General features: G+C 39.4%; 2 protein-coding genes across 2 annotated transcripts in view; both read left to right on the top strand.

Annotated features, from left to right (window-relative positions):
- The first annotated feature begins 2,926 nt into the window (after window positions 1-2,926).
- Window positions 2,927-34,876, top strand: sema7a (semaphorin 7A (John Milton Hagen blood group)). Its single transcript, XM_018092396.2, has 13 exons — window positions 2,927-3,200; window positions 17,606-17,727; window positions 19,828-19,947; window positions 21,073-21,157; window positions 21,584-21,688; window positions 21,842-21,978; window positions 22,772-22,944; window positions 25,209-25,317; window positions 25,512-25,701; window positions 26,444-26,559; window positions 29,268-29,422; window positions 31,856-31,905; window positions 32,029-34,876. Exons 1-13 carry the CDS (start codon window positions 2,945-2,947, stop codon window positions 32,355-32,357), a joined length of 1,947 nt encoding a protein of 648 aa, XP_017947885.2. The 5' UTR covers window positions 2,927-2,944; the 3' UTR covers window positions 32,358-34,876.
- A 16,032-nt stretch (window positions 34,877-50,908) lies between these two features.
- Window positions 50,909-60,948, top strand: part of stoml1 (stomatin like 1) — a 13,654-nt gene continuing 3,614 nt past the window's right edge. The window contains 5 exon segments of the mRNA NM_001045728.1: window positions 50,909-51,205; window positions 51,323-51,429; window positions 55,156-55,305; window positions 55,636-55,839; window positions 56,295-56,502. Of these exon segments, the coding sequence (NP_001039193.1) occupies window positions 51,130-51,205; window positions 51,323-51,429; window positions 55,156-55,305; window positions 55,636-55,839; window positions 56,295-56,502 (745 nt within the window). The 5' untranslated portion in view covers window positions 50,909-51,129.

Below are 60,948 nucleotides of genomic sequence, written 5' to 3'. Positions count from 1 at the left end.
GGCACCCATACTGGCCCTGTTTTGGCAAGGACATATGACAGATTTCAATGTCAATTATACTGCGTTACCATCTGAGTATGTATGGCAGCAAAGCAGTCATTTTGGATTGCCAAGTCTACTATCCCATCAAATGACAGATAATCGGCCAAGTTTGAAAATATCATCTGTCCATGTACAATATTAATGAGTGCATGGTGCATCCTACTGCTCCCCTTTACTTCCTGCAGCTCTATTCTTAAGTTTGGGCTGTGCACCATAGAGAATGTAACAATGTGATATGGCCCATTTATATGTATGCCCAGTGATACCCTATCCATCCTTTCAACCCACAGGCTGAGCAATCTGGTACCATGCAGCAATAGCCTTTAGACTTTTGGTAGTCAGGCCCCTATAGTTACCAAGTAGTGATCTACAGGGCAGGAAGAACTCAACTCTCACCAACCCTAACCTGCAAAATGTTGCCATTGTAGAACCTGCACCCAACCCATACCAGCATCTTTCCACTCTGTATGCTACTTCTGTGCTTGCCTTAAGGTGGCCATACACGTAAAGATCCGCTCGCCAAGCAAGCGGATCTTCTTCCGATATCCCCACCTATGGGTTGGTGATATCAGGGGAATTTAGGCTAATTTGGTCGTTTGGCCCTGGGGCCAAACAATCAAATTATAATGACTGTTAAGGGCGCAGTCGGTTCGGGGACCACATCAACGAGCCGATGTGGTCCCCGATCCGACTGAATTTTTTAACCTGGCTGATCGATATCTGCCTGATTTCATGCCAGATATCGGTCAGGCAGGCCAGTTGTTGCTGCCCCTACATGGGCCAATAAGCTGCCAAATCAGTCCAAAGGACCGATATTGGCAGCTACAAACGGCCCGTATATGGCCACCTTTAGGCTCTAAGACATGGAAACTTCGGAAGCAGAGGAAGAGTACCCAACTCACCCAACTCAATCAAGCAATAGATGCCTACATTTTAACCCTAACCCGCCTGACCTAAGGGCAAACTTGTGGGCCCTGTGGGTTGTAGGTCAAGCTGCACATCTCTATTACCAAGGTTACACATATAGTACATGAAAATATAGTCCTACCTGTCACTTTCTTATATTGCCAGGCATTCACCCTCAAACTTTACCCTAACAAGGCTTAAGGTCGGGTATTTGAAACCAGTGCTATAGTGGGCTTATCATAGGAAAATTGTTTCCCCTACCAGTGGGGTGGGCTAATAGACCCTGCACTCTGGTTGGGCAAACAGTATTATTTACTCAAAAAATGCTTATAGTGAACACTATGCTGCAGGGCCATTTTTATAGATGGACAAAATGGCCAATTGCCCAGGGCCCACAATCAGATTTTTATCTACTATAACTTTTGGCTAAAGCATACCCCACAATGGCAGCTTTTTCTTTCTATTAGAACAAATGTTTATAAAGGATATATTTTTAATAAAAAGCTGGCATTTGTGATTATAGTTTAACTTTTCTCCTACGGTTTGTACAGGCCAGCACACCCGGACCTTATGTCTATTTCAGTTAGCACAAACTTTTTTTCGGTATTTCCTGTCTTACTGTACTTAGTTCCCCTGCTTGAGGGTAGTCCTATAAGAAATTTATTGGAGCAGTTGTGGGGGTCAGCCAATGAGATCTTTGCATGGGCTCTGGCATGCTGCCCACACTGGGACAATTTTACATTACACACGTGCATAATAAGTAAGCAGAGGGACTCCCTTTATGAGAATTTATGTACCCCAACATAGCCTGGGGGGGGGGCATTCTCAAATGTCATTGAAATAAACATACATGCAATAAGTACATAATAATATGCACAACTGAAAAAGTGTTTTTACTGAAATATATAGAGCTTTTTTATCCACTCATGCTCAAGAGAGCATGGTACGAAGACTGTTCATTTTTGGCACTTATCAAATGTGCAGCTAAAGGCATTTGTGGGAGAGGCAGGTGCAGAGTCGTAAAAATGTTTTAAAGTAATACTGCCACTTTAAAAAACTACTCTTTAAAATGTTCATATACATTAAAAGTTGCACTGGTCATGTTGACATTTTTTTACTGATAGGGCTGCTTTTGTAAGTAATTGTTACTTGAAGTTCCTAAACCTGACTGTTTTGCCGCCTGACTGTCACTTCTCAGCCTGTCAGTTACAGCTTCTAATGCTAATGAACTACTGTGGCACAAATATGGCAGCCCCCTCATAGAGGAATATAGGGGATCAGGTAGGATGTAAAGGCATTATAAATATAATAGCATGCAAAACAATGTTTTGATAGATGTCAAAAAGATTTGGTTTCTGGGGCCAGTATCTCTTTAACTCCTCTTTCTCAAACCTGCATTTATGTTCCCAGTTTTGTAGCATTAAAGATAATTTAAAGGAAATATAAACCCAAATACAAAATGAGTGCAGTGTTACTCTGACTTTGGCTTTTCTGAGAACTTTTGTAACTAATTGACCTAAAGGTGATGGAACCCGGGATGTTTTGTCGCTTTTGCTCAATCTGCTCTGTTACAAGTAGCAAAACATCCAAATATACCTTTTCATTGGTGTAAGCATTGATGACTGGAAATCAGTAGAAAAAGCAGGATAAGGCAACTTCCAAAACTTACATGATACAAAATGTTTTTCTTTATGCTAGAGAAGATTTAGCATGAACAGCAAAACTTCCCTTATGCCATTGCCCTGTGGCGCAATGGCCTTTGTTAAATCTGGGCTATCATAGGAAACAAATCTTCCCTAAATTCCTCTCAAGGAAACTTTGGGCAGCTTTGGGCAACTTTAGAAAACGAAGTGCCATGTATGGTTTACCACTGATGATTCACTTTATTGCCAATGGGAAAGCATTCAGGGTAGATTAGTCGTCTGCTGTAGGTGAGAGCACCTGAGGAAAGGGGAGCATCCCCTTTCATTTGCTTTATTGGAGTGCCATCTTTTTTATGTTCTACATAGTCATCTGCTGTAGCCCAGATTTAACAAAGGGCATCAAATCTCCCCTTTGCCCCATTTTTTGTTTTCTGTTCCTATACGCAGGGGCTGCATACGTAAGCAAAGACCAGAAGAAGGAGCTGTTGCTATTCATTTTCAGTTCATTCATCAGTATGTCGCTGCTACGATGTCTGGTCTTTCAGCTCAGCATGTACTTTATTTTATGCCTTGCTGGAATGATTTCACGGACAGAACAAAGTCAGGATGGTAAGTGAGACCCACCACTTCTGTTGATACTGGGATAATATTTGGATTATGGAAAGGGTGGAAAGCTACAGAGTATATTTAAAAGAATGGGATACTTTGACAGCACCGTTATAACAGCTTTGTGCTTTTCACAGGTTTGAACCATATACTGGATACTCAAATGTTTAAATTCTCTGCTGCAAATAATTATAAATTGTAACTGATACAGCCTTGTTAGATAACACAAGAGAGTTAGGTTGGGAGGGCTGGTGCTATTAGTATACCCGTAGGCTGTTAGAATGCTGCTTTGTTCAGGGTAAGGACCTAGAAGAAGGCATATAAGTGTAGAAAAACTTTAATAAGTGACATTTTGGCCACAATTTATTTATGTCATAAAATAAAAGCTAAAACTGTAGATCTTTAGTGCACTGTTATTCATATTGAGGGAATAGATAAGGGAGTGCACAACTGTCCTGTATTTAAAAAAAAAAACCTGTTCATATACAACCCCAATTAAACACTCATCTTGTTTTCAGAAGGGTGTAATATAAGTCAGTTTGATCCAGCCATATAAGTATTTTTGTTGCTACACTGTGAGAATGCAGTGGCTTTTTGCTAATTGGCTTTTTACTAACTGCCGTTAGTGCTGCACTGTTAAACACTTTGTTGCCTATTTCCCTATTACTTTTGTACACGGAAAGTGACCTTTTGCAAAAACATTGCAGCAACCCCCTATGTGTGATTTGCTATTTCCCACCTTGCAGTGTCTGGTGTTACCGTTTGACTTATACTGAACCTAATTACAAACATAGAGAGCATCCAGAGGAGAGTTAATATGCTGATAAAAAGAATGGCTGATCTTAGTATGAATGTATGTTTGCAATGGTGAGATTGGTTCAAGAGGAGAATTTGATCACTATGTATATCTATGTAGGGGCAATATCATACTTCTATGACCCAGGGTCCCCCAGCCCCATATCACCCCTGAGAGCTAAGTGTTCCTGCACCAACATGTTGTACTTAGTCTACAGTGACCAACACACACTGCCACAATTATAAATATGTATATATATTTTTTTCTTTTTTATTTTCTAACATTGTTTTAACCAACTTCTTCACAGTATGTAAACTAATGACCATGTAGCAGTTGATTTCTTTATGGGGATCCTAAAGCTAAATTGGCATTAGTCTCCACCTATAGAACCATACTTTATGGCTGTTTAATGCTCTTTATACTTATAAGTTCTTCCATCCATGTCTTCTGTCTATCTGTGGAAACATATCTTGTCACATGTCCCCCAGTACTCCAAGTTATATACCCCATCTTTTCTTTGTCTACAGAAATATCTTGTCATATATATATATAACCCAATCTCACATCCTGTTTCCTGCCACATTCACATGGCCTTCTGTGCTTCCTCCTTTCAGTGTGACACAGCTGAAGGACTGTATGATACAAATAATTTTTAATTAAAATAATTTGCTTTGGAAATGTAAGCTGTAAACAATAACTGGTATGACTAGTAAAAAGAGTGTGTGCCTTTATATATATGCAAAGTGATATAGGGTAGAGTCCAGAAGCAGGCAGAAAGATAGAGCAAAAGATGCTTCCTGCGAGTGCTCTCCACTCCTGTGACACAAAACAGGTATGGGACCTGTTATCCAGAATGCTTGGGTCCTCGGGTTTTCCTGATAAGGATCTTTTGGATCTCCATAACTTGTCTGCTAAAAATCATTGCAACATTAAAGAAAGGATTGCAACTAGCTTTGCCCCCTTTGTCCATGCTTTTCTTTGTAGTTCTGTAAATGTTATGCTGGGGCTTATTTCCAAAGTACTACTGATAATACCTTGCGGCTATCAGGGTATTTACATTAATGAATTACACAAATACCTTTATAGGAGAAGGAAAGGCTATTAAAGAGTTAATCTCAAGCTGCAGGCATACCTTCAGTTCTCTCAATAGTGCCCTTAAGTCTCCCCATATTTCGCCTGTTCAGAAGATTAGAAGCCAAACAGGAAAAAAAAAACGCTGAGCTGTGTAAAGAAGATTCCCAGAATGCATCGCTCCTGCACCGACACAAGACCAGCTACTCAGGAAGCGCATGCGCATTTACCTTGTGCTGTGAGCACGCTTTTCCATCTCACAAGCAGAAGCGGTAGAGTAGGTCGCGCTCGTGTCTAGGGGAGGGAGAAGGTTCGCGCATCCGCATTAACTTACGCGGCGCCATGTTTAAGTTAAATATCCAACATGGGGGCCGCAATAGAGGCAAACGAGCGCTCAGAACCAACAGCGAGTGCTCGAAAAGTACCAGCAAACAAGGTGAAAAAATGTAGCGATCAGCTACAGGTACATGTGGCCTATTTATGTATGGGGTCGACATTTAAAGGAGAAGGAAAGTCACAAATGTTAGGTCCCCCCAAGTGACTTCAATAGCCTACCTTTTACCTTGGGCTGGTGCCCCTGTTCAGAGAGAACAGCACCAGCCTGGGGTAACTGCAGCGCTTCCTCCTTCCTGTATTGCTGCGCGCGCATGCGCGGTAGAATGAAAAGCCGAACTTTAACAGAGAAGTGGGCTATTCACTCTACTGCGCATGCGCCTGTCCCGGACAATAAGCAGCAGTGCGAGTAGGAAGGAGAAAGCGATGCGCTACAGGTACCCCGGGCTGGTGCTGTTTTCTCCTAACAGGGGCACCAGCCCGGGGTATGAGGTAAGTGATTAAAGTCACTTGGGGGGTGCCTAACATTTTGGCAACCCAAGTGACTTTGCCTTTCCTTCTCGTTTAAACCCTTTCCTTCTCCTTTAACACATTTTGCTACAAAATTCTATATACAGTTTTATGAAACGTCTGACCAAGCTAGTTTATGGCCAGATTTAGAGCACAGATATGGGATCCATTATACAGAAAGCTACAGGAAGGCTATCTCCCATACATTTTAAGCAATCAATTCTAATTTCATAAAAAATCTTAAAAAACAGTAGCTTGTACTGAATGGTAACTAAGCTGCATGAATACATATTGGTGGCAAAACAATTCCACTGAGTTTTTTATGTAATTTTTAGTAGACTTAAGGAATGGTGATACAAATTACAGAAAGACCCGATATCCATAAACTTCCCAAGCACTCTCAGGCATACTTTCTGAGTTATATAAGGAGATCATGCTTTCACTCTGATGGGTGTGAGCCTTCACTTCCCACCCAAGCTAACAAATATGATGACAAATTTCCATCTAAAAAACCTCATCCTTCCTGTATAGAATACTCCTCAAATTGCAGTCCAGATGTCCAGTCATATCTGGCCGGGCTGGCAGCCTGCATTTGTATGTACTTAAAAGGTATAGAAGGACAGGAAGCCTTCCATACCTGTAATTGCTGTAATTACTTTATTATTCTGTGGATGGTGGGTTAGATTTAATATATATATATATATAGGGCAGGGCAGTGCTTCTTAATTTAATTGAACTTGCCGTCAGATTGACTTTGCTGATGATATGTTTAACAGCATGAGAATATTTTGTCTAATGTCATTTGCAAAAGCAATACCTAGAGTGCTGCCCCACTTCCTAAGATCTGAACCCCCTGTGTAATGCCTGGGTGGCTATGTAGCTGCCTGACTGGCTGAAATGTTCTAGCTCGGTGCTTCCAGTAGAGAGGATTCATTTTTTTTCCTAATTCCCTTCTATTTTTTTCAACTGAAGCCATACAAACTATTCAGCTATAAAAGTTTCATCTATAGCGACAAATCATTTTCTATAAAAATATCTATATTGTATTTACTTGGCCTAAAAGGGGATTTAACCACTTCCCTAAATCTGCTGTGTTGCTTCCCTCCCCACAATCACTGTTCTAAAGAAAACAGTTTTAACAATAGAGTTGAAAACAGACATAATAATGAAAAGGAACTGTGTTTCTAAACTGATACTGGTTCTGTGTTATGTAGGGAAATACGCAGCAGCAAAAAACACTTATGCTGAAATCAGTGAAGCACTAAGCTGGACCTCTAAAATCTCTAAAATAGCCTGTATTATTAAGCACAGTCAATTTTAAATCCATGTAGTGTTGGGCGGAGTCCCCTATGAGGCACCAGCAATATTGAAATCCTACTTTAACATTCGGTCCTTCCTTAATTGCTATTAAGAAACATTTATAAAAAGCCAAGACAGTGCAGTTCCCTTCTTTATATACAGTAGATGTTCCCGTCTTTCTATAGATGCAGTCTTTGGGCATAATGCTGCTTATAAAAATGTGCCCTGGTGTTTGTGGATTGCCCACAGAAATGCTAGATTGGCTTGTGCAAAATATGCTTGGATGAGGCTGTTATTAAAAAGTGTTTTATGTTTGTAGGTCATCTGCAATCCCTAAGCAGCAGCCTAATCAGATTTTGTCCATAAATAGGATAAGTGCCTAAGCCCATAACAGACCCAGATAACCTGTCTGTCTGATGTTACCAGTCTACAGATCAGAAGCCCAAGTGAATATGTAGGTTAAAGAAACTAATTCCACTTCCTGTATGAACCCCTTGCCAACAGTGTCAGACTGGGGTACCTGGGGCCCACCAGAAAATCTCACCCCAGGGGCCAACCAAACACACAAGTGCAGCTGCTGCAATTGCTGCTGTTGCCACCCAACCCACACTATTTACATGCACAACAGGGCTCACCATAATATGGGGGCTAAAGTGAAACTAAAGCTTGGGACCTCAAAAAATGCACTTTGCTTAACATCTTGCCAACATTTTTAGGCTCTTTGCCACACCCTGAAGGCATAATGACCCACCCATGCAAATAAAATCACTGCAGAAATGCATAATAAGCATTAGGCTAATGCCAGAGGTGGCGTTTTTACACTGCGTATTTTCTCTGCCTAAAAACGCCGCACAACCCACACAGCCCCTGACTATGGCGTTTTTCAGCCAGGCCTTTTGCCTAGTACTGGTGACGTAGCAAATCCCGTTTCCCATGGTGCTAATAGTGTGAAATAGTAAAAAACGCAGTGTATTTCCGTAAGGTCTGGCAGATGCCTTTGTGTATACATAGGAATAGGTTGCTGTGCAAATAACGGCGTATTTTGGCAGACGCATGAAAAGTCTGTGGTAACGCGTTTTCTACCGTATTTATGCATAGTGTGTTTTCCATTGAGACTGTTTAAGTTATTTCTATGGATGATGATATCGTGCGTTTTTCAGCCGCTGAGAGAATTAGAAAATATGTAAAAACGCCACGTGTAGCATCAGCCTTACATAGTTACATAGGGTTGAAAAAAGACCTGTGTCCATCAAGTTCAACCCATCCAAGTAAACCCAGCACACCTAACCCACACCTACCAATCTATACTCACATACATAAACTATAAATACAACCACTAGTACTAACTGTAGATATTAGTATCACAATAGCCTTGGATATTCTGATTGATCAAGAACTCATCCAGGCCCCTCTTAAAGGCATTAACAGAATCTGCCATTACCACATCACTAGGAAGGGCATTCCATAACCTCACTGCCCTCACCGTGAAAAACCACCTACGCTGCTTCAAATGGAAGCTCCGTTCCTCTAATCTAAAGGGGTGACCTCTGGTGCGTTGATTGTTTTTATGGGAAAAAAGAACATCCCCCAACTGCCTATAATCCCCTCTAATGTACTTGTACAGAGTAATCATGTCCCCTCGCAAGCGCCTCTTTTCCAGAGAAAACAACCCCAACCTCGACAGTCTAACCTCATAGTTTAAATCTTCCATCCCCTTAACCAGTTTAGTTGCAGTCTCTGCACTCTCTCCAGCTCATTAATATCCTTCTTAAGGACTGGAGCCCAAAACTGCACTGCATACTCAAGGTGAGGCCTTACCAGGGACCTATAAAGGGGCAAAATTATGTTCTCATCCCTTGAGTCAATGCCCTTTTTTATACAAGACAGCACTTTATTTGCTTTAGTAGCCACAGAATGACACTGCCTGGAATTAGACAACTTGTTATCAACAAAAACCCCTAGATCCTTCTCCATTAAGGAAACCCCCAACACACTACCATTCAGTAGATAGTTTGCGTTTATATTATTTCTACCAAAGTGCATAACTTTGCACTTATCAACATTGAACCTCATTTTCCAGTTTGCTGCCCAGTTATCTAATTTTGTCAAATCGCTCTGCAAAGCGGCAGCATCCTGCATGGAACTTATAGTTTTGCACAATTTAGTGTCATCAGCAAAAATAGAAACAATACTGTCTATGCCCACCTCCAGGTCATTAATAAACAAGTTAAACAGCAAAGGCCCAAGGACTGACCCCTGCGGTACTCCACTAACCACACTGGTCCAATTAGAAAATGTTCCATTTACAACCACTCTTTGTACTCTATCCTTCAGCCAGTTCTCTATCCAATTACAAATATTATGTTCTAGGCCAATATTCCTTAATTTGATCATTAACCTTCTGTGAGGTACTGTATCAAACGCTTTAGCAAAGTCCAAGTAGATGACATCAACTGCCATTCCAGCATCAAGGTTCCTACTCACCTCCTCATAAAAGGCAACTAAATTAGTCTGGCAAGATCTGTTACGCATAAAACCATGCTGGCACAAACTAATAGTATTGTGAACTGCAATGTATTCAAGTACCCTATCCCTTATTACCCCTTCCAAAAGTTTTCCTACTACTGATGTCAGACTAACAGGCCTATAGTTTTCAGGCTGAGAACGGGATCCCTTTTTAAATAACGGCACCACATTAGCAATCCGCCAGTCTCTTGGCACCATGCCAGACCTCAATGAATCCTGAAAAATTAAGTGAAGAGGTTTGGCAATCACAGCGCTCAGCTCATTTAATACCCTGGGATGAATCCCATCCGGCCCTGGACCTTTGTTTACCTTTACATGTTCAAGTCTCTTTTGAATTTCCTCCCGAGTGACCCATGCGTCAGTAGCTAAATTACTAGAACTGGGCATATTACAAGGGAAGCCTTCATTATCTGTGGAAATGTCAGTAAGAAATGGACAATGAGCAATTTAACCCCAGACATACCAGTAAGAAATGGCTATTAAACATATTAACCCCTGACAAGCCAATAAGAAATGGACAATGATCATATTAACCCCAAATATGCCAGAAATGAACAATGAGAAACTTAATCTTAGCCATGTTAGTAATGACCATATCAACCCCACACAAGCCAGATCACTTCAGAAAATGAAAATAAACAAATTAACTTCACTTCACTTCAAAGTAATATATTAAAAACATTACCTGACCCACTGCACTGGGGGGGCCCAGCAGGGTGATAAGAGGGGGGTGGCAAAATAAAATCAGTGTCAGCAGGGGCCAAGTAGAATGGTTGTGCAGGCAAGGGGGGGGGGGGTAGAAGAAAGGAAGGAAAATTACATAGTCGCCTTGCTGGGCCCCCTACCACCCTTGACGCTGCCACTTTGGTGGGCCCCATACCGACTTAGGAGCCGTCGCTCTGCTGGGCCATCCACCGCTTGCCTTGTATGGGAAAGATGGCCGTGCGTTCTTCTTTTTGAGTGCAGATCTGTCTTTCACTGCATGACCTTTAGCCCCCTACAATAAGCATCAGCTTATTGTATTGATTTACATCTTCAAATTAATTATTTTTATTTGTGATTAGTGATGAGCGAATTTTTTCGCCAGGCATGGGTTTGCTGCGAATTTCGGCATTTCGCTATTGGCGAATTGTTTCGCAAAACTTCTGTGAAAATTCAATGCAGAAAAATTTGTTGCACGCAAAAAATTTAGTTGTGTGTCAAAATTGGCCGCTGCTTTGTGAAATTTAATGGCAAAGTGAAAAGGGACAGATTTGCCCATCACTATTTGTGATGTATTGAATGATATATTATGATATATTATGTCAATACTTCTTTAGCAGCTTCTTTACTGGAACAATGCACAATGTAACAAACTTGCCAGCCTTACTATAAACCTGAGCAGACTCTTTGCTCAATATATATATGTCATTACTTATTTTAATCTAGAGTGTAAATAATGTGGCTTTTTATTGCATACCTCATAACATTTGAAAATGAAAAATCAGGATGTGTGCGTGTATCTGTATATATTTAATAAATAATGTACCCCCCATTGTAAATTATAAGGATATTATAAGTAACCAACGAGTTCCATGACCGTATAAATACCAAAAAAAAAAAAAAAAAGGAAAGGTGAAGTCAAAGGTGCAGCAAAAGCAAGCTTTTTAACCCCTCATCCAGATGGGAGAAGGAATAGGTCAGGTACTGAACTCTGATTCATGGAGATCAGGGGTTAATTCATGTAAAGGCTCCCTGTGGCCTTGGACAAGAAGTACAGTTGTTTTCATACTACCAAGGCCTTACATGCTTACTATAGCCAACTCACAATCCAAATTTATATACAGGTGTTAAATCCATTATCTGGCAACCTGTCATTCAGAAAGCTCTGAATTATGGAAAGCCCTTGTCAGTTTTAATCAAATAACTAAAATTTTTAAAAATGATTTCCTTTTTTTCTCTATAATAAAAAAACAGTACCTTGTACTTGATCCAAGCCGGACATATAAATCACCGTTATTGGCAAAATAATCCTATTGTTTTTATTTAATGTTTAAAGGATTTGTTAGCAGGCTAAAGGTATGGAGATCCAAATTAGGAAAAGATACCTTATCCAGAAAACCCCTGGTCCCGAGCGTTCTGGATAGTAGCGCTATTATAGAAGACGCAGACCCAGGGCCTGGGGACAGGGGGGCCGCAGGGTCAGCTTCCTCTATAGCCACTTTTCTTCTGAAAGTATGTGTGCACCTGCTTGGGAAGGCAGCGAGCGCGCACATGCGAGTGGGACCGGAGGGGGGAGTACAGAGTTTTCAGTGTGTGCCGGGCCCTTCCCAAGATTCTTTGTGTGGGGGCCAAGCAGCACTTCGGTACGCCCCTGGTTCTGGATAACAGGTCCCATACTATATATATATATATATATATATATATGTATGTATGTGTATATATATATATATATATAACAGTCCACACGACAGCACCACACTCCAAAATCTGCTGCTCTGCAGTTGCCCCTGTGCACGGGATATCATATAAATATCAAAATAAAACAGCCAGCACCAAGGGTCTTTGTGTTTCAAAAAATCTCTCGTGTATTAAAATTGCATGTACAACCGACGTTTCGGTCCCTTTTGGGACCTTTTTCAAGGTGCAAATACATACAGCAACTCAGTTTAAATAGCCTCCTCCCATGAATCCAGGGAGGGCCAGTGACATCATATGCATATTAACCCCATAGTGACCATTAATACCATATACTAATTATATATTTTATAAAAGTGCATTCATACTTCATAATAAATCTGTTGCACATATTCAATACCCCAATCTAGTTAAAACTGCAACGATATTAAACAGCATACATGTGTATAAAATTGCCCCCACATCTATAAATACTCGTGCAACATTGTATATTATGTGAACATTATGTAAACCATATAAAGTGCAATTTTGCTAAATTAATAAAATTTAAAAACAATACATGACTATGCACAGTTTCCTATGTCCATGGTCCCAAAGTTTCCCATATTATTAACCCATTGACTCCTATTCGTACAGTTTTCAATCGACTGTTATTGCAAAAGGAGGCCTTCTGGATTCACAAGCTGGGATGTGTTGCACCGAGGGGACTGAACACCACGTTGCAATTGAACTGTTTTTTGACAGAAAAATAATACCTATTAAGATGTATTACTGTATTATATTGACCCGGGTATAGGTACTATAAATGTCATATAATCTATATGAATGTATTATATTTAAGCAAGGTAAAACTGGACGAATAGGAGTCAATGGGTTAATAATATGGGAAACTTTGGGACCATGGACATAGGAAACTGTGCATAGTCATGTATTGTTTTTAAATTTTATTAATTTAGCAAAATTGCACTTTATATGGTTTACATAATGTTCACATAATATACAATGTTGCACGAGTATTTATAGATGTGGGGGCAATTTTATACACATGTATGCTGTTTAATATCGTTGCAGTTTTAACTAGATTGGGGTATTGAATATGTGCAACAGATTTATTATGAAGTATGAATGCACTTTTATAAAATATATAATTAGTATATGGTATTAATGGTCACTATGGGGTTAATATGCATATGATGTCACTGGCCCTCCCTGGATTCATGGGAGGAGGCTATTTAAACTGAGTTGCTGTATGTATTTGCACCTTGAAAAAGGTCCCAAAAGGGACCGAAACGTCGGTTGTACATGCAATTTTAATACACGAGAGATTTTTTGAAACACAAAGACCCTTGGTGCTGGCTGTTTTATTTTGATATATATATATATATATATATAATATGACAAGTTGGCCATCTACCATAAACTCCATTATTAGCAAATAATTTTAATTTTTAAAAATGATTTCCTTTTTATCTGTAATAATAAAACAGTACCTTGTACTTGATCCCAACTAGGATATCATTAATCTTTATCGAAGGCAAAATAAGCCTATTGGGTTTATTCAACATTTGAATTATTTTTACCAGAAGTTATGGAGATCTAAATTACGGAAAGAACCCTTATCCAGAAAACCCCAGGTCCCGAGCATTCTGGATAACAGGTCCTATACCTGTATATATAGATATAGATAGATATAAAATATTTTCAGGCACATAATGCAAACTTCTTTTGGGACCATTTTTTTTGTTTGTTTGTAACAATATGTAGTTTAAACATTGGAGCATATAATATAAAAAACCATATTATTCTAATTAATTTTTTCAGCTGGTCTTCATTATTTATTTTTTATAATTTTTGAATAATTTGCCTTGTTCTTGTGACTCTTTACAGCTTTCAAAAGGGGTCACTGACCCCAGCAGCCAAAAGAAACATTGCTCTGTGACTACTTTTTATCATTTATCCTTCTTTCCATGCCCTTCTTTGAACCCTAGCAACCAGGCAGCTGCTGAAATTCCTGAAGAGTTGCTAAACAAAAAGTAAAATAATAAAAAAAAAAATAATAATAATAAACAAATACCAACTGCAAAATGTCTCAGAATATCACTCTCTACATCATACTAAAGGTTGACTAAAGGGTGAACAACCCCTTTAATGAGTGATGGGAAAATCCAGGGCATTGACTTTAATAGTGTTTTGAAAACAATTGTACTTCTTGCCCAAGGGCACATGGATCTTTTGCATGAATTAACCCTTCTGATCTCCATGCATCAGGGTCCAGTGCCTGATCCAGCGCCATCTGAGGGGAGAGAGGGTAGGCCCAGTGAAATCTTCTTCTCTAAGTCATACCTCCCAACATTTTTGACCACGCCCACTTTTGTGGCCACGCCCCAATTACCACACCCCATTAAAAAAAATACTCCTTTTATATAGATGAAATGGCGGGATCAGATGCAAATGTGCTATACCCTCATACTGAACGACCTAAGGAAAACAATATAGCAACTCCTACATTAAAATACAAATATAGAGAGAAGGCAGTCAGTTATAAGTGAGTTATAACTATGTACCAGTTTTGCCCCCCCATACACAGTACCCCTATACACAGTAGCCCCCCATACACAGTAGCCCCCCCATACACAGTAGCCCCCATACACAGTAGCCCCCCCACACACAGTACCCCCCATACACAGTAGCCCCTCATACCCAGTAGCCCCCCCATACACAGTAGCCCCCCCATACACAGTACCCCCCATACACAGTAGCCCCCCACACACAGTAGCCCCCCACACACAGTAGCCCCCATACACAGTAGCCCCCATACACAGTAGCCCCCCCACACACAGTAGCCCCCCCATACATAGTGCCCCCTACACACAGTAGCCCCCATACACAGTAGCCCCCTATACACAGTACCCCCCATAGGGCTCCGCCTTCGTCTGCAGCTTCTCTCCTTATGCGGCTCCTTGTGTGGCGGCGACAGGCCCCTTTATAAGGTTGCGCCCGTGCGTAATGACGTCACACGTACCCAGGGGCGCAACCTTATAAAAGGGCCTGTCGCGCTGTATATGGAGCCGCATAAGGAGAGAAGCCGCAGGAGAAGTCGGAATGTCCGGCTCCAGCCAGCCCATCCCGCTGTGCGGGATAGTTTAATGAATGTCCCGGGACATTCATGGAACTATCCGGGACAGCGGGATGTGCCATAAAAATCGGGACTGTCCCGCGAAAAGCGGGACAGTTGGGGGGTATGCTCTAAGGCGGCCCAGCCACGTCGCAAAAATTACACAACTTGCATAAGTTATGTACAAATTATGTAAAAATTTATGTAACTTCTGCAAAAACTAACTAGAAACTTATGTAACTTGTGTATCAAGCTAACGCTGAGCGCTGTGACAGGCAGGAAGGGGCAAACCCCACTGACCACCAATGAATTAAAGAACTGATACTGATAGCATAAATGAAACCCTTTGTTATAACTCTCATACCATTGTCTTTGTGTGCATTTATAATTGTGCCATAGTGTTTGACCAATGCCTTTACATTACACATCCAATCCTCATGATCCTCTATGAGGGGGCTGCCATATTTGTGCAGCAGTAGGCCGTTAGCATTAGAACCTATAACTGACAGGCTGAGAAGGGACAGTCAGGCTTGGAAAACAGTCAGGTTTAGGAACTTCAAGTAACAATTACTTACAAAAGCAGCCCTATCAGTGAAAAACGATCAACATGACCTATAGGTAACTTTTTATGCACATAAATATGTTGAAGAGTAGTTTTTTAGTGTCAGTGCCCCAAATGAAATTATTGACTGAGCACATTATTAATTCATTTTAACTATTTAGGGCTCTGGCACACAGGGAGATTAGTCGCCCGCGACAAAGCTTCCTGTTCGCGGGCGACTAATCTCCCCGCGTGCCAGAGCCCTTAAATGAATAGAGATGTAGCGAACATCGCCGAAAATGTTCGCGAACCCGTTCGCGGACTTCCGCCAAAACTCGCGAATATTCGCGAACTTTGCGAACCCCATAGACTTCAATGGGAAGGCGAACTTTAAAACCTAGAAAAGCCATTTCTGGCCAGAAAACTGATTTTAAAGTTGTTTAAAGGGTGCCACGACCTGGGCAGTGGCATGCAGGAGGGGGATCAAGCAAAAATTTCTCTGAAAAATACTTTGTAAAAAAAACGCCAAAAAAAAACCGCCAAAAAATAACGCCAAAAAAAAAAATGCAAGCTATTCCTATGTATATGCATAGGCGATAAAACGCGGCGGAAAAACCAAGGCGGAAAAACCAAGGCGAAAAAACGCGGCGCCAAAAAAAAACGCGGCGAACCCAAAGTGGCGAACATCGGCAAAAGTCCGCAAATTTTTGCGAACGCGAACACCCGATGTTCGCGCGAATTAGTTCGCCGGCGAACAGTTCGCTACATCTCTATAAATGAACTGTTTATTATAGCACAATGTCAGCTGTTTATATTGGGATCTATTTACTGAATTGTATGAGCTATCTCCTAAAAGAGCTGTCTGGCAGGGGAATGACTGGTCCCACAGCAACATCATTGGGCCCCCTATGCTTACGCAATCTGTTTAACTTATGCAAACACTTATGTTACTTTTAAACAAACCTACGTAATTTACAAATAAACTCCACTGACCCCCAATTAAAATACTGACTTATTAGCACATAAATTATTTTTTAACCCCGTTTGGGTAAGGGGGTTAGACAGTTTGTGATTAACTTTTGCTGCATCTATGACTACAGCTGTTCTTCCATGAAAAATATATATATGGCTGATATCCTTTTATTTTTATTCATTTTTCTCATGGCAGTTACTGGGAGATGTAAAGAAGGGTTTTGTTTCCATTGCATTTATAATTTATAACAGCAAGTAACAGGCAGCATTTAGTTTTAAATAATAATCAGGTGTTTAAATAGTAATGCAGGTAGCCTGTGCCCATGGGTGTTTTTTGCAACTACTGGGTGTTTGTTTTTTTTTTAAATGCGCAATTTTTATTTTTATATGGCAGTTTATGGGTGGTTTTCAATCACACTTTGAAAGCTACAGTTTTTCATGAAAGTCTTGTGTGCAGGAAAATACTAACATTATGATATATATTTTGATAAAGTTGTCCTTTGTCAGTAAACAATACCCAAGAGCCAAAGGTTCTCTGTTTATACCAATTAATAGCTTCTCTACCAAATAAAGAGGAACAGAAGTGACACATATGTGCCATTTAATTTAATTTCTTATTGCTCTTTCTCTGTGCACTGACTGTTACAAACACCACTCCCTCCTCCATTCTGTACTCTACACCGCTTTCTCTGACTGCCACCTCCCCACACTGCTCCTCTTTCATCAGATCTCATTGCTTTATTCCTATAACCTTTGTGGCTTCACAGAATGCCCTCTTTGTCTGTGGAACTTATCAATAATTCATGAAAGTGTCTTTTTTTAAATTGTCTTACTCTTTCCTCCCACAGTTCTAGAATTTCCCATGAAGCAACGCTATCCTGTATTTTACCTTTACAGCCCAGATAAGTTGTATGTTGGAGGCACGAACATCCTCTACTTATTAGATTTTACAACAAAGGAAATAAATAAGGTACAAGGCCCTGTTTATTTGTGTTTTTACCTATGTATGCATACAGGAGCCTGTCTTGTATGTATTTTTATAGTTTAAGATCCGTCTTTGCTGTTAAGATTTAAAGAAGGATATTACATTTTAGGCACTGCTATTAAATATATCCATGCATTTTACCCTGGAGTTTACTTTTAAAGGAGTTGTTCACCTTAATTAATTTCACCAAATTAATTTATTAGTATGATGAAGACAGTACTATTCTGGGACAATCAGCACCTGGTCTTCATTTTTTTTATTGGTGTTTTTTTTAATTATTTAGCATTTTGGTTAGCAGCTCTCCAGTTTGGAATTTCAGAAGATATCTGTTGCTAGGGCACAAATTACCTTAGCAGCCAGGTGATGGTTTGATTTAAGAGACTGTAATATGAATAGTAGATGCCTGCAGAGAAAGATAAGTAATGAGTCAGAAGAGGACAGCAAATAATTCAAAAACTATAAAAATATAAAAAAACGAAAAAAAATTAAGACCAATTGAAAAGCTGACATCCTATAACATTCTTAAATGTTAACTGAAATGTGAACTACCCCTTTAATAGTAATGGTAAATGGGATGCATTCGGGCTCTTTGAGCCTAAATCAGGCACTGATTTGCCCAAAACAAAATGCTTTGACTTAAAGTGAAGTCACAACAATGTCAGGAGACAGTTGCCGTAAAACACCCAGTTCACATTTCCAGGCAACTTCCATCTGACAAGCATTTGCACAAGTACATGCAAGCACTGCCCATGGTTTCAGACTAGAATATATATATATATATATATATATATATATATATATATACAAAGCAATAAATATTGCCCTTTTACATCTTTTCCCTTGAGCCACCATTTTGTGATGGGGCTGTGTGCTCAGTCAGAGATCACATGACCAGAAATAATGCAGCTGTAACTGTAATGGGAAGTAGTGTGGGAGCAAAAGAAAGAGCTCTGTCCATGAATTGGCTGATGTGACCTGACATCACATGTATGTGTGCCCTTGGTTTGTTTGTGTGTACCATGAATCGTATGATCCCAGGAGGTGGCTCTTAATTCTTAAAATGTCAAAAAATTCCTTCTATAGAGAAATACCCAATGGTACATTCTATTAAAAAAGTATATTTTTATGAAAATGGTTTATTTAGATGAAGCAGGATTTTACATAAGAGTTCTTTTATGCAATATATTTTTTTAGAGACCTACATTGTTTGGGGGTATAGTTTTATTTTAACAGAAATATCATTAGATTAGAAATATCAGTCATAAAGCATGAAAGCACTACCGAGTGACAGAACTGCTGCTGCTGCTGTAACTACTCTTCCATAAACAAGTGCATAATTCCTCTTAGTTCATGGTTGTCCTTAGTTTCATTTTTTCTATGGTGTATGGAGATCACCTCAGCAGATGAAAGCAATATGTCAGAGCAGTAATTCAACACAGCGAGATGCCTGAAACACAATGATGTTGACAGTAAGCCCTCCACCCAGATGTGATTGCTGAAGCCACTATGTGATCATTTTTATTTCTAAGTGTTGACAGACCGAAAGGAGTATTTTGACTGCCACTGTTTTTCACTTGATGGCTGCAGCCAGAATGCCTCATGTGATTTTAGCCTAAAAGACTAAAATATTACATTTGGCCTGTGGTTTCTGAGTAATAACCCTTTTTGTTAGACTAAACCATTACACTTGGCCTTTACTATGATTTTTTGGGTAATACCCCTTTTTGTTAGGCTAAAACATTAAACTAGGCCTTTGCTGTGATTTTTGAGTAATACCACTTTCTGTTCTGACCCTGATGCTAAGAAAACCACCAGGAAGTTAGAGGCAGCTAAATCTTTAGCACTACGGTCCAAAAACATAACTTAAAGGGAATAAAAATTAAACGCACCAATTGCAAATCATCTTTGAATATTACTACATTGCATTAACTGTAACGTAATAGTTGTCCCCTTTAGCCTTCAGTTACTACATATTTATTGGGTCGAAAGTCGGCTTTAGCGGAAATATATCAGTGTTTCATAACTTTTGTTTAATCAGGAAGTGAAACCATCAATATGATATGTATGTTTTCTTTTTTTTAACAGACAGCTATTCATTTGAAGGATTGCACAGACTGTATGATCTATGTGACTCTTGCTGGACAATTAAATAGAAGTCTGATTATCTGTGGCACCAGTGGAACCAGGACAGCATGCTGGAAGCTGGTAGGAAAGGGGCTCATTCCCTACTGTGTGTTTCTGTAAAAATAGAGCTTAGGGGAATCGATATTCACAGCACATGTAAACCATGAAGGGATGTGTGCTGAATATCTCTATCTAGGGCTTTTCAAACTGAGGGCCAAATGAGTAATTTATTGCAGGTATAGACAGATTTGTCACTCACAAGTACTTTTACCATCACTCTAAAAGTTAAATGTTAAGATGAGGGGAATCACTTGAACGTATATTCCTTGTAACAGTTAACCATTTAAAGGGGTGTTTAACCACTAGGTCAACTTTTAGTATGTTATAGAATGGCCTATTCCTAAGCAACCAATTTTCAATTGGTTTTCATTTTTTATAGTTTTTGAACTGTTTGCCTTCTTCTTTTGACTTTTTCCAGCTTTCAGATGGGTGGTCACTGACCCCATCAGCCAAAAACTGTTCTTCTGTGAGGCTGTACATTTTTTGTTACTCTTTATTACTTATCTTTCTATTTAGGCCCTCCTCTATTCATACTCCTGTCTCTCTTCAAAATCACTGGCTGGTTGCTAGGTTAAATTGGACCCTAGCAAACAGATAGCTGCTGAAATTCCAAACTGAAGAGTTGCTGAATAAAAAGCGAAATCATTTGAAAAATGCAAATAATAAAAAATGAAGACCAATTGCAAATGGTCTAGAAATAGCACTCTCTATAACACCTTTTACTATGCATTTAATAGTCATAATATATCGCGTGTAATATAAGGTATATGTTGGCTAAATGTGAGCCTTGCATTTATGTGACAATGTAGCCAGATTTATAGTAACGTGAACCATTATAGCTTCATTGATTCTACCTTGTGTCAGTGGCAGGTGCCAATGGGACCCCACATCTCTCTAATTGTCCCTAACTGGTATTCATTTTTGTTAATATGCACTGACAATTATATAGTATTTAAATGATATTTTCACGTACTGTATATTATTCTGTGGATAGGCATGAAAGTAACACTTTATATATGATCATATTATACTACGAGTTAGCTGCATAGGGATTACATTCAGGATACCACATTATGCTTAGTAGGGCACATACAGTATATATACTGTGCTTTGCATCAATTAATTCATTTTTTTTCTAACTTCCAGGAGGAGAACAAGATTCAGCAGTATAGTCTCCCAGAAGAATTTGTACCTCGAATGCCAGAAAACAACAATCTTGTTTTAATTATAGGTGAACATTACATTTTAGTACAAATTTTATCATTAGTAACTGCTCTACCTTCTATCAGAACACTTTCATTTATGTAGGCTCCAAGGTATTGTTTTACAGGATACATCAATGGAATGGGCTACCAAGAACAGAAAAAGTCACAGAAATGTCAAGAAAAAGGACCAGTAACATCAAAAGAGTTACAATATTTTGTATAAATTTATAGATGATACTTGTCTGTCCAGAACCTGAAATTATATGTTCTTTACATGTGTGTGTGTGTATACAAAACCATGAATGAATTGAAATGCTCTATATCAACAGTTAAATACTAAAACCACTGTATTTGAAATAGCCTTGTAAGCAAAGCAGTTATTACAGCCTTGCATAGCTGCCTCTACTACAAGGGTGCTCATTCATATAAAGCTGACATCTTTTTCTCTCTAGAGAATGAGGTATATTCCACAAACAATGGGAGGAGAGACAAGTATATTTTCAAGAAAATTTATGGTCAACAGCCATTTTTATACACAGGAGATGGTTTTATGAGAAGTAAGTACAGGAGAGATGAACTGAGAAATAGGTAGAGTGTCAGCACATTCTTTAACCTGCTACTCTATGTATGTATAATGTACATTGCATTTATCTTGCACTAACCTTTCTTCTTTCCTCACTCTACCTGCCATGATTTGCTCCTTCTATTAGAGCCTCATTATATAAAAGCTCTGGTGGTGGATAGTAAGGAGAAGTATCAAGATAAGATTCTTCTTTTCTTCAGAGAGGATAATGAAAATGTCCGATCAACAGAGAAGAGAATTTCCATGGTGGCTCGTATGTGTAAGGTAGGAGGAAGAATGCTAAACTTGTCAAATTAGTCATAAAATGTAACATCCCATTTTTATTGCTTGATTATTTTATACAATAACTTAGAATTTCATGTAAAGGTGGCCATACACAGACCGATAAAAGCTGGCAATGGACTACCTGACTGTTATCTGGCAGAAAATTCGGCAGATGTCAATTGGACAGATTTAAAAATCCTGTTGGGGCAAGGAGCGCATTGGCTCCTCGATGCAGTCCTTGCCCTGATGGCCTACATCCCCTCGGGCCAAATGATTGTATCAATCTGATACCCGGCACATCTGGGAAAGATTAGCTTGTTTGACACCCTTGCCAATCTATGCATAGATGACCCCTCTTTAAAAATGCACTTCTTCAAACAATAATTTTGGGTTTTGGGCACTTCACATCAAGTAATGGGAAAAGGTCAATGGCTGCAGGTTGTTATACAGCTTGATCTTTAAACCCATTTCATACTATTTGCATTAGCAGTATATTAGGTTAGAAGGTTGAGTTGAGCTAAGACCCTTTACTTTTCTATACCAGGCCTAATTATTGCTATCACTGCCAATAGCCATGGGTCAGAACAGATAACATTATAGGAATAGTCAAAGTTTGTCTTTAGTTTTATTGAGTAAGGGATGCAGGGGATACTGAGGAGTTAGATTTACTTAGTTGGGGGAGAAGGGAATACTAATGACTTACGATGTAAGGAAAGTGGAGGTCATAGCCTTCCTATTCAATTATTTTTAATAATCCTAATTATTCCTTTCCACAATTATATTGTAACTGTAGGAGGACTCTGGACCAACAAAGCTATCTTCTTACTACATGTTCAGCACAGCACTGAAATCCCGTTTGATATGTGGGTATCCTAAAAAAGGACAGTATTTCCCACACCTCCAGGATGTTTTTCTGCTAAAGGGCATAGAGGAAAACCTGATTTATGGGCTGTTCACAAATGCATGGTAAGCTCTCTATTAATCCAAAATGTTTACTTTTACTGAGTTCCATGTCTAGCGTGAAGCCCCACCCCCTATTGCTTTCTGAGCACTCCTCTCTCCGACTATGATGGCCTCAGAGAGGTGCCAACTGATTGATTTTAGTTGGAGTGCAAGCAGTGAGCATAACCAGTAGGCAGCATTTTGAGTTGGAGAGAGAAGCAGTTATTGATTCCTATGGTATGGTGAATTGTGCTGAGTGCATAGCCTAGGAAAGGAGATAGCAAGTAGTGGAACATATAGTAGGGTTTTTGGGGAAGTTTTTAATAAATCCGCATAAAATAAATGTCTAATTTTTAAGGGAAAAGGGTAGGGGGTTAGGGAGGGAAGGGACACAATGTAAGATGGCATCTTTCTCTCTTGAAGTCCAATATAACAGACCAATATAATGTGACTATAACATTTTTAAAAGGTATCTGGAAACATAGGATTCATTCAGTGATCTTTGCACAAATGATATGTATAAAAGATAAAAAACACGTTAAAGGTGTAAGCATGATAAAAAACAGAAATCAGAAAAGTCTGCATCAGCTAAGTTCTAGAAAAAATGAAGACTCAACAAAAGGGCAAACAAATGAATCAAAACAAAACAAGAGGGTGCCTCCGCTTGCTCATTTCTGGGTCACAGGGTTTACATGAAGAATTAATTCTGTTAATTTGTTGAAACTATCAGTAGGAGGTTGAGAAAGGTTGAGTGGAGCCTTATATGTTTTATTCAGCAGGATTTCCACTTCCCTGTTGGTGTAGCTAGCCTTTCTTTCCCCAAATAGCTAACTGGAGAGGAGAACACGGCTAGTATCAGAATGGGTTACATAGTGTACCCAAGGGTCCCAGATTTTTTTAAATTCTGTTTGCATGTCATTTAGGGTACTTGTCAGTTTCTTGTTGACTAATATCCAGTTAATCTTATTCTTTAGTTGCTGTATAGGTAATGATCTAGCATAAGTCAGCTTGGCTGCGGTAAAAATTTGAGTGATTAGAATCATTGTAAATGTATTTATGTTTGGGATTCTATTTTATAATAGAATGTGGTGACTTACACAGGTTTAAGCCAGTTACTGAAAATATCATTTTATAGACCCTAGTCCAGAAGTTCATTCTTTTTTTTTTTTTAACAATACCGTTTTTATTGAATAGTATATACAAACAGTACATTTTTAATAAGCATTGCGACTGTACAGGTACATTGTGAATATGCCGATTCAAATAAAATTTACATATCACATAAACAGACCTGAGTTTTGTTGTAACTGTTTGTCCCTTGAGGGAGAGACCATGGTCATGTGCTGCGTTATCAGTATTGTTGCTATTGAGGTGAGAGTGGCCTGCAGCCTATTCTGGGGTATATGTCTTTATTTTTTTTTACCAACGGGGGTTGGAAACAAGGGGTTAAACAGGGGGAGTGGGGATTAGGGTACAAGAGAATCATATTTGTTAGTACAGGTATGGGATCCATTATGCAGAAACCTGTTATCCAGAAAGTTCCGAATTACGGAAAGGCCATCTCCCATAGACTCCATTATAAGCAAATAATTCTCATTTTTTAAAATGATTTCCTTTTTCTTTGTAATAATAAAACAGTACCTTGTACTTGATCCCAACTAAGATCCATTTATTTCTTATTGGAGGCAAAACAATCCTTTTGAGTTTATTCAATATTCAAATGATTTTTAGCAGACTTACGGTATGGAGATCCAAATTACAGTTTATCCCTGGCAGAGCTCCAGACATAAACCTAAGACCCAGCAGTCACAAGCACAATTTCTGGATGGGTACACACTCCAGACACTTGTATAAAATGAAGACAAAAAGGAACACCAAGAGCCCCAATAGTGTAATATGTTTTTACAAGGAGTAATGGTAGAATAAACAAATTAATACTCACAAGCCAGGGTTACCAATAGGCAACCACTGTATAGGCAGGTGGGGAGATTATCCTGACCCCACTCAGGAATAAGAAGTCACTCTCTGTAGAAGGAAGAAAAATGGGGATAACACCCCTCCACTCGGGGTGGACTCGGTATAGTGATAAGACAAAACAGAGGCGCCAAAAGGATAAAATTAGCTAAAAACACTTAAAAACCCAATGGGTAATTCAGAGGAGGTAGTAGTGAACTTACCTCCTCCAGGCAGACACCAACAAAAGTGGTAATTTTCAGTAATAGTTTATTCACAACAATATTGCACAGTTCAAGTGAACTGGTAACCCTAATTCAACCCCCTGTATGTAGGAATCACAGTGCTGTCTGTTCTTACAATCTTTTGGACATTGAGAAGACCTTTAGTTCCTCTTCCCTGTGGAATGCTCCAGCATCAAACCTAGCCATCCGTCCTGGAACGGTGAGAAACCATCAGCCAAACCCAGCTTTCTTTTTTTTTTCCTGTAGCTATGGCTATGTGTGTTTCCAGCTTTTTTCTTCTTCCTTATATGGATTCCTCCTGCCCCTGTCTTTCAGTCATCCATTGCTATACATGTGTTCCAGATTGATCTTTTCCTCAGCTATTCCTGGATCTATTTTTTTTCTCCTATTCAGTGTATTCTAGGTGATCGCACTCCAGAAGACACATTTAACAGGGCATCTAAGTATCCCGAGTTGCAAGACTGGATAGAACCGTCAGGGAAGGAGGCTGTATTTCAGAACTTAAGTCACTACAGAAAGATTGTAGTGGATGAGGTGAAAGCATTAGATGGAAATAGCTACAGAGTCATTTTACTGGCTGCAGGTAATGGAACAGACAATAGAATGTCAAATATCACTCACCCTAAATGAAAATTTGGAATCAACATTTTAGTGCATGTTTTAATATACTATTATTCATGGATATGCATGCATGTTACAGTTGCTTAGGATAAGTCTGTAAGTACATTTCATCCCTGGACTTTTGACCTCTTGCTGCCATTACAGCTTGTGTATGGAGCTACAATTAGAGAAAATTGTTCTACCAGGCAATTGGAGCAAAAGTATGGTTTTCTCATGGGAAGTCTATAGCTGCATATCTCCACGATGTTCATATTCTTTGTTCTTCCAGTAGTCCTTTTTCTAATAAACTTCCCTGCCCAAAAAATGTCTGCAAATTGCACTGCCCTGCAAAGAGCACCCCAAGTAAGTGGTGTGCAGTACTTAAAATAGTCATTCAGCTGTTTTACCATGCACATTTTTGTTAAAGTGGCACCCTCTAGGGCAGTGTGACCATGACATATGCCATGCATACACTGATCTGATCCAAAATAGGCCTATATGTAAGCTACACACTGTACAGCCTGGACCTACAGCTCATGTATTACCAACTGGTGTTGCTCTCCTTATTCCTGGATCCCATGTTCTGGAAGTTGTAGTTTAGTAACCGAGAGCCATAAAAGCAGATTCTTTCTCTACATTAAGTCAGAACATACTGACAGATTTAAAGGGTCACAAAAATATTAACAATTCGGAAACATCTTATGGAAAGAGTTTTCCTTTCTTAGCAGGTGGAAGTGTACAAAAGCTTGTTGTGATGGATAATGGAGACCACAGTGTTCATATGATAAATCCCTTCAATGAAACAAAGGAGATCCTATCCCTGATACTGGAACCCACAATGGTGAGAAGGGCATAAAAACAGTGAAGGATGAGGATAAAAATAGTGAAAGGAATAACAGTAATAAGCATAGGCCTGTAAGGTAAATAGGTTAGCTACATTGCAAATACTACAGGTATGGGATCCGTTATTTGGAAACCCATTATCTAGAGAGCTCCAAATTACAGGATGGCCATTTCCCATAGACTCCATTTTAATCAAATAATTTAGATTTTTAAAAATTATTTTCTTTTTTCTGTGTAATAATAAAAGAGTATATTGTACTTTGTCCCAGCTAAAATATAATTAATCCTTACTGGAGGCAAAATAATCCTATTGGGTTAAATGAACCTTTAAATTATTTTTTAGCAGAGATCCAAATTAGAGAAAGACCCCTTATTCAGAATACCACAGGTGCCGAGCATTCTGGATAATGGGCCCCATACCGGTACTACTAAACTGAGCATCAGTATGTTTGTTATAGCTTTATAGGTCCTAAGAAACAGTAAAGTTCAATTTAAACAGTGGAGTTATTACTTTCTTTATGTACGCCTTGGATGCCCTGTAAAGTGGGTGTATTATATTGCAAATTGTTTATATGTACATGTTAACTGTTCTGTCTTTTGTTCCCCTCTATTCTGTAAAGCGCTGCATAAATTGATGGTGCTATATAAATAATAATAATTATAGATGAACACAGAAAGATTACATTTTAATGAAGTTAACTGTACTGACCAAAGGTTAAGGTGAAAAAACAGACCTTTGCTAAAAGCTAAGGAGGTCATGTAGATGGCAAGGAGCTGTTCTTATCAAATTGTAAAATCCTTTTCAATTTGAGGTTTCAGTGGTTTTTCAGGTTTTTTAGTTTGTAATTGCACAAACATTCTTACAAAAATGAGAATTTCAAAGCTTTTGTATTCTTACTTGTATTTGTTTTACATTATTATTCGTTTGAGCTGTTTATATTTGGATTTTTTAATAAATGAGTAGACATTTGTGTTTTTTTTTAAAATTGAAACTAGTTGTGGTAGAAAAAACTCGAAAATGACACAAATCTGAAAATAAACAAAATAATAACTGTAAACTGGTAAACTTACAGACTTACAAACTTAACCTGATTTTTTGACTGCCACTAAATTTACTGGTAGTTGTTTCACACTGAATTTGGTCATAACTGGAGAAGGGAAGAATCACTTCTGGAGGATATGAGCTGTCACCTTAACTCCGTAAACACTGACGCAGTTCTAAACAAGTGTGTGGGAGATGTCGGTTGAAAACCACTTCATACTTCCTATACTTATACTGTGATTGCACAGCCTACTCCAGCAGTGCCATTTATTTCCTGGCTGAATATTGTTGCCTGTTGGTGAAAAGCAAATATATGCTTTATACATGTCACACAGGTACTTTTCCTTACTTTAAACAAATGCAGAATTAAATCCTAAAAATTAAAATGGCTAAAAATGCCATATTTTATAAACTGAACTTACTGCACTGAACTTACTACTGTCTTAAAGTTTCAGCCTCTCTATAGTGTAAATTTTTAGGTAATTTCGATGCTAGTACACTGGTTTCTGAGCTGCCATGTACTAATAATCTGACTTATTTACTAATTGACCTTGTATTGTGACATTTATATATATATATATATATATATATATATATATATATATATATATATATATATATATATATACAATATATTGTCAGTCCCTAAGCTCAGTAAGTGACAGCAGCACAGAGCATGTGCAGAGAATCAGCAAAAAAGAAGATGGGGGACATCTCTAGAGTGGGGCTGGAACTAGGGGTAGGCAGAAGAGGCACCTGCCTAGGGTGCAATGATTGGGGGGCGCCAGGCAGGAAACTCTCCTGCCTTCCCCTAGCCCACACTCCCTTGTCATTGCCCCCGCCGGTTGGGGGCAATAACTCCTCCCATACGTGGGGTGGGAGGGTGCAGGGGTGAGGTGGCCGACCGGGTTGCCTAGGGCGCCCAGTTAGCTTTGTCCACCCCTGCTCTAGAGGAGCAGATCTTACCTCCTAAATGGCTGTGATTACCTTGGACTGACACAGAAACCTAAATCATGATGCACAACATTATAAACTTTTATCATGTTATAGAATGTTCTATTCTTAGCAACTTTGCAATTGGTCTTTATTATTTTTTTTATAGTTTTTAAATGATTTGCCTTTCTCTTCTGAAGCTTTACAGCTTTTAAATGGGAATCACTGACTAAAAACTATTACTCTGTGAGGCTAAAATATTATTTTTATTGTTACTTTTTATTAGTTATCATTCTATTTTGGCCATCCTTTATATTTCCAACTCTTGTTCAAACAACCTGGTTGCTAGGGTAAATTGCACCATAGCAACCAGATAGCTTCTAAAATACCAAAATCTTATGAACAAAGTTCTAAATAATTAAAAAACCATAAAAAAAAAAATAAGACCAATTGCAAATTATCTTAGAATACCAATATCTGCATCATACTAAAAGTTAATTTTAAGGTGAACCTACCCCTTTACCACATGCCTCTTATCATATAATTATGCAATATTGTCCTTCTATGCATTATGTTACTAAACACCAGACATTTTTGTGAGTGGAACAAGGCGAAACACATAACACATAAGCCAGAATTCTAGTTAGATAAGAGGCAAGTGAAAGGAATAGGTGAAGAATAGAGAGGCAACACAGTAAATATATGCTGCTTGTTATTCATGTATGATTTAGCATGTCCTGTATGTGGGGACCAACACTGAAGTGATCCGCCTTCCTCTGGATGACTGCACTGCATACAATGAAACTTGTGAGGCCTGTGTCAGTTCACGTGACCCGTATTGCAGCTGGACAGAAAGTGGATGTCAGTCTGTTCTGAAACAGGCACAGTATGTAACAGTTCTTAGCTAATCTGCTGTTTTTGTGTCAGGAGTCTCCATAAAACAATACATATTTGGTATTGGTATGCTTAAGGGAAGATAGGGAATATGTTGTAGTTTTATAACTATAAAAATATGTTATGATTTATTTCACCGTATTATGGAAAAATGTAATTTTAGAGGCAAAGAAAACCGAATACTTGAGCAGTTTGCACTGAAATCTGTTCCATGTGCTTGCACCCAAGCCATACCGCCCAACTGTCCCGCTTTCCGCGGGACAGTCCCGGTTTTGGTAGCGCGCCCCCTGTCCCGGATAGTTCCATGAATGTCCCGCATTTCCGTAATGCGGGACATTCATGTAACTATCCCGACAGCGGGACGTGCTGGCTGTAGTCAGGCGTTCCCCAGTGGCTCCTCTCTATATGCGGCTCCTTGTTCTGTGGAGCCAGGTCCTTTTATAAGGTTGCGCCTGTGCGTATGACGTCACACGCACGCACGGGCGCAACCTTATAAAAGGACCTGGCTCCGCCGAACAAGAAGCCGCATATAGAGAGGGAACGCTGAAGAAGAAGCTGCAGCATGTATGGAGGCACTGTATGGGGGGCACCTTTGTATGGGGGACACTGTGGGGGGGGCTACTCTGTATGGGGGGCACCTGTGTATGGGGGGGCACCTGTGTATGGGGGCTAATGTGTATGGGGGGCTAATGTGTATGGGGGACACTGTGTGGGGGGGCTACTGTGTATGGGGGGGGCTACTCTGTATGGGGGGGCACCTGTGTATGGGGGGGCTAATGTGTATGGGGGGGCTAATGTGTATGGGGACACTGTGTGGGGGGCTACTGTGTATGGGGGGGCACCTGTGTATGGGGGGCTACTGTGTATGGGGGCACTGTGTATGGGGGGGGCAAAACTGGTACATAGTTATAACTCACTTATAACTGACTGCCTTCTCTCTATATTTGTATTTTATATGTAGGAGTTGCTATTTTGTTTTCCTTAGGTAGTACAGTATGAGGGTATAGCACATTTGCGTCTGATCCCGCCATTTCATCTATATAAAAGGAGTATTTTTTTTAAAAATGGGGAGTGGCAATTGGGGCATGGCCACACAAAGTGGGCGTGGTCAAAAAATTTGGCGCGCTGTGCGCGCCAAATCTTTTTGTCCCTCTTTTCATTTTTCAAATGTTGGGAGGTATGCCCAAGCCAATGCAATGGCCCCAGGTGCAGGCACATCAAGAAGCTTTTCAGAGCATAGGGTATCTGGCATTAGCCTAAAATTTGTCCCTAGGTAGCTGTTCTCTTGCTCCTCACCTAGATGTTTAGACTTTAAATGTTATACCTGATGAAAAGCAAGAGAATTCTAAATAAAAGTGTGTGGAGATGCTTCCTGCATTTGTCACTGAACCTGTTGTTAAAAATTGTGATGCTAGTAGTGTAATATCATGAAAACTAAAGAGGAAAAAATTGTAAATGGCAAAAGTGCTCAGGCAATTTTACATTATTTTGAGCTCAACTTAATGTAAGGTACTTGTATTTATTGCAGTATGACCTTTGCGCATCTTAAAGGGGTTCTCCACCCAAAAACTGTTTTTTGCATTTTAAGCAACTTTCCAATATACATACATTAATGTATTCAAAATTATTTGTAAGTGGTATTGCTAAAAAAATCAATATCTGTCTGGAAGTTTTACTCTTAATTCCTGGTTCTGACTCTTAAAACAATGCTGCAAGCCAGCTGATTAACAGATCTGAAGGAGAACTCACTTTTGCTACAACGTAGATTGACGTCAAATAACAGAAAGGAATAAACAATATCAATTATATTTACAATTAACTTTCAACAATTGGAAATCTCAAATTAATATATACTGCAAAGTTGATTAGAACCCTCTTTTCTTTCGATATGCAGAAAAATGGTTTTAGATGGAGAAACCCTTTAATGGGCAAGGTTACATTTCTGTTGTGTTTTCTCTTGCCCTGCTTGATCTTGGCTCCTAAAGGTGGCCACACACGTGGCGATTTGGGATCTTTTGTGCGACCATCAGTCGCACGAAAGATCGTTCAATCAGCCACTAACCGTTCAGGGCTGAAACGGCAGATAAGGAGGTAGAAACAATAGGATTTCTACCTCCTTCTGCCGATTCAGCTCTGACGGCATATTTTGCTCAGGCGCCTTCTGTGGCACCCGATCAAAATCTTTTAACCTGGCCGATCAGCGAGTCAAACGATATCAGCAGCCTCCTGCGATATCGGTCGACTTGCTGACTTGCCATACATGCATCGAATATCAGACGAAACGAGGTTTCGTACGATATTATCGGTGTGTGTATGGCCAGCTTAAGTATCACATTGACAATTTGAAATCTAGATCTTGAGTAGCAAAAACAGGCACAGTATGTAACAGTAACATGTAGGCACTCATTGTAGTTTCTTTTAACAGAGGCTTGCAGAATATCACACATGGAGTTGACGCCAGGTGCTTAAAACAAAGTAAGTGTAATAATGTAGCAATGGCATCTGACATTTTTGATGGTTGTACATAGTATATCTACCACCTGTTTATCCTTTAACTAAAATCCTTTGGGGATATGACTTCTGTTTCCTTTGCCACAGGTACATTTATGCCAATTAGGGGCAATGTAAGCGGAAGGAAAAAGGATTATGGTTTGATAAGTCCTGCATTACCACAGGATGGTGCCTGCTGCTGGAGAGAGGAGAACAATGACCTCAAAATCTGTATCACTCACAATGGCACCTGCACCCTCCTACTGGAATATCCAGAGAATCAAAGGCAAGAACAGCAAGGGGGCATGCAGTGTGTAGCACTCAAACGCACACTGAATGTGGGCAATGGCTTTGCAGCACAATCCCAACAGCCAGTATTGATAGTAGTACTGCTTATGGGCCACCTTAAACTCATATACCTGTGCTTTGGTTTGTAGGCAAGAATTGGCCAAAAAAGGTGGTTTGTGGGTGGTAGGGTAACAGTATCAAATTTTTATTCTAGAAATGCAGGCCTCTACAATATATTTAAGGTTATTGGCATCAATATCAGTCATTAAACATCAATCATATCAAACATCAGTAAAGCTGGAGGGATGATGCAGAAGACTAAAAATGATCCACTTGGAGTAACAAAAAACACACTGCTTTTAGGCAACGTTAAATAGTTGTTACACTGAATGCAGAAAATGATCCCAAACCTGTAGCACTACAGGAATAACTGGAATTCATTTCTTAACACAGTTTGAAGGACATATCTCCAGCCCAAACCCTATCCAACATGAAACTAGCCACAAACAGGCCAATACAAGCTGCCACCTGGGAAACCTATTGGCCTATGTATGGGAAGGTTTAGAAGCTATCATCAGCTGAGTACCGCATTAGCCTATTGATGCCAATGTTTGGTCAGCTTCCAAAATAGATTTTTGATCTGATTGGGACTAAACAATTGCATTAGCCTGATTTTGCCCATTAATTGGGTGGCCGAATCGGGATATTAAAGTGTATGCTCTTAAGGGGCAATAATAAACTAGATAGTAATCCATGATTAACTTAAATATTAAGGGGTGAACAGACTGATTTTATTATGGTAACAACTATGTCAACTCTCTGTCCTTCAGGCAGATGTAGCCCTACAAACCCTTTTTATAACATAATTGTTTTATTATGATATAACCCCAAAACATGTAGGTCAGTGGATAACCAATTAAGTAGATGTTAAAATTCAGTATGGGACATACTGCTGTAACCAGCCTAAAGCCACATGGGTCTGAGTTGGCACAAAACACTCACCATGGATTGTTGGCAGTAAAAAGTTACCTGCTTACTATCTTACAATGAAAGGAAAAAATACACCCAGCTTAAAGTATTATTTACTTTATTTACATTTCATTACACAAAATACATTTTTAGTCAAAGCATCTTCAGGTTAGACATTGAAGGGATTCACTAAACTGGATTTAATTTGAACAGGAGTTTGAACCCACAGCAACCTATCAGCTATTAGTTTGGAGCAACTGCAGTACAGCTACCAAAAGCATAATTGCTAAGGGTTAATTCTCTATAATAAAACATACACTTGTTACTCATATGAGAGCCAATATGTGTTTTATTTGATTAGGACAGGACTACACACAAGATTGTTTGCCTCTCCACTCCACTTACAAACCATCTCTTTTTCTGTACTGTGATAAAATGTAGCCTTGTCTAAAGTGGCCTGAACCTCAGTTGCACAAGGTCCATTTACTTATTTCACTATTGTTTTTATTGTGAAAAATGTGGAGGTTTGAACGAGAAGAATCTTTTATAGCTGCTTATGCACACATTGTGTAATATAAATAGCAATAAAGGTGAAAAATAAATCTGCAGTGTTACTAGTTTTAGTTCATGGAAAGAATGGTCTACTATTGACAAACCACAACTTCAAGAACACCTCAACAGCTTCAGATAAGCAGTAATGGTTATTTTAAGGTTGAGGGGTTAGGCCTATTGTTAAGGTAATTGAAGTGGGTCTTCAGATAGAGAATTAGTCTTAAGGTGGCCATACACAGGCCGATTGTAGCTGCCGATATCGGCAGCTTATCGGCCCGTGTAGGGGCAGGAACGAGGGGCATGCCCGACCGATATCTGGCCTGAAATTGGCCAGATATCGATTGGGCAGGTTAAAAGATTGTCGGATCGGGGACCACATCGGCTCGTTGATGCGGTCCTCAAACCGATTGCCCATTGCCGCCATTATAAAATGATTGTTTTGGCCCCAGGGCCAAACTATCGAATTAGCCTACATTTTCCCCAATATCGCCCACCCATAGGTGGGGATATCGGAAAAAGATCCACTCGCTTGGCATGTATGGGCACCTTTAGGGTTTGACAGCGGAATGATTCCTCACCTTAAAAGGAAGAATTGCAGCTTTCAGTGGCTATTAGATTTTTCAGTGTGCTTGTTTAAGAGTTAATTTATGTTAGGTTGTTTGCACTTTAATTGTTAATATATACTTTGGTGTTGTGGTTTATAATATAAGCTGCAGCCTTTGCTGTCCAACAAAGTTAAGTCTGGATTTATAATGGGAAGGGTTTGTGATAAGAAATCTTTAGGTCTCCTACAACTAGATGATTGATCCCTCCAGTGATCAGAGCTACAGGGCCAGATATTGCCTTGCTTTCTGGGGAGGGAAACTTTGCCTAGCCCCCACAGAAGTCTAAACTGCCCCTCCTGATTATGTGTAAAGGGGGTAAAAGTAAGGTAGAGCATAGAATGGGCCAGGCTAGTTGGCATAACCCCACGAGTTACCAATTCCGATGTCATTCATTTTTTACAGGATCATAAATGCTGGCTTGTTTTGCACACTTATGTCCAACTGTACCAAAAATCTAAAAAGCAGATGTGTTTTGAATGTAAAGTGTCCTGACTATTTCCTTTGTTTCTTTATACTGCATTAAAATATATTTATTGTAATTATTGCAGAATCCTGTGTTTTGTGTCAAACATTGCTTATCACATGTCACAAGTCCTAGACACTATGCTTGGCTTCTGCTATTGGATCTTTCCAGACAACCAATTATCTAGCCTATTGGCAAGTGCTGACTACTGGAAAGGCCTTTCTGCTGATTTACACTATGTTCATTTCCCTCTAAGTGATGCTGAGCACTGAGGTTTCTTTGGGTTACTGGGTCGTACAAAGAGTGCTTGCCTGGCTTTTATAGGAGACAGTACCCAGAATCCTCCCCTCATGGAATTCTTGCCTTTCAGCTCTTTATAAGTAGCAGGTTTATTAAGTCTGACCAAGAGGTACAAGAAGACTTTCTGTTCCTCAGTGAATCTTCCAGCCTTGTTTGGTGACAATTCATTGCTAAAATTGGATTTCTTCTGATTCATTTTTCCAAAAATAACTATTTTCTGTTCTTCTCACAACAAGGTTCCCAACCATTCCTGCTTGCATACACATACCATTGTGTGAAGTTTTTAAAAATCCCTAGTTGTGATGTTTATCTGCAGTTTGCAGGATGTGGTGGGAACAAACATGATTCAGCTATTGTAATGTGCAGGGGACTACCCACGGACAATAACTCCTTTAACAAAAAGTGCATAATCACAGGATATATTAAGGTTTCAAAGTTAAAATTTGGATCTGGCCTTAACTAATACAAGTGTTCTGTTCTGCGATCCTTTGTGGTCATCCATACATTATCAAATATAAAACCGAACCTGAACTGATACAACATATTAATGTATTGGCAGTTTGCCTGCAGGATAGAACAAACAAACTTTCTATTGAAGAGGTAATTGCACATGTGGGTAGCAGTAATCATAGCACAGAAATGCCACAAATTGCTCAGCAAAAAATGTGAAGCCCCACATATAGCTCAAGAGCCACAATATGCACAAAATGACATTTTCCGTGCCCCAGTGTTTGATTACCAATACTTGTACTGGCAATCAGAGTATTTGTGTGCCAAGGCCCTTAGCCCCTTTCTCAGTTCAGTTTAGTAGACTGGGGGTTTAATTTGCTTTTTTTTACCATCTTCTTCACACCAGTACAAAACTTAAAAACCAACACTGCACAATAGGTAGAAAAAACTTACATAGAACTCAGTTTTGTAACAAATGTAAAAACGTTAAAGCAATACTTAAGAAACAGAACAAGGAAGTGTCATCAGACTATGCAAATGTAGCATGTCCAAATATCACATACAATATCAGCAGACTATATGTGGAAACAAGGCCTATTACCAGATCCACCCCCCCCCCCCTTTTTAAAAAAAAAAAGAAATTCTGATATTTTTGTGGATAAAGTCAGTTAAATCTTATATAAAATGAGGTAGTTCTAATAATTGACTATAAAAAGGGTATAAAATTCTATGACGCAAATCAGTACTCCTCATGTTCTTTGGTGCAACCTGACGGAGCCTGGCCTCCAGTGGAGCCCAGCTTACACCTTCAGCTGCCTGCACTCTTTCTCCTACAGTTCCCCTCCCTACCAATGCCTTGTCTGCCTACCTGCTGGCTTCTTTGCAACAAGCTGGGAATTAAAATCAGCAGAAAGTCTCCATGTACCTCAGACACCACCGGTGGTCATATGGTAGTTACACCACTATACAGGCTTCTAGTACATTAGGGCATTTAATTTGATGAGAAAGACTTATCTTCTTATTCAATTCCATATGAATTTTATACCCTTTCACATTCATTTATTATATTTACCTCATTTTATATACAATTTAACTTTGCCTTTAACAGTGGCATATACTACTTTTAATGCTTCAGCAATTAAAAAACTGACCTTGTAGTGATAATTTGGTTTTTGGCTGTCCTGTGAAAAATCCTTAACAAACTATGCAATCATTAGTTGTAATTTTTTGATACATGTCTCAACCCTTTCTCCTTGTAGATTGTGAGCTCTTTTGGGCAGGGCCCTCTTCACCCCTTGTATCGGTTATTGATTGCTTTATATGTTACTCTGTATGTCCAAAGTATGAAACCCACTTATTGTACAGCGCTGCGGAATATGTTGGCGCTTTATAAATAAATGTTAATAATAATAATAATAACATACACAAACTATCAAATAAAACATGAATAAATAGCAACAAACGTATTTCCATATATGATAGAGGCTTAACAGCACACAGCTCTCCGAGACCCTGTGCCCATCTTTCCAGGAACCAATGAACAGCCTCCTCTTGGTGCCTCATTCCTTCCAGAAGTTCATCACTTTGTTACCAAAATGTATATTCAAAGATCCCACACAGTGAAAAAGTAGTCTCAATAGTGCAATAATCAGGGATTATATTATATATATGTACTGTGTACACTGTCACAGAACCACAAAAATGTTTTTCCAAATAGTTATTTCAAACTGATAAAGCTAGGCTGTCTGGTTTAAAACCAGACAGATGGCAACCCTACCATCATCCTGCTCCACTGATTTCTATTGGGCCCTCCTTAGCACAGCCACACACTTTGTATACAGTTTGTCTACATGTGTGTGTGGATATTCTAAAATAAATATTTTGACAGAACTTATTTTTATCTCTAGTTTCCTGGAATAAAAAGACTGAGCATCCGGTGACCTTGTGGCTGACTTCAAGAGAGAGACGTGCAGTTCAGCAGGATCGCAAGTTTGTCCACAGGGGGCGAGAAAGAGAGGAGCGCTTTACTGCACGTTCTTCACCTACCAGCAGTAATTATGGGGATTCAACTTCGGAGGCTTCCTCTTCTTCTTTTTTAGGGCTAGGCATAATGCGGTCTTCGCAAAGAAAAGGAGGGGCGGCAGGAGACACCGGAGGACAGAAGGAACGCAGACAACAACCACAGCGCAGAGCACCGACTTACAAAAAACATTGGTAATCAATATTTCGAGTCATTCATTTACATCTGAGGAAATGTGTTTATTAAGTAAAGGTTTATCATTTAGTCCGGTAAGGACATGTGACACTTTTCAATTGGATATAGATTTGGAGCGATTTTTTCGCAATTTAAGGTTGAAATCATTTTTTTCACAGCCTAATACTATGGTGATTGATGCATTGACAGATACTAAGGGTATTTCACAGTTGAACCTTAAAAAAGTGGGATTGAGGAAAAAGAGTAATTTTGTTCCTCCAGCTACAGATCCAATAATAGAGACATATATTAAATTAGTGAAATCTGATATAAGTGATCTTAAGTCTCAACTAAAGTCTAAACCTTTATTACATACGAGACATAATTTAACTTTACAGGATAAACGGCATTTGTCTGATATATTGTCATATAAACAGGTGATATTTAAACCTGCTGATAAGGGTGGAGCATTAGTTATTCTTGATAAAAACTATTATGTTAATGAAATTAAAACACAGTTGGCTGATGAGAGTGTATATTGTGCACTACCTAAGGATCCCCTCACAACTGTACAAAATAAGATAATGAGGGTTGTGGAACCAGCATTTAATGATGGTGTCATTGATGTGGATCTTAAAAATTTCTTGTATAAAGTTAATCCAATTACACCTGTGTTTTACACTATTCCAAAGATCCATAAGGATCTGCATCATCCACCTGGGCGGCCAATTGTTGCCAATACTGATTCAGTATTTTCTCCATTATCCATTTACTTGGATAAAGTGTTGCAACCAATTATGCGTAATACAAAATCTTTTTTGAAAGACACAAGTCAATTACTAAATATTCTAAATGACTGTAAAGTTACAGATCAAACACTGCTAGCTAGTTTAGATGTTAATAGTTTATATACATCTATAGCACATATAGCAGGTTTGGATGCAGTTGAAAAATGGTTGCATGTAGCCTCTGTGTACACTGAGAAAGAGAAGGCATTTTTTATGAATTTATTGGAGATTGTACTGTATGATAGTTACTTTATGTTTGGTGACATTTATTATAAACAACTACAAGGTACGGCTATGGGAAGTAATGTAGCTCCCACGTATGCCAACCTGTATATGGCCAATTTTGAAGACTTATTTGTCTATACTAATACACTTTTTCAGCAATATTGTTCCCTTTATTATCGCTATATCGATGATATTATTATATTCTGGGAAGGATCTGCTGATACATTAGTAGAGTTTTATGAAAATCTAAATTCGGTTGTTCCCAAACTCAAATTCTCTTTGGTGCATGATACACAAAGTATCAATTTTTTGGATGTTACTATCAGAAAAATGGGTACACAAATTGAAACTGATTTATATCAAAAGCACACTGACAGAAATAATTTGTTACATAATACTAGCTTTCACCCGAGACCTTTGTTAAAATCGTTACCTATTACACAGTTCAAAAGGGTGAAAAGGATAGTTTCTAATAAGGAACAGTGTGATATGAGGCTGAACCAGATGTCTGAGCGTTTTGTGGAAAGGGGGTATCCAAAAAGGGAGTTACAAGTGAGTTTGGATACAGCTAAGGGTGTTTGTGATGCACAGTTGAGAATCCCCCTTGATAATGGAACCAGAGAGAAGGGAGAAAGGTTGGCATTTGTGAGCCAATTCTCAGTAGCCAGTGAACACGTAAGGAACATTATTAGGAAACACTGGCAGGTATTAAAAATGGGCATATCTAATGTTAAGGAATTTTCTATACCACCTCTAATGGCTTATAAAAGGAATAAAAATTTGAAAGACCTTTTGGTTAGGGCTGATATAGGTCCACAAAAGAAATATACACAACGGTTTTTGGGTACCCCAAAAATGGGAACATTTCCGTGCTTATCCTGCGCACATTGTAATAACATTACAAAGGGTGAGTTCTTCACACACCCACACACGGGTAGAACTATGCCAATTAGAAAATATTTTACATGTGACTCCATGTATGTAGTTTATCTCATTAAGTGTCCGTGTGGCCTTGCATACATAGGAGAAACTACACAGAAGGTAAAGGATAGGATTAAGCAACATAAATCCAATATACGTTGTAAACAATTGCAATTACCTATACCTGCACATTTTCATCAAATGAAACATTCTATTTCACAGTTAAGATATCAAGTGATAGATAATGTCGATCCACTTAGACGGGGAGGAGATAGACAGCGATTACTAAAAAAATTGGAAATGCGTTGGATTAATACATTAGGTACCCTGTCACCTGGCGGTCTCAATAGGGAATATACCCCTATGATGTTTATATGAGTAAGTTGATGTTAAGTGCTTGGTTTTAACAAATACTTGTGTTTTATGTCTTAAATTTTTGCTTATATGTTTTGTTTCATTTTTCTTTAGGACAGTAAGATTTAAAGATGTGGGAGCTCCTGATCCATATTAGTTCTGGGGTTAATTGTCCCCTGAATGTGGCATTGGAGTCAGAGAGATATTTGATGGATGAAATAAACTGCAGTAAGATACTGTCCATTTCACGAGCTGTTCAATTTGCTATATGTGATACATGTCACAGGGCACTTAGTATATTGCATGCACAGGCATTTATCTTGTGATTTATTGTATTTACTAAATATATTCACTAAATTTTATGGGTTCAATGGAAGTGAATATGGGGTTAATTGTCCCCTTAATTCGGCATTGGAGCCAGAAAGATATTTGAGGGATGAAATACACTGCAGTGGGATGCTGTCCATTTCAAGATTTGTTTAATTTGTTATATATGTTATATGTGATACATGCCACAGGGCACTTCTTATATTGTATACATAGGCACTTAGTTTGCATTTCATTGTGTGCACTAAATATATTCACAGAATATTATGGGTTAAATGGAGGTGAATATGGACTGATCCTCCTCTTCCTGTGGGTATTTAAACACTTGTTTGTATTTGTACTAATAGGCTTGATAAAGGGCTGGAGTGAAGCCCGAAACGTTGCCTTTGGCGCTTAGTAAAGATTCACATTTTTCAAAACAACCGGAGTGCTGCTGTTTTCTTCATTCTTGTGGCTGACTTCAGCTCCTTGGTTTTCAGTGGTAAGAAAATTAGACATTTACTGTGCCATTATGTGTGTCTTAAAGGAGATAAACAAAAAAAAGACCTCATCTCGTAGGCAGTTATGAGTAATATATGGTGCTGGTTTATATGGTCACTGCCAGAAGCACAGCAAGGAGGGGTATAGCCAATCACAGCGCTGCAGTCACACAAGGAAACAAACTCTTCAGTTCCCTATCCAGTTAGCATACCTGCTGATCGGTTCCTGTTCTATTGCAGTGTGCTGAGTGCTGCTGGCTCCCCTGCACAGCCTGGAAATGATGCAGCAAGTGCACCAGAGGGGCAGGACTAGTAGGGTTTTTGGAGGAATTTTCAATAAATCAGTCCTAAACACAACCTTTTTAAGCATGTTCCTTTTATATTTAGAGGAGTTTAATGCACTTGCACATTCTTGCTTTTCACCCTATATGTCTCCTTTAAGTCCAGACATGCAGAGAGACTGGCACTTTAGAATTGCAAGTCAGAGTTTGTTTGAGAAACACTGTACTTTATGATCCAGACAATTCTCTGCTGCGCTAAATGCACTGGGGAGTGCTAGTAGAATCCCAAGCCTACATACTATTGCACAGGGTCGGACTGGGCCTGGTGGGCCCCGGCGGCCCAGACCCAACCCTTGCAGGTGCTCCCCTTGCCCGACCGTTCTTCCTCTGGCGCATTTAAGTTATGCAAGGCCAGTCCAACCCTGCTATTGCATAACGCTAATATGTTCACTTGGAACTCTGCAGTACAAGATACAAAATTCTGCTTTATAAACTGGAATTTATCTCATAAAGTTATCTGGAATTCACATTTAAATAACATTTTGGTATATTACAGATTAACCTATTCTAAGCAACTTTTTAATTTCTCTTTATTATTTAGTTTGCATTTCGTGCAGCCCTTGTGCTTCTAAGGTTAATGACAGACAGAATCAAATACGTGCTTGCGTGTTTCAGCACTGAAATCTGCTCCATGTGCCTTCGCCTGGGCAGATACAATTGCAATGACTAATGAAAATGCTGATTCTCAGCAGGCCAAGCCCTGTCTGGCCTCAGCCTAAAAGCTCCAGGGGTCTGTACGATCCCTCCGGACACTGGACGACATCTTTACAAAAATGAGAGATTGGTCAATGCATGTTGGCTTTCTGCTTTGCTTATTTGTGTATGTATCTTGTATCATCCCCCCACCTTTGTGTGAATTACAGTACTATTATTTTTATTCTTTATTCACATTTATTGTTCATCAGTCACATCAGTCCCTGCCATGGTGAATCTCACAGTTTAAAGAATCAAAGTCTAAATCACTGGGGGGTGCCAAATGTTAGGCATCTTCCAGTGATTCTAATAGCTTACCTTACAGAAAACGACACCGGCCTGGGATATTTCTGCAGAAGTTCTTCGGAGCAATCTTTCTTCCTCTTCTCTTCACCAGGGAAAGGCGTGCGCACAAGAATGAAAGAGGGGCTTTTCAGTTCTAAGTTCGGTTTTCATTTACTGCACCTGAGGAATGAAAAGAAGATGGAATACTCGAGAGAGAAGATGGCAACAAGGATCTTCTGCAGATATTTCCTAGGCAGTTTTTAGCGAACAGGAGCACTGGTCCACTTACGGATGCCTAACATTTTGGCACTCCTCAGTGATTTTAACTTTCCTTCTCCTTTAAATTCAGTTTTATCAAGATGCATTTAATCTGTGAGTGGGTTTTTGGGTGTGGGGAAAAACAGAGCACTGGATAAAAGAGTGCCTGTCTGGCCTAATTTAATACACAAATCTTTTGAAAATTGGTTTTAGTTGTCACGGCACATGAACTTTAAGCTTGAATGCATCATTTCAATGGAGAACATAGTGCCATTGTTCCCACAAACAAATAATCCCGTGTTGTTGCAGGCAGTTAACAGGAGTGAGCTTTAATTTAATTTGTAATATATATATTATTTAGGTCCACTGTTTAATAAAAATGGATTAAAGGAAAAATAAAGTCAAAGTCACTTGGGGGTGCCAAAATGTTAGGCACCCCCAAGTGACTTTGACCGCCTACTTTTTACCCCGGGCTGGTGCCCCTGTGAGGAAGGAACAGCACCAGCCCGGGGTAGCTGCCGGCGCTTCCTTTTCCTGATTCGCTGCGCGCGCATGCGCAGTAGAGTGAAAAGCCGAACTTAAATGTTAAAGTCGGCTTTTCACTCTACTGCGCATGCGCCCACCGCTGGCACTCAGGAAAAGGAAGCGAGGAAGACGGAAGCGCTGCGCTCCAGGTGCCCCGGGCTGGTGCTGTTTTCTCCTAACAGGGGCACCAGCCCGGGGTACGAGGTAAGCGGTTAAAGTCACTTGGGGGTGCCTAACATTTTGGCACCCCCAAGTGACTTTGACTTTCGTTTCCCTTTAACCTTCGGCTGAGAGGTGATGTTGTTTAATTTTTTTCCATTCTGTACTGACTGATATTAAGGGGCCTATTTATCATGCTGTCTAAAAAAAAAAAAAAGCAACCAAATACACCACACATCACAATGGCATCATCACTTAGGCTGTGTATAAATGTACAGTGTTAAAAAAATGCTGTGCAAACAACAACAATCCTTCAGTAAAAAAAGAAAAAAATGTTACCATGGGAATTTACTTGGCGACTACATTTTTCCCACATTGACTTGACTTTGTTACGCCCTAAATAAAAATCAGGCAGTGCAAAAACAAACAAATAAACAAACTCAGCTTTAGAAAATTTGCCATTATTTTGCATTTCTTTTCACACCGTTTTCCAGCATAAATTTTACACAGCATGTTAATAAATAGGCCCCTTAAAACGTGACTTCCACATCAGCAAAGTGTCCCTTTCAAGGTCTAAATCAATTAGAATATTCTGCAGATCCCTGGCATTTACTAAAATGATAGCCTTAAAATGATTTTTCAGAACAGTAAGGGGCATGCAGTTTTTAACCCATGAGAACAGAGTCGCCACCTTTCCCCCTGCCTGGCAGCAATGGCATCACAGGGCGGAAACAGTGACTTTACAGGGTGGCCAGTGATGCAATGGGGGCGGGGCTATGACATAATTGCCGCATCAATCTAGGAAAGTCTTGCCTAGTTTTCCAAATTGGGATACCCAGGCAAGCAGTTTTGACCCAGACAACTCTTCTGAAAACCTGGCTGTCTGGGTCAAAACCGGATGGGCTGCAACCCTATTTGAGTTCCATTGAAGGTGTTTGCCACCCTTTTTTGCCTTTTAGGTGAACATGTTTAAATGGTTTTAAAATTATTTGTAATTACAGATACAAGCAGTTATTTTTTTATCCATCTTTATTTTCTGCACTTGCTCCTGGTTCTGACAACATAGCAGATGTCAGTTCTCCTTCCCTGTGCAGAGAACATAAACAGCCAGACAGATACTGGTTTCAATAGCAATTACATTTCCAATTGTAAATCCATTAAAATGTTTAATTTATGTGCTGAGAATGATATTTTATTGATTATAGATCATATTTTTCTAAACACATTTATAAAGCACCAACATATTCCACAGCACTGTAGAAGGTGCATACACTGAACATACAGATTACATACAAACCTGATTAATACAGGAGATAAGGAGGGCCCCACTGAATATAGCTTACAGGCATCAGAAAACATATTGTTTAGGAGTCATTTGGCCATATTTCTAACAATATATAGGACTTTTTTCCCCACAAATATTAACGTAATTGACCTTCAGGCTGAGCTTTTAGGAGTATCTATGAAAGTAAAAATGATTTTCCCAAAATCTTACCATAAATGACCTTTAGGGTATGCCACCCCCCGCCACTGCTTCAGGCCCCCACCTATGGGTAGCAACCCCACAGTTTAGGAATCACTGTTCTAGAGGCGCAGGATAAGGAGAGTTTTCATTTTTTGGTGACTATAAGCAGAACTACACAAAAAGTTAATGCTTAAAGTTTTTTTCTCTCTCTTATCCAAACTTTTGTAGGCCAGTTTTCAAGTAGGCAACTGGCCCACAATATGGAAAACTCGGACAGCTCTGCAGTGTGTTTCTCCCAACAGTTTTTGCTTCCACAATGGCCAGAAGAGGAACAAAACTATACCATATAGGGCCATGGCCCACCGGGAAATTAGTCTCCCACCGAAATGCCTTCCCACCTGCAATAGCATGCCTCCCAACTGTCCCGATTTTTGTGGGACAGCCCCTCTTTTGACAGCTTAACCCCCAGTCCCAGATTCTTACTGAAAAGTCCCTCATTTCCCTTTAATCTCCTGCACTGAAGCTTAAAAAGATAGAAATTTAAGTAAAAGTCATTTTTGGCAGAGAGCCCAGAAATCTTAATGAGCGTCACCTGCACTTAGAAACATTGTTTCTCACTTTTAATTAAAGAAGTAGCTTTTGGCAGGGAGCCCAAAAGGGTAAAAAGCTACACCTGCACTGAGATACAATTGTAACTAATAAGCTAAACAGGTCTCTTGGGGGAACTGAGATTAGCAGTTTAAAGGGCAATTTCAAAAATTCAAAAGTCCTACCGTAGCTTCTAGTTTACTCAGTGAGTACTCCTCAACAGGTAGCAGCCCCCGTGCTGGCTGTGTAGCTTACAAATATAGTTCAAAGAACCCGGAGAGTACCATTATATGCAGTGAAACAGTGTAGCTTTATTGAGACATCTTTTAGCACAACATGTTTCGGCTCACCAGCCTTCCTCAGGTGCATACAAAAGTGACATAGCAACATAAATATATACCCTACCCCACACCAACAAGTGTCACCAGCTCCACAGTGTGGCCAGGTGCATAGGTATTCAAGACAAAGATTTGTACTGCCATCTAGTGGCCTACTAATAAAAGTAACACCTTAGAAGTAGTTTAAGTTTCTTGAAATAGTTACAATTCAGCAACAGTGTATCTAGTATTGGAAACAATGTATTGTAAGTTAGCAAACATTCAATTTTCACAATAAGTTATGCAAGGGAAAGGAACTTCTCCTACCAGACTGCAATAAGGTAGAAAGATAGTCCTGTTCTGAGAGTAGTCCAACATTCACAGATTCATTGCTGTAAAAATGAAAATCACGTTGTTATAGGAAGCATTTAAAACTCAAAGCCTCATTCATTCCTAGTGGCTCCAATGTATCCATTGTATGTATCCATTTTGCCTCGGTTTGTAAAAGCAAGCGTGTTCTGTCTCCTCCCCTTCTAGGGACTATTACATCTTCAAGGACCAGCCAGCGTAAAGATGCCGGTGTATGCTTGTGCAAATAAAAATGTTTCCCCACAGGTGTTTGTGTTTTCTTTTTTTCGGGGTCATAAATGGTTATGGAATATTTATGTTCCCTAATACGTACTTTTACCGGTCTGGCAGTCTGACCTACGTACATCTTACCACATGGGCATTTCAGTGCGTATACCACCGATTCTGAATTGCATGTGTGGTAACCTTTTATGGGGATTCTGTGTCCCTTATGCGGGTGTGTTACAAAGTCCCCTTTGATAATGGAGTTGCAACTGCCACATCCTAGGCAAGGGAAGGTACCATGTTTAGGAGGGCCAAAGAAGCGGGTGCGTGTCTCACTACCCTGAAGGTCTGCTTTCACTAATTTGTCAGCTAAATTGTTGCCCCTTTTATACGAGAATAGTGGTGGTGCCTTGCAGAGCCTGCTTAGTGCTGTATCTTTTTGTACAATAGACCAGTGATGCAGGACCAGTTTCTCAAGTTTTTTACTTAGGGGGCCATATTGGCTAACAAATGGAATTCGTAATTCTTCGGTTGAAACACTTCCTTTAAGCCATCCTGAAGGGGATATAGACATCTACAATAAACTACTGAACTTATCACGTAAGGAATTGAACTTTCTTCTGCATAGCTCAACACTAATTGAGTATATTAAGGCGAAACGAATCCCAAGGGGACTGAGAACAGGAGTACAGCCCTTACACTGTATTGAAAGTAAAGAATTCTTGGAGAAATGGGAAGGCATTTGGAATAAAGCAAGCCTTGATGCTATGGTCCTCACAGTGGAGTATTTACAGCCTGAAATCAACAAAGCACGTGAGGAAATAATAGACATTAAAACTCAACTTAAGGCTGCTTTACCAACTGATTATGAAAACACAATACAGGATGTAAACAATACATTAGCGAAATTAAGAAAAGAGATTCTTGCTCGCAAACTACAAAAATTTGAACGAGATACGAGGGATTACGCGACAGGCAGAGTATACCAATTGCAAGCTGACCCCCCCAGACAGTTACGAGAGAAGAGAACTGGAGCATTGGGACAGCGCAGAGAGCTGCGGGAACCGGTCACCTCAAGGCAGCTACGCGAAAGGAGACCCGATCCGCTGGGACACCGTACAGGCTACAGAACGCATCACGTGGGGCGCGCAGGAAGTGACGTGGCGAGACCTCTAACCAGCAGCGACTCGGAAGGCACACTAAGCGAGCGGGATTATTCGAATCCCCAATATAGGCAGCGGTTTTTTGGCCGGGACCGACGCCAGAGAACTGGCGGTGGACACAGAGGAGCCCACGAGGAAACAGCAGGGAGAAACGCATCCGAAGGAGAAGGCACAGGACGGGTACAGCGTCGCTCGAATCGGACACCCATACAGAGACAGTTTTACAGACCGTGACTAGGTCTGAGGTAACTGATTTATGTGTCAATTTATCTGACTATACTTTAACACCTGCTGAACATAACATTATAAACAGGGGTTTGGGCTTTATTCCAACTCAGAGTCCTAACTTCTTTTCCTGGAAAGTTGATTTCTTTAAATTTTTACGTAGGGTAAAACTGAAAATGTGTTTCCCTGAGGATAAAAAATTAAGTACCTGTCATGATTTGAGTGTTAAACTGAAACCAAAGAGTAACTATATACCAGATGTTACAAATGAAGCCTTGTCAATCTTTGAACGTATTGTTACACATGAAGTGGAAATGCTGTGGGAAAAATTTAACCACAAGCGGTTTAAACACAATCTCACTAAAACAGATAGAGAGGCAATACAATCACTACAGAACAACAGAGACATAGTAATCAAGAAAGCCGATAAAGGCAGTGCTACTGTTATTCTGAATAGAGAAGCATATGTATCTGAGGCACTCTCACAGCTTAACAATGCAGAACACTATAAACATGTACAAAGTGACCCCACCTGGGACATCAAGCGAAAGGTAGATTTTTGTATTATCTCTGCTTTTGAAGCAGGAACTATTACCAAAAAAACTATGGAGTTTCTTACAGTTGCCCATCCGCGAATACCGGTCCTCTACCTTCTGCCTAAAATACATAAGAATTTGGAACACCCTCCTGGGCGCCCAATTGTATCAGGGGTAGGCTCTGTCTTACAACCGCTTTCCCAATTTGTGGATGTATACCTACAGGAGATTGTGAAATGTATACCACAGTGTCTATGTGACACTAATGACTTTCTTTGCAAATTGCAGGATATAGGACAGATTTCCCCTGATTGGCTCCTATGCAGTATAGATGTACAATCACTATACACATCGATACCACATGAGGAAGGCATACATTACGTGGAGGAGGAACTACTTAATAGTAACACATCGCACCCCATGATATTTTTCCTCATGGAACTACTATCTCTTGTGCTAAACTATTTTCGGTTTGAAAAGGAATTTTACATTCAAGTACAAGGTACGGCTATGGGCAGTAATTTGGCACCCAGTTATGCCAATATTTTTATGGATTACCTGGAAAATAAACTCATACTCCAGAATCCAACATACAAGGAATCCATACACTGCTATTTCAGATATGTGGATGACATTTTCATAATCTGGAAATCAGGTGAATCAAAACTACATGACTTTCTTAAATACATTAATTCCCAACATGGCTCGATTAAATTTACAGCAGAACATAGTGTTGATACTATACACTACCTTGATGTGCAGGTGTTTAACAAAGAGGGGCATATTGTAACTGATCTTTTCTCCAAACCTACAGAGAGAAATAATATCCTCAGACCAGATAGCTATCATACACCAAATACTATCAAGGGGATACCCAAAGGGCAGTTTTTACGCATAAGATGTATTGCATCAGACGATGTAAGGTACCTACACAGTGCAAACAAACTTATAAATAAGTTTGCAGAGAAAGGATACGATAAGGGGATGCTTTATAAATTGAGAGATGAGGTACAAAAAATTGATAGAAATTGTCTTCTAAAAAAGAAAAAAGAGAATACCACATCACAATTACGAATTCCATTTGTTAGCCAATATGGCCCCCTAAGTAAAAAAACTTGAGAAACTGGTCCTGCATCACTGGTCTATTGTACAAAAAGATACAGCACTAAGCAGGCTCTGCAAGGCACCACCACTATTCTCGTATAAAAGGGGCAACAATTTAGCTGACAAATTAGTGAAAGCAGACCTTCAGGGTAGTGAGACACGCACCCGCTTCTTTGGCCCTCCTAAACATGGTACCTTCCCTTGCCTAGGATGTGGCAGTTGCAACTCCATTATCAAAGGGGACTTTGTAACACACCCGCATAAGGGACACAGAATCCCCATAAAAGGTTACCACACATGCAATTCAGAATCGGTGGTATACGCACTGAAATGCCCATGTGGTAAGATGTACGTAGGTCAGACTGCCAGACCGGTAAAAGTACGTATTAGGGAACATAAATATTCCATAACCATTTATGACCCCGAAAAAAAGAAAACACAAACACCTGTGGGGAAACATTTTTATTTGCACAAGCATACACCGGCATCTTTACGCTGGCTGGTCCTTGAAGATGTAATAGTCCCTAGAAGGGGAGGAGACAGAACACGCTTGCTTTTACAAACCGAGGCAAAATGGATACATACAATGGATACATTGGAGCCACTAGGAATGAATGAGGCTTTGAGTTTTAAATGCTTCCTATAACAACGTGATTTTCATTTTTACAGCAATGAATCTGTGAATGTTGGACTACTCTCAGAACAGGACTATCTTTCTACCTTATTGCAGTCTGGTAGGAGAAGTTCCTTTCCCTTGCATAACTTATTGTGAAAATTGAATGTTTGCTAACTTACAATACATTGTTTCCAATACTAGATACACTGTTGCTGAATTGTAACTATTTCAAGAAACTTAAACTACTTCTAAGGTGTTACTTTTATTAGTAGGCCACTAGATGGCAGTACAAATCTTTGTCTTGAATACCTATGCACCTGGCCACACTGTGGAGCTGGTGACACTTGTTGGTGTGGGGTAGGGTATATATTTATGTTGCTATGTCACTTTTGTATGCACCTGAGGAAGGCTGGTGAGCCGAAACATGTTGTGCTAAAAGATGTCTCAATAAAGCTACACTGTTTCACTGCATATAATGGTACTCTCCGGGTTCTTTGAACTATAAAGGGCAATTTCACCTTTTTCAGCAAAACTGTAATAACACATAAATCAGGATCCCAAAACCCCCAGGAAGGTGGTATTTAGGGGGTGTGGTGGCAAAAATGGGCGTGGTCAAAAAATTGCCACACTGTGTGCAGCATTTATTTTTGTCCCTCTTAATATTTTCCAAATGTTGGCAGGTATGAGATAGAAGGAATCGCTGGGGTTAATACATGCGCTGTGCCTCGTTTCCCAATGGCGCCAGAAGGCTGGGAAGCTCCGGGCGACTTCAGAAAACGAAGTCCGTACGGGCCATATTGCCATTGCGTTGTTCCCAAACTCTGGCGCAACACAACCCAAACCCAAATTCCCATTGAGAGGCGAGAGCAAGTATTTACGGGAAGAAGCCGAGACAGCTGAAGGGGCGGAGTTAAATCTGCTGAAATAGTGTGGGATTAACTAGAGGCATTTGTTTCTGCAGAAAGGAGGTGTGTGAGTAAATACGGTCACATGCAATACATTTGCACAGACTGCCTACTGCGCAGAATCTTCTCCGAGTAACTGTGGCCTCCTACAGACAGAGGGGGCAGCAGTGCCCTCAGTGCCCCCGCCCACAAGCACCGTAACCAGGAAGTTGTTGGAAACACTGTATCCATACACCAAAATAATCGGTATTCTTTGCTTTATTTTCCGAGCTCTTATCAGACCGCTAAAGGCATTGATCGGCCATTGTGGGCCGGCATGGTACTGGCGCCAGTGTCCCTAGTGCGCTGGGTGTACGTTATAAACCTTTAATATTTAGCGTTACTTGCTGTGTAGGGCTGCTTTGCTACTCCTGCTTGCAGAGTTTCCTATGAAATCCCTATGCAATAGCACAGCCTGTGGCCTGTGGGGCAACACCAGCCGTTTTATGTTTAGTTTTGAAAGGATTGGCCATCGCAACTGTGTCTTACCTGGCCTGGAGAAATGTGGGGTCAGTACAAATATACTGCTCTGTCCATGGGACTAGATGAGGGCCACTTACCGCAGTCTCATAAATCAGGTGAGACCCTCTGCTCAACCATCCCCCGATTCCTTTTAACCTCAATAACAACCAGAACCAACTGTTCTCTACATGTTTTTCTTGTTCTCTACATGTTTTTCTTGTTTTCATTCACAGTTCCATCTGATACCTGGCTGATGTGGTGTTGCCATACAGCAATATCCTGCCTGTCACTCCTCTTCCTTATTGTCACCTTCCCATTGTCAGCATGGTGCTTTCTAAAGGTAAACCTACTGTTTCCAGTTACCCAATACCAGCAGATACTACAGCTACAAGTATTATAGTCTTCTGCAAATGTGCAGTTGTGACTTTAATATATGCTAAACAAATTGTGTGCATTTATTTACATTAACTACCTGTTGGTTAAATCCACCACTTCTTATTAAAAAACAATACACAGTTTACATGCATGGAAATTATTTTAGAGGCCTAAAGAGTTTAGGGTTTTCCCTCTTGATGTACCATTATTTCTATGCAAGTCTTAACTTTGTAGCACATGGAGAGCTGGTTCATTAGTCACGCTGGTATAGGGGCAGCATGACCCTCCTGTAGATTGCTTACATTTGTACTTAAGGCTACAGGAGGATGGCAGCTCTCGCCAACCTAGTGTAACCAGTTCATTTTGGGCTGCTGAGTTAGGCATATCAGAGCCCTTTGGTATCATTGGGCTAAAGGTTGAGTTGGGTAATCTGCCAATTCATACCAAAATATTTTCATCTGACCCACAGCCCTACCCGACATGTTATCTTAAAAGTATGGGTACTCAAAAACAGACTTGCAGTAACTGGGATCTCTGCTATTGCAGCAACAATAGAAGTTGCTGGTGGAAAGCCTCATTTGCCAGTTTGCTGCCCAGTATTCCAGTTTTGTCAAAATGCTCTGCATGAAACTTATAGTTTGCCCAATAGTATCATCTAAAAGATAGAGACAGTACTTACTAGCGCTTACCTCAGGTTTATTAAAAAAAGCAAAGGACTAAGGACAGACACCTGTGGAATTCCATTAATTAAATTGGTTCAATTAGAAAAGACCACCACTCTTTGTAATCTATCCTTCAGCCAATTCTCTGACCAAGTACAAATATTATATTCCAGGCCACCAGTAACCTTCTGTAACCAAATTGATTTCTTTTATTTTTTTTATGTACTGTTGGGTTTTTTAGTTTCATGTCATGCTAAAGCTCATGATCTAGTGTGGTTGATACTGTCATATGCTTGTTTTCTGGTTAGTTATTTCCATAAACAGTACTTTTCTTTGTCCATCAAAGGAAGAACTGTATGATCTGTAGAGGAGCAAATGAGAATCAAACTACGCTTTTTTTTTTTCTAGTTAACATTATTATATTCGGCATTCAGGCACATAGATTGTTCAAGGTGGTCATTTTGGGGAAAGATTCACTCATTTGTCAAGGATGCCAAATAAGCTGATCTTTCAGTGTATTGCCATCTTAATGAAGTGACTTAAGGGCTGTGACACACGAGGAGATTAGTCACCGCGCAACATATCTCCCCGAAATGCCATCCCACCGGCTAGCATGTAAATCACCGGTGGGATGGCAATTTGCGCGGAAGTTGCCTTAGGAGGAAACTTCTGCGCAGCGTATGCCATCCCACCGGCGATTTACATTGTAGCCGATGGGATGGCATTTCGCATGGCGACTAATCTCCCCGTGTGTCACAGCCCTAAACGCTGCAAACGAGTTGATCTGGCTGTGTATGGCCAGTGTTACTTTAGTAGAAAACAAAGGGGTTCCTATTTGTTTCATAATGTGTGATAAGATATGGAGAGTGAAGCAAGGAAGATCATAGTGCCTCAAACATATAACATTACTGTTATTTAAACATTATTATTATTAGAACTGTCATTCATCACCTAAAACAAGAGTGCACTTCAGTTTCATGATAAAAGCCAAAACAGAAAAGTGATGATGTTTTCACTCAGAATAGCCAGATATGCAAACGGTACTTTTGTTACATTTGTGCATATGTGTTTTTGTTGGGCTGAAGCAAGCATGACTAAACAAACACTGAAATTAGCAAATAGAGCACTGTTAAATGGTAGTGCAGCCTAGCCTATTGGTCACATGTTAAATTGATTAACTTAACTTAACTTTAGTACCTTGTACTGAGAATCAGTACACATGAAGGCTTATTTACAAATAATGACAAAAAATTGCACCAGTGCCTTTTGCAGTGTTAAAGGGAGTCTATCACGTCAAGATAGTTTCCAATCCAAAGGTGTGGGCAAGCAGAGCAGGACAAATGCAAAGTCGCCATACCTTTAGAATGGTGGCAATACACACTGACTGCAACTGTGGCAGTTCTTTAAAAATGTAAGTTCCCAATTGCAGTAAGTAAAAATGGACACCATTGCAGGTACACATTTTGCAGATGCAGCCAAAATTGTTAGAATGGGGGCTGCCTTATTTCCAGCACACAGCATTAAAACAGGATTATCGTGTGGTGTTCCTATCAATTCAATCTGACTGTAAGAACCCTATAATTACCTCCACATTGGGGTAGGTGATATCTCCAGGGTTCTCCTCTGTTAGTAGGTGCACTTACACAGCTTTACATTAACCAATCCCAGCCCATTATGCACCACAAAGGAACAGCTTTGATATGAGTCTGCTGCTAATTCATTTTAATTATATAGAGCTTTTACCACGTCTAATAAGTTTGCTGTATGAAACCCTGATTTCATCTGTTTGAAACAAAGGGCCGCATTCTTGTTTGAAAATTGTTTTCCATTAAACAATTATTTCTTTACGTAACTAAAGAGCACATGGTTTGTAAAGCTATTTCAGTTTAGCTAATAGCTATTTCATGATGATAGCTAGCCTGGTTTTCATTTTAGTGCTGTATGCTTTGAAGATGTTGAACATGTAAATAACTCTTGAATATGTGGCTGTATTTAAGGGATTTCAGGGATTTAAATAAAAAAAGTTTGCATTGTCACACCCTTAGAGGTTTGTGGTATCACCTTGTTTGAGGTCTTATGGCTTTACCATATTGATTACCCTGGCACTGATTCTAAGGGGCCAGTTATTTCACTTTTTACTGAGCAGTAAGGATAGCTGTCATACCTGTCAGTATGCCATTACTGACCCTTTCTGATTTAACAATTCTGTTGAACACATTTTGATAAATTGACAGTTATCTTCTTTGACACACTGCCCTATGCTGCCTGTATGTGCCATACTCTGCCTGCCCTATGGTGCCTGTGTGTGCCATACTCTGCCTGCCCTATGGTGCCTGCGTGTGCCAGACTCTGCCTGCCCTATGCTGCCTGCATGTGCCAGACTCTGCCTGCCCTATGCTGCCTGCACGTGCCATACTCTGCCTGCCCTATGCTGCCTGCACGTGCCATACTCTGCCTGCCCTATGCTGCCTGCGTGTGCCATACTCTGCCTGCCCTGTGCTGCAAGTTGGAGGTGAATCTGGCAGGGATTTGTTCTGGGAGTTTGTTAGCATTTGGAAAAAGTCATTATATGGTCCCTAATGTGTGTTATTATGTGCTTGGAGTTGCTGTGCTATCCAGAGGGGATTTAAGGGTGTATCTTAAATGACATAATGAACTTCTTTCACATATGAGTGATGGGTGATATCCCTGCAGTGAGCACCAACCATTTGTTTTTTTTGGCTCATGGACCAAACTTGGGTCAAGTCATTTTCTAAATGATATCATCACATGCATCGTAATGTGTGGCAGATTTGTATATGCATTGCTGGATTACTCGCCCATATGCAGAGCAATGCTTTACTAATCTCTATACTAGTGAAGGTCCTAATGTCAGATCGGTTCCTAGTTGATAGGAACGTGTTGGCCCTAAAACTTGTAGATAGTCTTGCAGATGTAATTTTTTTTATAGGGCTTGCACAAGGCTTATAAAATATAAGCTGTTATTAGCAATGACAATAACATTTAGCTAAGCTATACTATCTTTGCAGATGGTGCCTGATTACCAGCGCATTGTCATATTCCGGCTTGGCCGCGTACAAGCTGCACGAGGTCCTGGGTTGGTTTTGTTGTTCCCCCTTATTGATCAGTTTCAGAGAGTGGACATGAGAACAAAAGCCTTTAGTGTACCACCATCCAAGGTAAGGATTTTCCTCACGTGTGAAATATGCTTAACTTAAAACTTATTGCATTGTTAAATTAAGCAAAATGATGTATTCTGCCATTTTTCACTTTTACTAAACAGATGGCAGGGTTTGGATGAAGTTCTTCCTCATTATTTTATGTACGAATAAATATGTTCAGACATACAGGCATTAATACATAGAAATATATATCTCATAATCATTATTTGTGCTTGTTATGCTCACAAAAGAAGAGGTTCTTAGAGTTCTATCCTAAGCTTTTGATGGGTTTCTTTGCTGCCCAGCCTTTGTATTCATGTTATAACAAAGTACCTCCTTTGTGTACAGGTGAAATCCCGTGACGGTGTTCTGGTGTCCATGGGAGCAGATATCCAGTTTTGCATTTGTGATCCCGTACTTTCTGTCCTATCTGTCCAGGATCTGAATTTTGTCACTCGTAACACAGCACAGAACCTAATGACACAGAGTCTTGGACGCAAATATTTGCGGGAGATTCAAAATGACCGGGCACGCATAGCCGAGCACCTGAAGGTACAGCAGTGAGAAATGATGAGCAAGGCTTACCCAATGTAACAGGCATAGGGATTCACAGCATAGGATACAATTACTGGCAGCTATTCTGTAGGGATTGTGCACAGATTAAAAAATTCTTTAAATATGATTTTAACATGCAGAACCCTGTGGAAAGCCAGAATGTTATAGAAGGTGCAAAATAAATGTCTAGTTGTAAGTTGTAGATGTGATATTCTGTTGAAAGGTCAGCACAGGAAAGTTTTTATTGTGCATAAGCAGAGTAGGTAGACTTATCGTGCTTCCAAATTACATGTTCTCATTTTGGCTTTGAACTGATAGATAAGAAATGCAGTACATATGGAACTAAAAGAAAGATTATTAGCCTAATTCTAGCTAGAAAAATTATAGTGTTTTTAAAAATCAAGCTAGCTATGGTTTCCAGGGTGCAGCACTTAAGATGCTTTTCTTTGCAGGAGGACCTAAATGAGCAAGTAAAGCCTTGGGGACTCTGTGTAGAGCGTGTTGAACTGGCACTAGAATCCATCTTACAAACCCCTGAAAATGCTTTGATTGTGCCCCCAGTAACACCAGCTGTACCTTGTGGTGGAATCGATCAATTGCTCATGCAATTCCTTGCACTCACAAGACAAAGTTCAGGAAATGATAGTCCTTCACTTAAAGGTTTGTTCTCTATAACATATCTTTCAAGTATAATTCTAGTTTAACAGTATCCTGTATTTGGTGTAATTAAAAGGTATAGTGTGTATCCCCTTGTTTAAGTTTAATGATTAGGGCTTGTGCTAAATATACTTATTACTTCTAGTATATACAATATAATAATATATATAATATGTTTTTTTATTTTATTTTTTATAGCTAAAAAGTGCAGGGAAGCAGGGAAAATAAAGATGGATGGTTTGTCATTTCAAGCTGGATAATTTAGATTACCCTTCCCCTTTGTTGTGACTATACTTCATATAATTATCTACCTTGCAGGGACCAAATATAAAGTTGTTTCAGTTGTCCTTTTTTCCTCTGTTTAGCCAAAAAGTATGTTCAACACTGCACTCGAGGATATACACATAGTATTGTATATATGTATTGTAATGTGCCAGTTGCCGAAGGTTGGGTTCAAGCTGACCAGTTGCCCCTATGGGTGTTTATGGGAGGTTAAGGTCTGGGGCAGGTTAAAATTTTTTTGACCCGTTCATTACTAATATACTGCTCCTTTTAAACAAAAGTTTCCTCATTTATGTTTTATGTAGATAATGGAAAAGTGGTATATTTGTTGACACAATGGAGTCAATTTATTGGAACTCTGAACTTGTTACCGAGCCGTAACTGTCAAGTAGAAACTTTTTTGCCCTGTTTGGATTTAACAATTTATTTTCCACACTGGAATGAATGATTGATTTATTATGGTACACATAGTGGAGCAAGGATTCACTCAAGCATCAATGAGGTCTACCAAGCTCTAAGCAGTTAAACACATTTTGATGATGGGGAAAACACTGAGCCCCCATAATTATTAGAAAATTATTATAATAATTGAACATTAAGTTCAGTCATATGCTTACTAATAAAAGGAGTATGTTGGTTTTTATTCTGGAACAAAGTGAAATATCTGCATGAACCTTCTAAGGTCCTAAAATGGAAATCTTCATGCAGGGCAATTTTAGAACTTGGGTGGAGGTGAAGTCTGCTGCAGGGCAAAGTATAATGAGACTGTGGGACCTGTTATCCAGAATGCTTGGGACCTGGGGTTTTCCGGATAAGGGGTCTTTCCATGTATGTATGTATGTATGTATGTATAACTTTATTTATAAAGCGCCACAAGGGTACGCAGCGCTGTACAGTCTTACAGAATACAAAATTACACACAGGGAGGACAAGTGATATAATAAATAAATACAATAAATACATATATATATAAGTGCCATGTGGTATGAGACACAGTAGGAAGGAGGTCCCTGCCCCATAGAGCTTACAATCTGAGTGGTTGGGTAACATACAGGCACAAACTGGAAGGTAAGAGTGCATCAGGTATGGGCATTTGCCCTTAAGCGCAGGACTGGGCAAAATAATGTCTTAGTGCTCCAGAAGGTAACAGCTGAGCTTTTTCTTAAAGAGAGTGGGTGAGTTTACCCTACGGAGGGATTCAGGAATAGAGTTCCAGAGTTTCCATAATTCAGATCTCCTACCTTACGTCTACTGAAAAAATTATCTAAACAGTAATTAAACCTAATAGGATAGTTTTGGCTCCAGTAAGGATTAATGGTATCGTAGTTGGGATCTGGTACAAGGTACTGTTTTATTATTACAGAGAAAAGGAAATAATTTTTAAAAATGTGAATTATTTGATTAAAATGGAGTCTATGGGCTTTTTGTAATTCGGAACTTTCTGAATAATGACTTTCCGGATAAGAGGTCTGATACCTGTACAGGAATAACTTAATTAAAAAGCCATAAAGAATAAATTAAAGTAAAAAACCTACCATTACTACTACTATTTAAACTGAATTTCACTTCAAGTGGCTGTCCAAAAATGTGCAGTCATATGTCACACTCAATCCTACATAATGTAAACTGTGACCACTTCCCTATTATTTAGATATGTGTAATAAACAAGACCTTTAAGAAATGTGTATAATAAATAAGGAAATGTTTATATATTAAAGGAGAAGGAAAGGTAAAAACTAAATAAGCTTTATCAGAAAGGTCTATGTAAATACAGCCATAAGCACTTACAGTAATGCTGCACTCCATCAAAAGAAACACAGGATTTCTTGTTTCCATTTTTGTAAATATGTTCTTAGGGTATCTGACTTCTTCTCTCCGAAACATCCTTCATTCCTGGGCCAGAGTTTGCCCAGTTCTCTCCTCTCTCCCCTCTCCTGCTCCCCCCTACCATAAGAATTCATAAAACTCACTCCTCCCTTAGGAATGTACGATCTGAGCTATAAGGGCTAGACTGCAAACAGAAAGCTATGAACACCAAGCTAAAATGGCAGCTGCAATCAGAGAAAGGGTCTAGGGCTCTTTACTCAGGTATGATTTCTGCAGAATAAATATAATCTTCTTGGTGGCACTAATGTGGCAAATCTATTGGCATTAAAATGCCAAAATGACTTTACTTCTCCTTTAATATTTACAGATTTGCGTCTTGCTGCTTGTGTTTATTACAAGTATTATTATCCTGCCAGCAAATATCAGTTTCCTTAGGGGCTTAATATGTATTAGATTACAGAGGATATGCAATAGAAAAGTATTGCATCAATAATGAATATTTCTCACAATGATTATTCGGATTTTATATTATGCAGCTTTTTTGCAGACTACAGCAGAAATATCTCAAACATTCCCCTTGAACCTCAAGTACTATTTCTCATGGCCTTTTCTTATCATAAAAGATACAGAGGCTTTTCCTTATGATGATGAAAAATTCCTGGAAATGCCTGTTTTATGGAACCTTATTTTTTAAATAACGTTAAAAATATTTTTTGCATTGCAAAAGAAAAGGACTCAGTTTTCCTAGTTCTTAAGGAGGAAGAGGGACAAAGGGGGGAAGTAGGGGTATAGTTGTTTTATCGCTACAAAAAAACAAAAAAAAAAAGAGTACAGTTATGCAGATAATAACCAGAACCACAAGAAAGGTCTTTTTAAAGTCCGAGGTCTTAACTATGCCAATTTTGTCAATAATCCAAGTCCTAATGTAACCCTGAGAAACTTCTGTCAGTTTATGTAAACATTTAAATCTGGCCTTCACTTGTCATTCCCTTCACTAAAGGTGGCAAAACCATAGGATCCGTTAGTGAGTTTCTCTTTCTCTATAATAATAAAACATTAGCAAATACTTATTTAGTAAAAGATAACTAAGATAGATTTGATCTAAATTGAAGGCAAAAAAAATCCTACTGGGTTTATATAATGTTTGAATTATATTTTAGTAGACTTATATCTAGGTGCTTTGCCATTGAAACGTCACTTGATGAAAAATAAGGACAGTTGCTCTGCTTATGAAAGATGTCAAACCTACCCCCACAACTCTGATGTCTGTATTTTTATGTTTTTTGACAAAAGGCCATTAGATGCATGATTTGCCTTAAACAAAAACAAAATAGCACTCGTTTTGTGGACAAGATCTTTCAAGGATAATATTAAAGAAATAAATGTTATAAGCAATTTGGTATACACATTCACATTCTTCCTGTGTTTCATGGTCTGACCAAACTGTATGATCATTGGTTTATAAGCAAACCTCCCTACTGTGCAGTCATGTCAGTCAAACCTCCGTCCAAAAAGGGAAAAGCAGGATGAAGCCAGTTACTTGGGTTACAGCATGGAAGTGCAGCTCATGGCGATTCAATGTCAGGAGATGGCTATATACACTTGGAGAAAGTGGTAATTGGTTGTTCCATTTCACCCCCCCCCCCTTATTTTCATGGTGTAGCCCACACGTCCACATAAGGATCTGATGGATCCACTAACCAGTCAGGCAGTTTATGGCCAAATAGTAATTCAGGTTTGTGACCTACAACAAATATATTAGTCACTTTTTCTGCCAAAATTATAAGGACATTCTGGGACTTTTATAATGTGGCTAAAAGTGTAGGGACAATGATAAGTTTACAGGTAATGCAATTAGAAGAATCTGCAGGCATATATTAGAAGTCTGGGAAGTTGAGGGCAGTCTTTGCAAACGGAAATCAGAATGCTGGTTTTAAAAGACATATCCAAATCAGATAACCCGAAATGCCGATTTACTAATGAACAGTAAAACAGCTCATAATTGTTAACAATATTACATACAAAAGTTAAATATAAGTTAATACCCTGCAGCTGGTCAGGTACCCATGGGTTACCCACAAGAAAAGTGGGTACCCTGTGGGTAGGATTTTTGGATGTGGGTATAGTTGCGGGTCTTAACCATATTTCTTATATTATGTATAATTTACCCCTTTAAATATTTTTAAATGTTTTTTTTCTACCCCGTTCACTTCTGATGATGTCACTTCCTGTTTGCTGCAACAGCACTTCTTGTTTAATGGTGGTCAGCAGGTTGTGGATCGGGTTGCAGATAAGGCAGTTGCGGGTTGGGCAGCAGATCAAAGAAAGTAATAAGGCCAG

Source organism: Xenopus tropicalis, chromosome 3, assembly GCF_000004195.4.
Source record: "Xenopus tropicalis strain Nigerian chromosome 3, UCB_Xtro_10.0, whole genome shotgun sequence".
Taxonomy (NCBI): domain Eukaryota; kingdom Metazoa; phylum Chordata; class Amphibia; order Anura; family Pipidae; genus Xenopus; species Xenopus tropicalis.
The sequence above is the reverse complement of the archived record's forward strand: the minus strand, read 5'-3'. Positions and strand labels throughout refer to the sequence as shown.

What these genes read in the sequence shown, in the direction of transcription:
- sema7a (XM_018092396.2), top strand. Translation starts at nt 2,945, where the DNA reads ATGTTCTACATAGTCATCTGCTGTAGCCCAGATTTAACAAAGGGCATC. An exon ending in TAGCCATCCGTCCTGGAACG is followed by an intron (nt 25,318 to 25,511) that starts GTGAGAAACCAT and finishes TCTCCTATTCAG; the next exon opens with TGTATTCTAGGTGATCGCAC. An exon ending in AGTCATTTTACTGGCTGCAG is followed by an intron (nt 25,702 to 26,443) that starts GTAATGGAACAG and finishes TTCCTTTCTTAG; the next exon opens with CAGGTGGAAGTGTACAAAAG.